Raw genomic sequence first — 60,948 nt, 5'->3', positions numbered from 1 at the left:
ATTGAGCAAATAAACAAAAAAGCGGCACCTCGTACTGTGGAGCCCACTGCATGATGTCAGTTGGATTCAGCTGCATGTGGGTCCCAACTACTGAAGAGGTTAAAAAAAAGGGCCTGATTTAGTCTGAATTGCCAGCTGCGTATAACAACATTACCCATCTTTCTGCCTTGATATGTCATCAGCTGCAAGTACACAAGGGCATATAACAGCAGAAGCCGTTTCATTTCCTTCAATCATTTAGTCACCATGTCTTTTTATCCAAAAATTCAGGCTATTATTATTTCCACTTCAAATCAGCCAACACCTTAACATAACTTTCTCCAAGAAAGCACATTCATAAGAACCAGATGGGATTTTGGCATTCAATCTTTGGAAGAAAACAAACCTATTTTTGTATCATTCATGTCAATTCATGTCGATGGCATGCACACACCTCTGGCAAACCATTAACATAACTTTCTCCAAGAAAGCACATTCATAAGAACCAAATGGGATTTTGGCATTCAATCTTTGGAAGAAAACAAACCTATTTTTGTATCATTCATGTCAATTCATGTCGATGGCAAGCACACAGTGCACGTTAAACCTGATTTAGTCTCCCAAAGTTGTAGCTAGAAATCTACTGTCCTAATTGCCCAGGATCGTGCACAATGAGAAAATTGGTTTCATGAATACAACAAAACTAAAAAGAAAGAAAAAAAAGAAGCATAGTTGTGAGGATAGAACAGTCTCAGAACTTCTAATAGAAATGGATATGAACTCTTAAGCATTTCTACTGTTTAGTAAGTAATCTGGTCATCCGAGCATAATGGATAAGAGACTCCGATTGCAACCCGATGTTAAATGTTTTTTTTATTGAATTTGTGAAAATCCAACACAGAAATCCATGATGCCACGGCCTGAAACCCACAATAGCAATCAATGCAAAAAAACTTCAGCTATATGAATAATAACCTCAATAATACAAACATGCAGAAAAGTGTGTCATCCATGAAAGAACTGGGCTTAAAACATTGATAATGCAGATTTCATGACATACCCATAGATCTATTAACAAACAGGTCTGACAAGAAAATGGCAGCAGGAAGAAACCGCTTCTCCATCCAACAGTAACCCACGCATGTCCTTCTCTAAATGCTTTCAGATAGTTAGCAATGTCAAACAGTCAAACCTGCAAAGAGGCATTAGGAACACAGCCAAAATTTCTATTAATGATTTGTAATAGCGTAACATTCATATAAGGGGCTTTTTACATATAACCCAAACTGGGGAAAAAAAAAACCCTAGACTGAGGAAAAATACATCAGAGTGATTCCACCATGAATTCAACAAAAAATAATCCAAACACAGACTCAACTTTTCATCATTCGAATATAATATATATAGGCATTTGCATTTGGCTCATGCGGAAAACACAAACCATATTAGGAGGGATTCTTTTCTCCCCTTTTCACCCCAATCTTCAACTCCCAAATGCAGTTAGCAACAGCAGTAACATTTCAATTTTTTCTTTCTTTCTTTCCTTCTAGAGGGAGATGAGGTAGGTAACAAATGCAAGGAATTAAAAAGGGAATTTTGACTAGACACCTCAGCAATGACAGGGAAATGCCGTAGCTACTCTTTCACATGTGAGATTGCAGTTTTGACAAGGTTGAAAATATTGTTGTTGTACCATTCATATTGGGAATGTATTGCTGTAAATTCATTGGACATGGGATACATACATTTATATTCCCACACAGCAACAGATTGTAAAGTATAATTTGTACAAGTTTGTAGCATGAATACAATACAAATACATAGTATTGGAATCCATTGTATTGAGAGGGGCATGCATCATGGTACAGTATATTCAAATGATATTTTGACCCTTGGGTTTTTCTTTGCAGCAGACATTCTGATGCAGCAACATTATGCGAAAGACTCCGGACAATCCGTTACGTTGGGCCCACAACTAACATGCCCTAGCAAAAAGTAAAAAAATAAAATAAAATAAAAATAAAACCAATCCACTCATTGGCCGGGCCACATATGCATCTGATATGGAGTGTGGGTCATTATTTTGTGTCTATTTGTCTCATACACACATGGCTTGCTTGTTGGGACTTGGGACAGAATGCTTGGCAGTCAAGGAACATGTTCATAGAATGTGTAGCTGAAATGAGGATATTGAGATGGATGAATGGCAAGACAAGGATAGAATTAGAAATGAATGCCTTTGTGAGAATTTAGGAGTAGCGCCAATAGATGATAAGATGAGGGAAAGTAGATTTAGATGGTTTGGTCGTGTGCAACGAAGAACAAGAACTGCGTCGGTTAGGAGTCAGTATGTACAAGTTGAAGGCTCTAAAAGAGCAAGGGGAAGGACCACAAGGACATGTTGGAGGTAGCAATAAAAGACTTGATGACCTATGGTCTGATTGAAGTTTTGGCCCTTGTATGAGTGGAATGGCGGAAAATGATTCCTACAGGCAACCCCAATTAGTTCAGATAAGGCTTAGATGATGATGTATGGCTTGCCTAATTAGTCAAGTAGCCATGTTTTTATGGCAAGGGTATGTTCACTGTGGCCCCCACCCCGATAAATGGCATAAATCTGAACACAGGAGCTATGTTGACACAAGCATGCAAATCTCCTCTTTCTCTCTCCTTGCACCAATTGCCCCAACACTTCTCCACAGACATCACACCACCATTCCAGCTTCACAAGTTCACCAACCAATACCATCTAACTCCTTATCCTTGGCAATTTCTCCACTGACACCAGAAAAGAGTTTAAGAAAGACCTTACAAAAAGAAAGAAAGAAAGAAAGAAAGAAAAATAAAAAGATAAGACAAGATAACACTTTAAGAAACAAACAAGTCTTGAAAATTACAGCCTAGAATCTCCACATGTGCCTCATGCACCACGATATGGGGCTATGGCATACACTAGCTTTCCAACATATGTTTCTCCAAAACCCAAAAAGAAAAACTCATTTACTTGAACTTTATCCTCTTCTTTATATTCTGCTAGTTCACAACTCAAGAATCCCAACTTGTGGTCTCAAAGGCAACTATAACTCAGCTGCTTTAACAGTCAAAAGTACCCCCCACCCCATTGTTTTTTGAGAGGTAAACTCACTGACAATGAAAATATCAACTTTGTTAATCCCTCACTCTTGTACAAGGCAGCCCCTTTTCACAACGCCACATGTGCCAACATGGCACACAAGTCCAAGATCAAAGCCAGCCCATCAAGTGGATTTACACAGTTTAGATGCCCTTGACCAACGTCAGGCTGACTACTCGTTAGTTGGGCCACAATGTTTGAAACAAATCGACAGCGTAGAAAGACTTGGCCTTCCACTTCTTTCATACACTGTGTGCTCCACAAGATGAGAGCCAGCCTAATTTATGGGCTGGAGCAGGCATCTATATGGTGAAATCCGCCTGGTGGGTGGCACAGATCTTGCATCCGTGTGTCATGTTGAGAAACATGGTAGTGCGCAGAGGGGTCTGAAACTTGCAAACCTGTCAAAAAAGAGTCCAAAATCTTTCATACAGTTAACTACTAGTGAAGGCCAAACAACTGTTTGCATAGCGCAATTCTAAAGATAAGCTGGGTTAGTCAAGGTAGACTAAGATGATTTTCTGGGAGGTGGCAGAATACCATGGTATTCCTGCCTGGCTGTATACTACAATGCTTAATATTCAACATATGCCTTAATATGAAAGCATTGTAGTACCCATCAAGAAGCACCATAGAACCACATAACCATTTGGTCTTTCCATATTAAATGCAGTTGTCAGGAGAATATAGGGAAACAACATAGTATTGCCCGAAAGGCAAAAGGCCCTAGGGCATGTTTGGTCCATGGAAATCAATGGAAATAGAAGAGGTTTCCATTGGCATTACAGTTTGAGACGTTTGGATAACAATAAAAGGAGAGGATTCCACAAAACAATCATAGCAGTTTTCCATAATTTGGATTCTTTGGCACAAGAAACTAGGGGACCATTAACTTACAAATATGAGATCTATACTAGCTATCCAGACAAGACCCTAAAAATAGAATCCATGTTTCAATTCTGCTCATGAAATAATCATTACTTCTTTTCTTTCCCTTGGAATTCTACATGTTGGCAAACATGGCCTAAAATTGTGTTCAAATACAGCAGGCCAAGAGAATCAACCTAAACACCATGCCTCCTTTTAAGTCCCTAACACTTGGCACTTCAAATCCTGCTAGAAGTTGAACTTGCTGATTTTATTTATTTATTCATGAAGGATGACGAAATTTTATTAGAGAAGCTCGCTTAAGCAAAAGCCAGGCAAGGAAAGAATACAGCCCCAAACTACAACCCAAAGGAAGAAGAAAGATTGCAAACATCCACTGCCTTAGGTTGGACACCCAACCCACCACTTCTATCTTAATATTCCTCACCACCTCTTCCAAAAAAGCAATCTTATTCTGGAATCAACGGCTATTCCATCCCCCCAAATCACCAAAAGCACCACCATGATGACAAGTCACCACACTGCCTTTCGTTCCTTCCCTATTCCTCCGTTGTGACAAGCCTACAAAAGGTCTTCCATAGACTTAAACATCACCTACAATACTCCAAAGAAGCACTCCCACAACTTCTGAGCGAAAGGGCAGCAGATCAAAGGGTGATCAATCGATTCTGCATCATTCATGCACATAACACAAATGTTGTAAAGATCATATATCTCTTTTGGAGATTATCAATGGTCAATACCCTTTTCCTACCAACTAGCCAAACGACGGGCCATAGAACAATCAATGGGAAGGGTATTTCAATGTGGCAATCGAAGGCGATTTCTGAATCAAACTATAGAAAGATCAAACAGAAAAGCAACGCTAGCTGTGCACATGACACACCATGGAGTCCTTGTCTGCCAAGAAGGGGAAGCATCCTTGCAGATGATCCAACAGCCTCATGAATTCGGCCACTTCCTCATCCAATAAATCTCGCAGGCATGGAGGAGACCACACAACAAAACCTCTCATACTCAGTAACAGTAAGCTACTTTAATGTTCCTCCTTCAAGAAAGGCGGCCCAATCTTGGAAAGTCCTCCTGCAGCAGGTTGTCTCCACACCACATGACCTCCTAAAAATGAACATGACTCCCATCACCATGCAAGAAGGACACCTTTTCACTGAACTTAGGGGATATCAGAGCAATTTCCTTCCACAGACTTGAAGCCAGATAATACCAAAGACTTCTTGACCCCCACCCTCCCTCTTGGGTGCCGGACTTGCTTGTTAGAATCTTTCTCCATAATCTCTCATGTTCCGAGCCAAATCTCCATAGCTACTTACCTAATAAAGCTAGGTTCATGGCTCCCAACACCCTAATACATGCTCCTCCCTCAGCTACCGGCTTGCAAACTTCTTCCCACTTGAGGAGATGAAACTCTTGCTTTTCCTCTGCCCCTTTCCACAGAAAATCTCGTCCTAGCTTGCCTAATCTATCCAAATAGATTGAGGGCAACTGAATAGGGACATAAAGAACAACATATTGGAAAAGGCAGCTTTTATTAGGGTTAAGCGCCCTCACAAAGAAAGACGGTGACGGCTCCACCTTTGAAGCTTTCTCTTGATCCTTTCAATGATCTTATCCCAACAGTGCTTGGCCAGCTTCCCAATACACAAAGGAAGGCCTAGGTATGTCAATGGAAAAGACCCAACCATACACCCAAAAATGACGGCCAACATCGACACCCCATTCTTATCCGACCTCAACATTAGCCTTCAAACCTGAAACCACCTCAAAACATCTTACCATCTTCCGTAAGTTATCCACCATGGCTTCGTCAACATAACAAAATAAAATGGCATCACCGGCATATTGGAGAAGACTAAGCTGAGTGCCCACATTCTCCTCCTTAAAACCTCTAATTAAACCAACTTCTTGACCTCCAAGTAACATTATGCTGATGACTTCAACGAAAACCACAAACAAGAAAAGAGATAGAGAATCACCTTGCCTAAGAACCTTCGGTGCCTTAAAGAAACCTTTCGGTGACCCGTTGACCAAGACAGAGAAAGCAACCGAATGAACGCATTCTTGAATCCAACCTCCATTTTTTCCAACACCCCAACCTTCACAACATGTAATCAAAGAACTCCCAGTTGACATGGTCATAGGCCTTCTCAATGTCTAGCTTGCACACTAAACCTCTTTTGGCTTCCCTATAATTACAGTCAATGCACTCATGGGCAAGCAATGAGAGCACTATCCACAATTTGCCTACCCACTACAAATGCAACTTGGCTCTCGAAGATGACGTTAACCAAAATCCCTGAATGTCGTGAGGCAAGGATCTTGTCTAATATCTTATAGGGGTCGTTGATGAGATTGCGATGAGGACATCACATCACTTACTCCCTTATGTACGTATCAGAGGAAGAGGTGGATCGCATTGATTTCCCTGTGGCTAGGCGAGTACCCATGATAGTGCTAAAGACCCCATGTGCATGTGTAAGCATCTAGAAGACCCCACATTAAGAAGATGCACATGGGCTTCTTTATGAAGTGATCCAGACCGTTGGATCGAAGGGACATGACGATCAGGCCATTGGATCGCATGGATCACATGATCAGGCCATTAATCGTTGATCGTCCACATCATTTTTAGACTTTATCATATTTTAGGATTTAGTTTTTCATTATTTTATATTTGGACACATTATGAGTGTTTTAGTTGATTTTATTTAGACTAAGGCTATTTTCTTTAAAATTCACAAGACATTGGGATTTTTGTAATTTTTAAAACTTCTTGGATCTATAAAATGAGGGGGCATGTGACCTCTCTCCCATTGGATTTTGTGATTAAAAGAGAGAGAGAGAGAGAGAGAGAGAGAGAAAGCTCTTGCTTTCTTCTCCCATCTTTACGCGATTTGAAGATACTTCCATGCGATTTGGAAGGAAGATTGGTGCGAGGCTAATCTCCATCAAAGAAGGTGCGAAGTCTTCATCTATCCCCATACCATCTTCTCTTTTCTCCCCCATGCAAGCATTTTCTTCAAGTTCTTCATTCTCTCCATCCCAGATATTTGTCCTCTCCCAAACAATACTTTCCAATACCCATCCATAATCAAAACCCTAATCGACCTAAACCCATCATCCCACGCCACACGTGTGAACATACGACCACACGTGTGAATCCCAACTGCCCCTTTTGGTTTACTACCATCATTATGTCAAAACTCCATTCTTCCATCCCCAAAACCCTAACCCTAAACCTAAAATTCCTAATTTTCCTACTTTCTCAAATTACCCAAACCTAAACCTAAAATTTCTAATTTTCCTACTTTCCCAAATTACCTAAACCTTAATTTTTACCCTAAGTTGCATTAGGTTTCCTATTTTGAAATAGACTATACCCTATATTAATTGGACAGGCCACATGCCTTGCCTTATATAGCTGATTCTATAGATAGACAATGTATAAATAGGAGATTTTGTATTTATCATTTTACCTTGTATAGTCGTTATAGAACTCTACAAATTCAACCCTTCAAGGTTGTCTCAAATACAGAAAAGCAACGAAGATTCATTCTTTCCAAAGTCTTCATTGTTTTGGTTTGTTTACATGGTATCAGAGCAATACCGATCCTAATCAGGCATCTCTTCATCACCGCCCCTCCCCACGCTCGTCCCTGCGCACGTCCGGCCCTCTCCACGCTCGTTCGGCCCTCCCCTGTCAGATCCGGCTCCTCCCTACGCACGTCCGGCTCCTCTGTTCGATCCGGCCCTCCCCACGCTGTCCGATCCCTACGCAACCTGCTACACCTGCGTCCGATCCCTGCGCACCTGCTACACCTGCGTCCGATCCCTGCGCACCTGCTACACCTCCGTCTGATCCCTGCGCACCTGCTACACCTCCGTCCGATCCCTCTACACCTGCGTCCGCACCTGTGCACGTCCTGCTCTGTTGATCTGTTGCTCGTTTGCTACATCTAATCCCTTTTGTCTTTTGCTGATTGTTGTTCTGATCTTCAGCTGCAAGATACTTTCTTCTTCAGCATCGTTTTGTTTTTATCTAGTCCTATCTATGGATAAAGACTCCCGTACAGAGGCACCACGATGTAGTTTCGATGGCACCAACTACAATCTATGGGCTATCCATTTTCAAAGTTTTCTCAAGGGTCGTGGTTTGTGGGGACTGATTGATGGATCTGTTACTGTCCCCACTTCCACCGATGCTGCAGAATGGCAGATTGGGAAATGAAAAATGAACGGATTATTACCTAGATTCTTGATTCTGTCGATCGATCAATTGCTGTTGGCCTCATGCCTCATCGCACTGCTAAGGCTATGTGGGAGCATCTCCAGACAATATATCAACAGAGTAATGGGCTAGGTTATACCGTCTGGAACAAGATCTAGTTCACCTTACTCAGGGTGACAAAAGTATTCAATCCTTCTACTCTTCAATGGTTACAATTTGGACAGAGATAGCTATGATGGATCCCGATTTTTCAAATGACTTTAAAATATTCCACACTATGCGCGAGAGTGCGCAAGTTAGACAATTTCTTATGAAACTGCGTCCGGAATTTGAGCATTGCAGGGCTGCTCTCCTGAACCGTAGCCCAACTCCTTCAATGAATTCGGTTATTAATGATTTATTAGCCGAGGAACAACGATTGCAGGTCCTCTCTCAGGGGACATCTGACCTGGCACTTACTGTATCCACCTCTGTACCAAACCATGCTTCCACTCCTTTAACTTGTCGGGGCTGTAACAAAGTGGGACATGTCGTCACTCAGTGCAAAGATTGGTGCGCGTATTGTCGAAGGACTGGTCATGGTCTTCAGGACTGTCATTCACGTGTCTACGCATCCTCATTTGGCCGTGGACGTGGTAGTCGAGGTCGTGCTCTTTCTGCTTCTTTTGTGACTACTTCTTCCGAGCCTTCTGTTAGTGATACTTCATCCACTGGTTTTGTTGAAGGTCTTTCCTCACCTTTAACCCCTGCGATGCTCCAGCAGATCGTACAGGCCCTTTCTGCGGCTGGTATGTCAGCTATAACCGCATCTTCTCCATAGTTCTTTGATTCTAGTGCTTCAAATCATATGACTAGTGATGTTTCTCATCTTCGCAATATTCATCCCTGCACTGGCAATAAGGCTATTTCTACTGCAAATGGCACTAAACTACCAATTCAGTCTGTTGGTTCATTAACTTTCTCTCCTTCTGATCATTGACAGTTTACCCTTCGTGATGTATTTCATGTCCCTAAACTCTCCTCAAATTTAATTTCTGTTGGTCAACTTACATCCAATAACTGCTTAGTCATATTTCTTCCAAATTGTTGTTTTGTGCAGGATCTGGCAACGAGGAGGGTACTTGGGAAGGGTAGGCGGCATGGATGTTTGTACGTACTAGACTTTCAACCATCCGTTACTCCAGCTCGTTGTTTCTTCTCTCCCTCTTCCTCGGATATTTGTTCGGCAAATAAAATGTGGAAACTCTGGCACTTTCGCCTGGGTCATCCACATTTTGATCGTTTGATTCAGCTCTTTTCTTCTAGCATGTTAGGGAATATTTCTCTTAATAAACGTGATTTGGATTATTCTTGTTCTTCTTGTTGCCTTTCAAAAAGTAAGTGTATTTCCTTTCCCCTAAGTACTTCAAAATCATCATCTATGTTTGAACTAGTGCATACGGATATCTGGGGCCCTTCCCCAATTATATCTCTCTCTGGACTACGATATTATGTTATATTCATTAATGATTTCACTCGTTACACCTAGATTTACTTTCTGCACTCTAAGTCACAGGTATTTGAAAAATTCAAAATATTTCATTCTATGGTGGACACACAATTTTAAGTAAAAATTCAAACTCTCCGCTCTGACTCAGGGGGAGAGTATGTCTCCACAACTTTTCGTACATATCTTCAGGGTCATGGGATTACTCATCAGACCACCTGTTCTAATACTCCACAACAGAATGGAGTGGCTGAACGAAAAAATCGCCATATTGTTGAAACTGCCAATACCTTAATGACCGCTATGAGTGTTCCTCGTTCATTTTGGGCGGAAGCTATGATGCATTCAGTCTACTTGATTAATCGGTTGTCAACCACAGTCCTGAATAGTAAATCTCCCTACTTTATTCTCACCGGTTCTCTTCCTACATATTCCACATTTCGTGTTTTTGGTTGTGTATGTTATGTTCATCTGGCATCACGAGAACGTAACAAACTTTCCCCAAAATCAATCAAATGTATATACTTGGGATTTGGAGAAACTCAGAAGGGTTTTCGTTGCTATGATCCGGTCTCTCGTCGTATACGGGTATCACGACATGTTATTTTTCTTGAACATATTGCCTTCCATTCATCTGGTCCTCCTTCGCCCACACCAGACTCTCCTGGTCTTACTATTTTTCCTAACATTCCAGTTGCATCGAGTCCACCTTCTTGTCCATTGCAGGTTTATTCACGATGACCACGTACAGATCCATCACCTACTACTCTCCTTATTGTACCTATAACCGATTCAGAGCCTATCTTAGTACATCGTTCCACTCGTGAACATCGACAGCCTGATCGCTTGATATACTCTATGTCTGCCATGAATACTACCCAGGATACTGTATCTATTCTTATTTCATACCATCAGGCAGCCAGTCATGATTGTTGGAAGAAGGCTATGTCAGAAGAACTTGCAGCATTGGATGATAACCATACATGGGACATTGTTACTCGACCTCCTGACCACCAATTAATTGGCAGTAAATGGATTTATTCTGTGAAGCTCAAGTCTGACGGATCATTGGATCGATACAAAGCTCGGCTTGTCGCTCAAGGATACAAACAGGAACACGGAATTGATTATGATGAGACATTCGCCCCTGTGGCCAAGATGAAAACTGTTCGCACTCTTCTGGCAGTTTCATCAGTTCGCTCTTGGCCTCTCACTCAGATGGACGTGAAAAATGCTTTTCTTCATGGAGACCTCCAAGAAACAGTATATTTGAAACCTCCTGGTTTTTTAATCCCTGCCGATAAAGTCTGTCGCCTGAAGAAAGCTCTATACGGTCTCAAACAGGCCCCTCGGGCATGGTTCCAACGTTTTCATGATGTTGTTATAGGAGCTGGCTTCACTCAAAGTGGTCATGATCCATCCTTATTTTTACGCACCTCTGCGCATGGAATCGTCATTGTTCTCGTTTATGTTGATGACTTACTTTTGACTGGTAGCGATAATACTGGCATCTCAGCATTAAAGGACGTTCTGAAATCATCCTTCAAGATGAAGGACCTGGGTCATCTAACATACTTTCTTGGACTTGAATTTTCGCGTTCTATACATGGAATCCTGGTCAGCCAGCATAAATATGCCAAGGATCTTCTTGCCTTGGCCTCCTTAACGGATCAGAAGACAGTTCAGACTCCCTTGGAACTTAACGTCCAATATGACCGTGACGATGGTGAACTCCTTACAAATCCCACATTATACCGCCATTTGGTGGGGAGTCTAGTTTACTTAACAATGACCCGTCCTGATATTGCCTACGCGGTCCAAGTTGTCAACCAATTTGTTTCTGCTCCTCGAACTCTTCATATGACTGCAGTATTGCGCATCTTACGGTACATACGTAGAACTCTGGATCGATCTCTGTTCTTCTCCTCCACGGCCTCTCTGGATCTTCGTGCTTATTCAGATGCTGACTGGGCCGGTTGTACTCTCACCCGCAGATCTACCACTGGCTACTGTGTTTTTCTTGGCACTTCTCTCATCTCTTGGAAGTGTAAGAAGTAAGCCACTATTTCCAAATCAAGCACGGATGCCGAGTATAGAGCAATGTCAATAGCTTGTAGTGAGATTATCTGGTTACGTGGACTTCTTTCTGACTTGGGCGTTCATCTACAAGATCCTACTCCACTCCATGTAGATAATCTGAGTGTCATTCAGATTACCTCTAATTCAGTTTTCCATGAACGGACAAAGCATATTGAAGTTGACTGTCACTTCATCCGCGAGAAGTTTCAGTCTCGGCTCATTTCGCTACCACATGTCGCTTCCCATGATCAGATTGCTGACATTCTCACGAAGTCCCTCACTTCTACACGCCACTCATTTTTAGTTAGCAAACTATTACTTGTCGATAACCCACATTAGTTTGAGGGGGGATGTTAGACAGGCCCAGTGTTCAAATTGTCGACGATAATATCGAAATATCGCCGATAATTTCGGTGTCGCCAGTGCAGCGACACCGAAACCCCAATATTTCGTGTCGTTTCCAGATATCGCCGAAATCTCGCCAATATTATCGGTATTTCCATCATCACACCGATATTTCGCTGTTCCCACCAACCACGGGTGGGAACTGTAGGCAACAACCCACTTTTATCGATAAAAGAGGGGTTGTCGGCGAGAAAATCACAAAAAACATAAAGAAATACCCGTTTTTTCACCCGAATTTGGAGAACGACGCGAATTCAGCTGCTGTTGAGTGCAGATCGCATTTCCGGTAAGATTCAACTCCATAAATTTCATTTTTTTTTTCCGTCGAAAAATCTTCATCAACTTCTCGAATCCGCAGGCCGAGATCTTATTCAAAAATAGAGGGTTTTTTCGATTTGGGATGAGGGAGAGGGATTTTCGGTCTGAAAGTACGGAGAAATCGGTGGGATGGAATGAAAATTTGAAATTTTCGGAAGGTGAAGAGGGATTTTGGGTTTTTATCCCAAATTGGGGATCGGGCGGGCCGCGGGCGTGATTGGATTGCGTACTTGGTTACTCAGTACACTCTTATCGTACTGGGGCCCACCAAGAATGTATCTGGTCTATCCTTGCGGTCCATCCGTTTTTCCATATTATTTTATGGGTTGAGACCAAAATGTAAGCGTACTAAGAGATCAAGTGGACAACACCATTTGAAACAGTTTGAATAATAACTTCCACCATTAAAACTTTTCTAGGGCCCACAGTGATGTTTATTTTTCATCCAACCTGTTCATAAGATCATACAGACATGGATGAAGGGAAAAAACGAATAAAAGTTTGATCCAAAACTTCTGTGGCCCCAAGATATTTTCAACGGTAAATGTTCGATTCATACTATTTCCTATGGTGTGGTCCACTTGAGGTTTGGATATACTTAGTTTTTACGCTCAAAAACTAAAATTATCTATTAAAATGGATGGACGGAGTGGATAAAATATATAAATCACGGTGGACCCCACAAGTGGGCTTTGATGTTGCAAGCTCACCTGGGTGTATCACTTTGAGGCCACCCCACCACGGCTTAGGCGTTGAGGGTACAGGTCGGTACTCCGTGGGCCCCACCATAATGGATCTGTTGTATTCATGCTGTCCATTAATTTTTAAATATTATTTTAGAGTTTTATCCAAAAAATGAGGTAGATCTAAAACTCAGGTGGACCACACCATGGGAAAACTTAAGTGATTGGATATCCACCATTTAAATCCTCCTGAGGCCCACTGTACTGTTTATTTGACATCCAATCTGTTAATTAGATCATAAAGACTCAGATGAAGGGAAAAAACAAAGATCAGGTTGTTTCAAAATCTTTATGGCCCCCAAAAAGTTTTTAATGGTCAAAGTTCATTCAACACTGTTTCTTGTAATGTGGTCCAGTTGAGATTGGGATATACCTCTTTTTTTTTTCTCACATTATAAAATTATCTATAAAAATAGATGAATGGCATGGATGAAACACAAACCTCGTGATGGGGCTCACAGAGCACGGCAGGGAGTAGCTAAATCCGTTTCCACAGCGCGTGGATCAGGACGTGGATTTCCTGAACTTTCCATGTGTTCCTGCGCTGCAAGCTCAGGTGGAGCCTACTATGATGTTTGTGAGAAATCCTCTCCATCCATCCGTTTTGTGATTTCATTTTAGGACTAGTTGTAAAAAATGAATGGTATCCAAAGCTCAAGTGAGCCATACTAAAGGAAAATGTGGTTTGAGAAATTCCTACCGTTGAAACCTTCCTAGGTTCAACAGGGATGTTTAGATGCCATCCATACCGTTAATAATATCATTACAATTGGAATGAACTGAAAAAAAAATATTGGCATGAATCAAAACTTCTGTTGCCCCACGAATATTTCAACTGTGGATGTTTAATTATCACATTTTAGGCTCACTTGAGCTTTAGATACAGTTCATTTTTGGCATCATGTCCTAAAATAAACTCACAAAACGGATGGATGGGGAGGATTTTTCACAAACATCACAGTGGCCCCACTTGAGCTTGCAGAGCAACGCCCAGCGAATTGGGCGCGGATTGGATACTGACAAGGGGAACGGATTGGCTACACCCCCTGACATCAGCCTGTGGCTGGTTCTCGGTGATCTGTGTACCCCACCATGACGTATTTATTTCATCCATTCCGTTCATCCATTTTTAAAGATCATTTTAGTACTTTGTGCCAAAAATCAAAGGGTTATAAATCTCAGGTGCACCACACCACAGGAAAACAATAGTGACTGGATATCCATCATTTAAATCCCACTAAGGCCCACTGTATTGTTTATTTGACATCCAATCTGTTGATTAGGTCATAAAGACCCAGATGAAGGGAAAAAACAAAGATCAGCTTGATCCAATGATTTTATGGCCCCAAAAAGTTTTTAATGGTTGACGGTCATTCAACACTGTTTCCTATAATGTGGTACAATTGAGATTGGGATATACCTCATTTTTTGTGTAATGTGATACCGATATTTCGAATACTGGCTGCACCAATGATCAATTCGAATTTCATCTAGAGCATATGGTGGGCCCTGGATGAAATAATTTACTTTTCAACGGCAAATATACTTTTAGACATTCTGGCCCAACTGAGTCATAGATCTGGCTCATTTTTTAAACCATGCCCTTGAATGACCATGTTAAACTAGTAAACGGAGTAGATCTAGCACACACATCATGTGTGGGCTAAAAAAAAATGGATTAAACCTCACGTGTACATTAAATACGGACAGCTAATGATATCAATTTCTTTTAGCCACCTTTTTTTTTTTTTACATGCATAGCCCACCTAATGAACGGCCCACCCTGAATTTTGGAACAAGGAGAGGGCCAGCCTGATGATCGGCTTGGATCTTACTCATATCTACCACATTGCCACGTGTGATGGGCGAATGTACCACTAATCAGGTGGGTCCAGCTGGGAAAATACTCTCGTATAAAATTCAGGCTATACCACTAATCAGGTGGTCCGTGAAGTTAGAAACAGGTGGATGGCTTGGAAATTTTCAGCCAATTTCTTTAAGCCATGCATTTGTCTTGATAGCTGTAGCCATTCTGATCAAGTAGCCCACCTAATTATTGGGCCATTATATCTTCATAGTGCTTCCACCCTGATTGATGAATTGGATCTCGCACCTATGTGCCAAGCTGGCACAAGTGGGGGCGATGTTCATGATCTGTCTTATGCAAGCTTGTGGGTTTAGCGAAACCTAGAAACATGGGAACAATACTGCCAATATTATATAAGCTAATTTTGATATATATAAATATCAGAGGTACATAAGAGAGTTTCTCAATTAGTACGAGCAGAGGATGACATGGGAACAGTACGGCCAATATGTTGAGCACCAATACTACTCTCAACTGCCACGGGATCCAGACAATGATTACGAGCCACCTCGTCACTCCATGTGGGGATGAAACATGGCCATAAATGTGTATTTTTTTCAATTCATTTACTTTTTCATGTCTTAATTGTTATAAGCTTGCATTTGTATATTATATAAACTAATTTTGGTTACTATTTGAGTGATTTCTTACGACAACGCATACTTTTTGGCCCACATTAAATGGAAACTTCTAATTTAATGCATTCTTTTTGCAAAAATTTCATTCCTGAATATGTAAATATGTGTATTTAGGCATGTCCTGAAGTTTCACTGAAAAATTCTACCATTTTTCCCATTTTCCCTCCTTTTTCCCTGCTTTTCCGGTTATCGGCGATATTATCGGCGATAACGATATTATATCTTTATCTCTGGCCAGCGAAACTTGTAGCGATACCGACAACTCGAACACTGGACAGGCCACATGCCTTGCCTTGTATAGCTGATTCTATAGATAGATAATGTATAAATAGGAGATTTTGTATTTATCATTTTACCTTGTATAGTCGTTGTAGAACTCTATAAATTCAACCCTTCAGAATTCTCTCAAATACAGAAAAGCAAAGGAGATTCATTCTTTCCAAAGTCTTCATTGTTTTGGTTTGTTTACAGTCCCTACATCCATTAGATCTTAGTTTCTTTTTTATTTAATGATATTGTGTTAAGAATCTTAAGATGTTGGTAGCTTAGGCTAGGATTATACATGGTTTTCTTTTGATTTTCATGATATTTGTGATGATTATAGTGATGTTTATATTTTTTTTTTAGTGTTAAATATCTTAATTCGGCTATTTGATCTCACATGTTACTCAGTTCATGCCTTGGTCCTGCATCAGATCGATAAGCCTAAAATCTTTCAAACTTTCCACCCCTTCGACCTTTAGAACGATTGTAATAAAAAAAAAAAAAAAAAAAAGCCCCAAGCTCTTTTGATAATTGGCTCCTCTCAAAGAATTCAACAATAAAATTCACCACATCACCCTTGACCACATTTCAAAATACCTGAAAGAAAGCCAAGGGATAACTATATAGACCCAGTGCCTTATCTCTGCCAAGAGAATCCATCACTACTTTGATCTCTTCCTCGAAAATCAGCTTTTCAAGGGAATCCACCCAATCATTCAACAATTGGCTAAAACCCAAGTTAGTCAACCATGGTCACTTCCAATTTTCACAAGATAACATGTTCCTATAGTAATTCATAACTGCATCACTGACTTGAGCTTTCAGCCCAATGCCTTTGTTGTCCACTGATAAACTGTCAATCTTGCTGTTTCTCACCCTAGCGCTAGCTATATTATGTAAGAACCACATATTTTTGTCACCTTCCTTTAACCAGATTGCTCTTGAGTGTTGTCTCCACTGATTTCCTCTTCTTTAAGGAAAATCAAATGCTCAAAAGAGAGCTTAGTACACTTCTCTTTCTCAGTGGCTGACGACTCATCCCCCTCCTTCACATCTAGAGCCCTCCACATCTAGAGTGAGAATATTATCTAACTCGGCTTCTTGAACCCCGAAACTTCTTGTTACCATTTTTTAGCTTTTCTTTTAACATCTTGAGCTTCTGACTCCATCTAAACCCGATGTAGCCTTCAATACAAAAGATCCCCACCATTCTTCCACCAAGCTCCCGAAGCCTTCGACTTCCAACCACATGAGCTCAGACCTAAATGGTATGGGACTCTTCTTCCGCCTCCAACACAATTGGGTGATTATTGGAGATAGGCCTAGGGAGACCTCACTGCTGAAAATAAGAATTTCTCAAGCCATTCTGAAGAAAACCAGGAACCTGTTGAGGTGCAACAAGATAGCTTTGTCCTACCCATTCGTTCATGTAAACTTGGCACCGCCTATTGGTCAATCCACAATTTCATTTGGGAGGATCCACTTAGGAAAATCCTTGATACTTCGCGCGATGCAGCTATCATTCGTCTTTTCATGAAAAAACTGAATCACATTAAAATCTCCCCCGACACACCATGGAAACCTCCATCTTTCTTTAATGGTATTCAGGTCCTCTCACAATTGCGCTCTCTGGTCGGGCTGATGTGGACCATAAATAGTAGTGAATAACCACCTAAAACCTGAAGCAACCTCCCTCAAAGCCACTAAGACTGAGAACAGACCGCACCACCATTCCTCTTTTACCCATACATCTATGCTCCAAGCCACCACAATACCCCCAACGACCCGATCGCATTTAGAAAAAAACCACTCATTTTTTTACCCCCTGAATCGAGTACATAGTGGTTTGATCAAGAGACTATAATTTAGTTTCCTGTATTGATACACCTTAGCTTTCACTCTTCGGCATGGATCCTTGATCTGAGATTTTTTTAGCTTACTCTGCAGCCCCCTAACATTCCAAATCAACACTTCCATTGGATAATTGATCTCACCCCCTTTCTTATCTTCCTGCCACTGACCTTGCCGTCTACATTGTAATTAATCAAGCACTCTAGGCTTAACAGCTCCCTCCAACCCTTGGGCGATCTCTTCAATTTCGGTTGCTAACTTTCCTGTTGTTTCTGCGTTCCTCTGCCCTTGACAAATTAAAACAAGATGAAAACATCCCCAACGCATGCTCCAATGGAGAGACCCACCTACTTAGCTACCCGTCCAATCATGCCCTTGGTCCACCCAATTTCTTCTTTTATAAGAGCATGTTCACCGTCCTTTCCAGCTTGGACCTCTTCATTGCAATTGTGGTAGCTTCCCTGATAATTAACTCTTCATCTCTCAAACACATGGCTGCAAAAGGGCCTCCCTTTCCTTTAATAGAACCGCCTCATGGTATGCCACCACTATTATTCTATCTTCTTTTACTTCTACAACCAGCATCTCCTCTATCATAGAGGTATCTTGACAATTCAGCTCAATTGCCAAAGCACTATCATTGTTGATGATCTTCATTGACATGGAGAAGCCACCATCATCTACTACCATTAGCATTTGATCGGTAGCCCGCATATCATTCAGCTCTGATGCAGGACATGAAAATTAAATATGATATGCGAGATTTCAGGCTTAAGATCACGTTAGTTCAAAAACAATTACACAAATTCCATATCCCACATGAAAGCCCAAACATTCAATTAAGGGGAATCTATGCGGGTCCAGGCCTACACATGATAGGGCTGGATCAATAAAAATTATGAACCAAACAATACTCAAAGATAAGAAATAATCATCCACGCATGCATAGTAATCAGTCTCTAATCCAAGGGATTCAAAAATTCCAATTCGGGGAACCCTAGGGTAAGAAAATTGGCAAATAACTTAGGGAAAACGTAATCTAGGGCTAGGATTCATGAAAAACGGCTATGAGAGGATAAAAGAGGATAAAAACCTGAGCCAAAAGACGATCCCGCGTGTGGACAGCAACAATGGCCAGACGGACCTGCGTGTGATCCCGGCCACACATGTGTGGGGCCCACTATTCAGAAAAAGGCCACCTTGGCCCTGGTCGGCCAGGGATGGTCTCCAAAACCCCCAAATCTCAGCTCAATCCAATGTACGGTTTGTGCGTGGTGCTCCGCCGAAGTTTCAGCTCGCCTGCGGGCCGAAATCTGGAAACCTGCTGTAATGAAGAAATCTGATGCAACAAAAGGACGAATTCGAAGTACGGATGGTTGGGGAAGATGGAAAAAAAGATGATGGAGGATGGGGGTGAATCGGGATCGATGTGGCTTCGCACCACGGTAGTTAGCCCTTCGAAAAGGGAGGGCTTCGCACCCACTTTTGAATTCTTCCACAACTCACGAAGAGAACAGAAAAATAAAGTAAGAAATTTTTTATTAACTTCAATGAATCAAAAAAACTACAAGGGGTGCCTATTTATAGGGAAAATCCTATACCCCAAAACTCGCACCATGTGCGCAACCTATTACTTGGCGATGAAGTAAGCTAAAATAAAAACCAAACAAAGAAATCTAAAGCATTCACGATGTTCTAAATAATAACAATAAGCAAAACCTAAAATATGAAATCAATCCGACGAGTGGGTCACGATCATGAGATCCTATGATGGGCTTTTCTCGATTATCGGGCCCAATCTTTTGAACCAAACTTCGCCTTCTAGGTAGGAGGCCCTCTTTGGACGTCGTCATCAAGACAAATCGATGGTGGTGCCCTCCTACTCCGTGCATACGTACGTGCGTGCACGTATGCGCGAGATGTCCCCATCAAGCTCCCTATTAGATGTTGTAGCATTCCCCAATAAAGGCTTGAATGCTCCCCTTCAAAGTGTAAGAGAAGTTGAGGCCTCCCACACGTGGATCTAAGCAGGCGTGCAGGTAAACCCCCTCCATCAGAAACTCTGGAAACAGCACGAGAGCAAGGGAACCTCCTCAGGCCCCTCCCCTCCCACGTGTTGGTGAATCCAATGGCCCATCTCCATCTGTCTTCTCAGCTTCCGGTTGTCATGCCCACATGTCGCACATAGCCTCCTCCCTGCCTTCGAAATTATTACCCCCTTCTCTACATGGCAGCGACGCCTTCGATCGAACCACCGTCTCTTCCCAAGCCTCTGAGTCTACCTAACACGTATCCAGAACCAACACCCCTTCTCCACCGAACCTAGCTTCTACGAGGGCACATGTATGCTCCCTTATGGCATAGAGTCTGACTCTCCTGCCACCTGCAGGCTCAGGGAGGCATCACCCATCTCCCCTATGCCTGCACCTACTACCTAAACATGTGTCACCCCAACCGCAACCAGCTCTCCGCCTACTCGCTGTTGACCAACTCTCTAAATTGTTGCCAATTAAAGGAATTCAACAGGAAAGTTCATCAAATATCATGCCATGGACCAATGTTGTTAAATGCGACCACATATTCACATATGCGAATTCCCATATGCATATCGCATATGCGATCGTAGTGCATATGCAATCACAGTGCATATGCAATCACATATGCCAAATGTGTGAGGATATGCGATGTAGGCGATCACATATCTGCTAACTGTTGGCACGTTATTTTATTATTTTATTTTTTATTTTAATTTTTGCAAAAAAAATGGACAGATTTTGAGCAGCCACTCCTATCTGTTCCGGACCTAAGCAACCTGACCACTTTCATGCAGAAGTAGCGCTTTCGATCTTGTTCCAACTGTTGCAAAAACCGGAATTTGAGTAGTAGGCGGCACCCCCTCTGAGTTTTGAGTAGGCGGAAGCATTCTGTTTTGGTTCTTCTCCACATTCTGACCGGCAAGAATTTGCCTATGATTTTTTCAACTGATATGTCGATATAGAAAGATCTCGCCAGATCTTTCAAAATATGATGGCACAGGAGACTCAATAGTGCATTTAAAGGCATATTGCAGTGCCCTTTATCAGCTTGGTGCTAATGAAAGTTTCAGGATAAGAGAGTAAGAAAGAAGAGGGAATTCAGCTTTACAAATGGATATTACCACAGCCCACTTCACTCTAGAGTTTCTTTATTTGACTACATCTCTCCCTGTAACTCTTTCCTTAATTAACGGGGTAAACATCTTTTTGTTCCTCTGAAATTCCTCAGCTCCAGCGATTTGGGTCCGGTCCTTTAGGAGAGGCTCTTTACTTTACAGGGTGGTTCCCTTTATGGTTCAGGAATTTGTGGTTGGCTGATTTTTTTTATTTTTTTGCAAAAAATCGAACTTTAGTAAGTAGTGTAACTTGTAACTGTAAGTTGTGTAAGTATATTGTTGAATGTAACTTAGTGTTAGTGTAACTAAGTTATAACTTATTGTAGTGTAACTTAGTGTAACTGAGTTGTGACTTGAAACTTATAAGTAGTGTTAGTGTTATAGTGTATAAATAATAAATATTAAGATGTAACTTCAAAATTGTATTTTTACAATAAATAGCTTATTGATTGTTTTGTTACTTAACTATATTGGTGAATGTTGACTTTGATGTACTTTATTCATTTTTCTAACAAGTCACAAATTAATTTTATATGTGTCAAATTAATATATTAGTTATCTATTCACTTAGGAAAGTTTCTCCTAAGTTCTTATATTTTTCTACATTTTTTACAATTTTTTCCCTTATTTTTTTTTCAATATATATATGTGTGTGTGTGTGTGTGTGTGCGCGCGCGTGTGCGTGTGTGTGTGTGTGTGTGGCCACATATGCAAATGTGCAATCACATATGCGCACAGGCATATGCAATCGCACGGAACTGTATATGCAGCTTGACAACATTGCCATGGACAACAAACTCCAGCATTAGTCTTATAGGGGTAAAGAAACCAAAAGGCACGATCTTACTAAGGTAATGAAATCAGAAGGCATTGTATCCTTATAGAAACTAGTGACAATATCTATCACAACCGTTGCATGAAAGGGTAGGGAATCTAGTCTCACAAGTCACAAAACAACCACACTGACTAGCATGCATGGATTGATGGTTGCGTCCTTCTCTTCTTTTAATTATTTTTAAAGATAGAATTCAAGAAAGGAGAACTCAATAGTGGAACTATAATTTTCTGGGCTCCTGCTCGAATCATAATATAAGCAAGTGGAATACAGGAGTGAAATATCAACAAGTAGAATAAAACATCAAGCTATAGAAAGCCTTCTTTTTTCTTTTCTTTTCTTTTCTTTTCTTTTTTTTTTTTTTTGGTTAGCTTGTTAGTACACCCACTGTCAGTTCACACTTCACTGTTAGCCACCCCCACTAGGGAATCGATACCAATGAATATATGGTATGTATAGTGTATGGTACCAATGAATAATAGTTGAAGTGGGTGTCGGATTAAATGCATGGTATGTATAGTGTTTCTCATGTAATCGGAGGGCTGAGAAAGCTCCCAACAACTCTCAGTACTTTGTATGGTCAAAATCCAGATCATTATTGAGTACTTCATACCCAACCCAAGAAGAGTGTGCACCATATAGCAGTCTCTTAGATGAATGTCTAAATATTAACCTAGTTACATTTATGAAAGCATATGAGAGGATTTATAGATAAAGGCTATATGACAGGGCTTCTATAATTTCTTAAATGGTAATGACTCATTCACCATCACAGGACAGATGTGTGCATCAATCCGGATTCCGGACAGTTCAATCTATGAGCCTATTGTGGATAGTGCATATCCCAGAATTCACACATAGCCAATGATCCTAGACATTCAGCGGCCAAAATTACATGTCTAAGATCATCAGATCAGTGTGATTACAGAATATCCTCCACCCACAACAGTGCCCACATTTTGGAGTCTGGATTGACATAATTGCTTGCCATTGGCTAGTAAAAGAAATGCCCAGTATTGTTTGTCGATAAAACAACATGTTGTCATATTAGAAAAAAGGAAAACCAACAACTAAATCAAGATGCAAATCACCGTGCCCGCTAATCGAGTAATCCCTCATACAGAACATGACTCGATATTGTACAAACATCAATTGAAGGCACTATGAAGAAATTCCATAGCTCTACTTTGGATCATATGGAAGAAACCTTCTATGATGAGATTTATGCCACTGACCTTGTCATTGCTAAATAACCAATCAACAGGAATACTACAGTAGATGTTATGAATACTTCTGTAAGTTCTCTAGCAAGGCTCTTTAGGGCCCACTCGATCAACCAAAGAGATCCACTTCAAGTCATGTGACAAAATTTTGGAACAAGGAGAATCAAAAATCACATCTGGTGGAGGTTTTTGGCATGAAATATCGAAATTCAGCTGCTGGGTCTTGGTTATTATTGCTGCAAAATGAGTTGTGAGCCTTGTGGCTCCCTATTCTTCATGAATTTCCCATCCACGTTGCAATCACAAAAGACACTTCTCAAAAGCTGATTTCAGCATCAGGTCAGCTGTTCTAAAATCAAGCCTAGCTGTGGATACACTCTTTCCCCATCTATCTCCAATAAAAACTAAGTCATATCGCAAGTTTTTTGGTTCTCATAGTTACCATGTCAAGCAAACTTACTGAAATCTAATTTGAAGAACTAAACTCCGCATGCAAGCTGATCCAAGAGAAGCATGCAAATTCCCATCAGCATTCATGTGCTCATGTTCCTAATAGATATAACATTTATTGAGTATGCATGATTTTATGAGTCATAATATATACAACAATTAGATATACAATCCTGTTCAGCGTGATATTAAATAGGAAATGTTTCTTGAAATATCCAAAGAATGGCCAAGCCCAAAAGCCACTGCAAAGAATTAAATTGCATTGAGACAGTAAAAAGCTCTCATGTCAAAAGCTTGTTTTAGAAGTATGCTGAGTTTTAACAAGAATTCCACAAGACTGGTCCTCAAAAGTTGACACTAGAGACTCAATACTCAACACATCACCTTTCCCTCGTTGCTTTGGCAGAAAATTTGGAAGCAAATCAAAACACTCATCATACCATCCATCATTTGATAACAAACCTACTACTATAGAGGCGGTGGATGCGTCTGGTGCAAGATTTCTCTCAACCATTCTACGGAGAAGTTCCATTGCCTTATGCTTCTCGTTCTTTTGGCAAAAACCCCGCAAAAGTGTGTTAAATGTTACTACATTTGGCTCACATCCTTTTTCTTCCATCTGTAAGACCAAGGCATTTGCCTCATGCAACTGCCCTTCTTTACAGAGACCATTAATCATGATGGTGTAAGTTACAACATCAGGCACCAAACCTTTACGAGGAATATCATCAAACAATTCTCTAGCAGCTTCAAGCTTCCCAGCTTTACACATCCCGCCCATGAGGGTGTTGAACATCTTCAAAGAAGGTTTGTGTTTCAAACCCTCAATGGCCCGGAACAGGTCCATTGCCTCAGAAAGGCATTGGTTCTTGCAGAGGCCATCCAACACTGTTGTGTATGTCAGGATATCAGCACATTGTCCACGGTCATGCATCTCATCGAATAGTTTGTGTGCAGCCTGAACTTGCCCATCCTGGCAAAGCCCACGTAACAATGTATTGTAGGTAGCCACCGTGGGTCGGACTCCCTTGGTAAGCATTTCCCAATAGAGCTCCATAGCCTTCTTCATCCTCCCGCTCCTGCGATAACCGTTAATCAACACATTGTAGCTAACAACATCGTCTCCACATCCCCTACTGACCAAAGATTCGAAGATCTTCCCCGCTTCATCAACCCGACCCTCCAGACAAAATCCATCCATCAACGTATTATATGTGATGGCATCGGGCTCTTCCCCTCTTCGAATCATAACTTCTAACAATCCGTACGCATCCATTGTCTTCCCTTCCTTGCATAATGCATCCATCAACACAGTGAATGTTACCACATTCGGGGAGACCCCATTATCCAGCATTTCCTTGAAAAGTCTCGTGGCGTCTTCCCACCTTCCCACATTGCAAAGGCCATGAATTATAGAACTATAAACAACAACATCTGGGGAAATTCTCCTGCCAACCATTTCTGAGAATAGCTCCAGAGCCTCATCTACCAACCCATCTTTACAGAGATTATCGATGATAATACTATATGTCACAATATTCGGCTTACACTTGCCACAACCTTTCATCATTTCATGATGCAATCGGACAGCGAGGCCCGTGTGGCCCGCCCGACATAACCCATTAATGAGAGTGCCGTAGGTGACTACACTCGGCAGGCAGCCCACTTCTACCATTCTCGTAAAAAAGCCGGTCGCCTCTTCAATCCTATCCTCTACACATAGCCCCTTAATCAATGCCGTGAAAGTAACCGAATTGGGTTCATGGCCCCGCTTGAGAATATCCCCGAAAACCCCGAAACCAGAACGGACGCAATTCGCATTGCAACAACAATTGAGCAAAATATTAAGTGTGTAAAAATCGGGTTCGAAACCAACCGAATTCATTCTTCTGTACATGGATAGGACAGACGAGTATTGTCTGGTTTTGGTGACAGCCCCCAACAGGAGATTGAATGTGCAGATGGACGGTGATGGTCGCATGAGAAGCATTTGATCGAAGAGACCCATTGCATCGGGTAGCTTGACAGGTCCCGCCCGGCACCGGTTTTTAACAAAATCTTCGAATTGTGTTGGATTCTGAAGATGGGTAGTTGAATTTTTTGCAGTTTTAGAATTGGAAGAGGAAATCTGAAGTGGGTCTTTGAAAAGAGAAGAAAGAGATGGAAAGAGATCAGTACCCTTTTGAGCATTTCTTGAAGTAGAAGAAGAAGAAGAAGCAGTCCTCAACGCCATTTACTGAAGGAGATAGTGCTTTTCTTCTCTTTTCCTTTATTGGGTTTTCTGGAAAGATGAAAATATACTGAAATCGATGTAGATTGGATGTTATATTTTGGGAGTTTGAGAGATTTCAGAAGGGTGTGCGAGCGGCATGGGGTTTTGGGTTTTAGCTGGTTTCTGCGCAAGAGCTTCAAAGAGAGAAATCGGGTCCTGCAGTGCCCGTACCCGGGTTAACTGGGTTCGGTTCTTTCCGGGTCCGGAAGGGTCCGATCACGCGGCAGATTCAAAGAAGACATGTACCAGTACCACACCACAGCTAGCATGGAGATTGAACAACTGCCGTTGAAACCTTCTTGGAGCCCATAGAAGTGTTGGATCAAGCTCATTTTTTAGGACATGACTTAAAATGTTTTTTCAAAATGCATGGCCGATGTGGATATAACACATATGGATAGAATTACATTTAAGTTTATCTAACTAACGAAATTACTTTAGATGTTGCATGTTGCAAGTGGCTATGTAAGGCTAGTATTGCATATGGCAGTTATTTTGTTCTACCTTGGACTTAGTTAATAATGAAAATCATTACTTTTATTACCACACCTTGCAGCACATTTATGTTGTAATCGTTACTCCAAATACGTCCTTAGTAACTCAATTGGAAGCTTGTAAATGGAGATAAATGGTAAAATAGATTTAGAGGTAAATGAATTGAGAGTGAGGGCTCGTTTGGATAAGTAAATTTGGTTTATGATTAACTATAAGTGACTTTTTTTACTTAAAGTTAATTACTTCAACTAATTTTTTTTTAGCTTTTCTACACTTCATAAATTGTTCAAGAAAGAATCAATAGAGAGATAAGAGGGAAGAGAGAAGAAGCTCAAACATACTTATTTGCATAATAAGTAAAAACCAAGACAAGCTACTTGGGGCATAAGTTACTTATCTAAAGTAACTTACAATCCAAACGGGCCGCAAATGACTTACTCAAATTATGTTTGGATGATAGTAAATGAAATGCATTGAAATTCAAAATATTCTATTTAGATTCTTAGTAAATGAGATGAATTTAAATGCGTTTGAATTTTTTAATATATTCACGGGAACACATGTAATTAATATTTTAAATAAGCTTTAATATCTTAAATGATCGTACATATATAATATTTGAAAGAATAATTATAATAAGCCCATTCAAATATATACTTTAGCCAAGATGAAAAAATTTCGAGCCTTATGTGCACGACAAATGTAAGGATTACCAACAGGTGACCTATCAATGTTTTTTAACCATCCATTTGAATGGCCAATGTATGAACGGTTTGGATCATTATGATGATATGAATTTAGTGATGTAGCTTATAAGTAGAGCTGGGCAGAATTCGACCCGATCTGACAAATCTGATCCGATCTGATCCGAACCGAAGGCCAGGATTGGGTCGGATCGAGTAGGCCCACTCAGATCCGACTGCATATCGGATTGAGTTTGGATTAGTGGCCAATCCGGACCAATCCAATCCGATCCGACTGCATATCGGATTGAGTTCGGATTGGAATCGATCCGGACCGATCCGATCCAATTCGATATGCGGTGGAAATCAATACTTCTACTTTTTCCTATGGTATGGTCCACTTGAGCTTTGGATATGCAGCAATTTTGGGTTCAACCCCTAAAATGATCTGGAAAAACGAATGGACATCGTGGATAAACCACATGCATTCACGGTGGGCCCAACAGAGTTTACTCAGTAGATAAGATTGTACTAACTCAGACACGCAATCTGATTTCGTGTGAAACACGACACTAACTGTACAACTGGTACAGATATGTGCCGTGCGAAGACAAGTGCTGATGTGCCTCAAGCTTCGAGTTGTACGAACGACTCAAATGAGATCAAAGTTACATGGGCCCCACAATGATGTTTTTATTATATCCATACCGTTTATCCATTTTTCATGATCATTTTAGAGCATTAGAAAAAAAAAGAATCATGTTTAAAGCTCAAATGGACCACACTGAAAATAGCAATGAGGATAATGATTTTCATCGTTAAAAAATCCGTAGGGCCCACCATAACGTTTATTTTCCATCTAATCTGTTAATAAGGTTAAAAATACATGGATGAAGAGAAAAAAATAAATTTCATATTGATCCGAAACTTTCGTGATCTCCAAAAGGGTTTCAATGGTAAACATTCAATCCCCCACTGTTTTTTGCAATGTTGTCCAACTGATCTTTAGATCTGTCTTATTTTTCGACTCAAGCCTTAAGACAAACTCTCCAAATGGATGGACGGTTGGGATATAACACATACCTCATAGTTTGACCCATAGACCCAACCCGTTCCAAATCGTATCCAACCCTATTCGGCTTGGTTTCCCTGACTGAGTCGGACTCGGTTCAGGTCAGGCTAGCCGTGCATCGGATCGGATCGAGTTCGTGTCAATTACTTGAAAATTCGAATCGAATCGAGTTGGACCTAATCCAGTCCGACTTGATTCGGTGCCCACCTCTACTTATAAGTGGCTTGTTTTGGAGTATCATTAGCATACCACATGTACGGTGGGCACATGCATTGCAGCACATTTGTTTACATGTGTGACTCTTCAAGAGAGTCCAAAAGGGCATTTGCCTATGTTTACTGTCAAGTCTCTCCACAGAGGATTTCATTTGCAACCCTATTTATCCCAAATTCATTTCATTTTCGTTCATTTATTTTCATCCAAACACACCAAAAAAGTCACTTCCATTCACTCCCAATCTCTCTCAATTGTTCTCATTCAAATGACTCCTAAAAAAAGGATAATAATAATAAATTTTCTCATTCAAATGACTCCTAAAAAAAGGATAATAATTATAAATTGCTAGCTTGTATGATAACATCAGTTGTATTTGACTGTAGTGATGGCAATGCTTACATTGTTAATTTTATTTAAATAGAATTGTAAAGTTGATGATTTTATAATATAAAAGTAAAGTGATTACAAATTTCTTAACCAATTTTCTATTTATCTACATTTAACTTTCAAATTATGTTGTTTATACATTTACATTTCATTTTCAAATTATGTTATTTTTAAAAAAAAAAAATTGTAAACTAATAGTAGTAACTTATTTACGTCACATTATTATGAAAAACGGTGAAACAAATATACAATTTTTTTTTTAAGGTAACACATACAAGGATTGAATCCTGAATCATTCACACACACATACACTATCTCTACCAACTCACCTAACAAGCAGGAGTTTCATAGGGGCAAAATCATAAAATGAAACTTTTCTAATATATTACTATGCTAATCCCCAATCCAAATAGGCCCTTTTGACATATTTTAAAATAACATATTTTTAATGTGATGTTAACTTAAAAATAGTAAAACCTTAATGGATTTAAATATGCAAGTCTTAAACTTATTCTTAATTTATAATGAAGATAAAAGTTTATGTAAATATTTCTAAATATTTTATTTTCAACATAATTTTCTAAATAATATCTTGAGAAAACCCTCAAATTTTTTACAGGCCTAGAAATTTCCAATGATAAGATTTGTCACCATAATTTTTTGTTGGTTTGGGTCACATAATAACTTTTACATGGTCCATCTGATGGATAGCTTCAGATCATACAAGCATGTGCTACTTTTGACATGGATGTAAATGAGATAATATATGTTTAAGGAAATTTTACAAATTACTATCTCATTTATACAGCATTAACATTCCGATGCTTATTTCAAAAAGCTTTATAATAAGCTATGCCATTAATTTAATTAACCATTATTCAAGTACCCTGTGCTTGATTTCTTAATAAATTTGGTTCCTTGTGAGAATGGGGTAGGTGGCTCGAGTGGCCTTCACCATGATATTATATGAAATCCACTCTGACCACCATAGGTGTCACCCCATATTTAGTCCAAGGCCCAAAAATGAGCACCATCCCTGATTCAGGCAGCCTACATCACTAGAAACAACATACAAGACAATGCTCACCCTCCACGATGTTTCCCTTGGTGTAACTCACATGAATCATGGATGGGTTTGATTTTTGGGCCATAGGCTTAAACTTTGGTTTGGAATCTAATGGTTGGAGTGGATTTCATATAATCATTAAGGTAGGCTCAGTAAAAATCAAGGGTGGACATCTACCACAATCGTTTCCTTAGGTATGGCCCACCTAAATCACATCTCAACAAAGTTTTTGTCCCTAAGAGTAACCTTTTATTACATATTTAATTGTTAGAGTGGATCTCCTGTATACATCCAGGTGGGCCCATAAAAAAATCAAGGGTAACATCTGATTACACATTTAAAGTGTTTTTTTTTTTTTAAAGAGAATGTGTCAAGGCCAACCGGTTGAACCACTGAGTTCCGAAATTGCGGTAGCAGAAGTATGGAAGTATGTCCAAGTATCCTAGAGGGGGGGGGGGGGGGGGTGAATAGGACTTTTCAAAAATTATTTTCTTATAACAACAAATAATGCTTAACTTTAATCAAAATGAGTAAGGCAAAGTAACTCTATGGCTTCCAAGCCAATAGAGGGTCCAAAAACATAGGCTTACGCAAGATTTTTCATGTAAAGAAACAAGCCTATGAGGATAGTGTATGTGACAGTGTGTGAGATATGATTCCTATTAATACTTATACATTCATTAAATCATGCATCATAATAATCATTTCATAGACAATAAGTATAATTAGATTAATGCACAAAAAGCAATCTCAAACACAGTCATGTATAGTGATTTGGCTACTTGCCTACTCCACTCCCGGCAGATGCACCCTCTCTTAGAGTGTACCTATAACGCCTTGAATTTCGAGGGTCGAGCAAAGCTTAACTCCCGAGATCCAACGCATCACTTATGTAACATAGATAATGATGTTTAAACGTTGTCCATATTAGTGCATTAAACATGAGTGAGATTATACTAAATCAGCATATCATACTCCATATATAATTAAATTAAGCAAGCGGAAGACTGAGATAGGTATTTAAAGTATATATGTGATTAACAACCTCCAGAGTATGAGTGTGTTACCGAGCTAAATATATATATGTTTTTGTTCCAAAATGTCAAAATGTGAATATCTGACTAATTCATATAATCCCTATAATCCCGTCTATCAATACATGGTCTACATCGACCCGCCTGATAATTGTACATAGAAGAACTCCTCCTCCTCGTCATAGAAGTCTGGCTCCGCCTCATAAGCCGTATTATCATCTGTAGCTAAAATAGAGTCTAGTTGGTGTTTTAAAACACCGTCCCAGAGTGGGAGTGAGTGATCAACTCAGCGGTACTATAAGACAAAAGTTAACATGTTATCAATTCAGTCAAGCAGTAATGATAAAGCAATATAACAATCATGTCTTAAGTACTCTTGTTAATGCAAGAATGGTATGCTTTAATGATGCATGCCCTCGCCTGCACTCCCTCAGCGACATCATCTCACGATCGCGCATGGCAAACTCCCTAAACGTGCACTTCTTCGCCAAAGCACATGCAATGCGGTGCATGGTCGTGTTAACCAAGTTCTTAATTAGACTCATTCATACAACAGATTCAGGAAGCTAAGGTACCTCTGTTTATATCATTTACCCAAATAAGGATCCATCTAGGGTCATCAATCCTAGTTAATCACATACGATAGGCAAGTTGTAGGGCATCACCCCTGATGAAAACAGTGGATAGGCAAGTTCAAGAGTTTACACTCGAGGTCGCTATGGGGAGGCTCGTCACCATCAGCGTATGCCTATTTTATACTCAAGGTCACTACGAGAGGCTCGTCAGTTGATCGTAGGCCAACAGCTCGAATACAGTGTCTCATACCACCGTATTGGGCTCACGAGTTTGGGTTACTCACTGGTCACTACGGAGAGGCTCGTCACCCCAGTGTAGGTCGACAGCTCAACCACAGTATCCCATACCACCATGCCTGGCTCATGAGTCTTAGCGGATCGTGGTATCAAGGTTGAAATAGGCTTTATATTGGTAAGTGGTACCTTAGATTCAAGCAGTAGCATCCATACATGGTAAACATATAGTAAGTCAATCGGGTTATTTGACAAGTTCGATTGGTATGAGCGCATGCTAAATTAATCGATATGGAGCGCATACGCACTCCTCGTGGCCTAATCACTGTCGATAATCACCGTACGACTCGGATTCATTGAACGTATCCGTTGTGGCGAGACTAGTTCAGCCACTCGATCAAAAACCGTTACCAATTGCCTGGACTACGTAATATTCCCAATCACACTCGAATGCAACAGGTAATCACATGTGATAGTCATAATAGTATTGAATAAATGATTCAAATATTACAATCATTTGAGCATTTTATAAAACACATAATGAACATATCATCATACATATGTATTTCATACGTAAACCACATAGTTGAATTTAAGTTACATGAAGGAATTTATACATATAGCTAAGGTAGTTGAGAATCCTATCTCAACACCCTTAGTAAGTACAATTCATCAAACACTTAGACTACACATTTCTATATACATGACTTTAATTAGTTATAGCATATATTATGGCAAATCCTTTGGCAACGGAGTTGTCTTACATACAACATATATGTATTCTAGGTTAAAAGTCATGGCAAGTACAAATCATAATCGCAAGTTCATACAGACATTTCTACAAACACATGGTATGCGTCATATATTCACATAGTTCACACACATGTATAACTTATCGAATACATCACAACTAAGATCGTATGGCAGCAATCAAGTCAGACATAAATCATTGCTGATATTGAAAGCCTTGAAAACCATAACCTAAATGTTTATAGTTCGCACCTTTCGTCGGTACACCTGTTACGAACTCGGTTCGTACACAACGTCCCCATCTACAGCATAACGGCTACCTAAATCTAGAAACAGGTTAGCTACTTCGTCGTTTACCTTATTTGGATTCCTACGACAAGATTAGGGTTAGGATATCTTACCCAAATCGAAGTTGGAATCGACAGTGTAGTGAAACGGGAGAGATGATTCGGTACGTGGAGTGGTGGGAGTGAATCCCAGCAACTATCTACTGATCTCTCTCTCTTCTCCTCACTCTTTTCTCCTCTTTTCTCTCTTCTCTCACCTAGGGTTAGAGAAATTCGTATGGAATGAGAGAGGGGTGGGTTAAGGTCGTTAAATAGGCCCAGAAGTAATGTCAATGGCCCCAGGGCCATGGTATACTTGAGTTATAGCTAAAAGGCATCTGTTTCGGGCCAACGGAGCTCATCCAGAGGTCCATTACTCACATACGATCTGGAGAAAGTTCCCTGACGATGGATCTAAGCCAGGTTAGGATTTCGGTCTGATCGGATTAGTAGATCGATCATGAAGGACCTGTTTCCGTTTGACGGTCATCATCACTCGATCAAGGCCACAAGTATACTAACATGTGCAGGAAAATTTCTCTGATCCATGGGTGTAGTTTGGTCAGAAATTGATGGTCTGAAGTCCTTAATTTGGCCTGCAAGCGAACGACCCAATTCACTTAAGTTTGAGTTCATTTTCTAAAGATATTCGCGTTTCTCACACACTTCGCTCCAGGCTCAAGTTGTGCGTTTCTGGATACTATTTGGGCTCGATTCCCATGATGGTTGTCAAGCCCAATAAGGTAGTCATAACCTTATAGTTTTGCGGTCATCGGACTTTCGACATGCAGTCCAGGCCCGATACGGAGTTTCAATGTGCTCTTGAGAGCAACTGGGTTTTGAGATTGCTCCTGGGTTTCTAGGTAATGTCGGGTTAGCGATTCTAATAGTTTTGAGTCTTGCAGTTCGTATAAAAAGTAGTTCAAGCTAATTCACTGATTAATTTAGTTTAGTACTTAATTAATTTTCGTCTAATTTCTACAGAATTCGGTCCTTAGTAATTTCTACCTGAGGTGGTACTCGGGTCTTTATACGGATTTTTCAAGACGTTACAGTACCAGATTTCACTATCCAATTATTTTAAATCAAGTTAATCATGAACCTTCACAACGTACATAAGGTTAACTAAGGGACCTACACAAGGTTACCTTAAGTACTTAAACAAGGCGATGAGTCCTACACAAGGACACAACTAGGAGCCTACACAAGGCAACATATGCCTATACAAGGCGATGCCTATACAAGATAATACATCCTTCACAAGGACAACATGCCCTATATAAGGACAACGTATTCTCCCGTCGGAGGCCTACAAAGAGGACATGGCTAGTTTGTCACTCAAAATTTGAATCACAATCCTACGCAAGGAGAGGTGTAATGACTCGAAAAATTTCGTGCAAAGACCCGAGTACTACTTCAAATTCTTTAGAAGTTATATGTGGGTTAATTAGCACTAAACTCGATTGCTTGTGAAATTAGCACCAATCACTTTAAATTTGATCTGCAGGATCCAAAACCTGTAGAATCATTAGCGCTATGTTACCCTGAAATCTAGGATTCAACGCTAAATCCAGTTGCTCTCAGGAGTACTTGAAAACTTTGTATCGGACCTGAACCGCGTGTCGAAAATCCGATAGCGATGATCTTAGACAATTATGATCACCTTGTTGGGCCTGATAATCACCTCAAAAATTAAGTTCAGATGATGTCCTAAGACGATTTGCTTGAGTCCGGAGTAAAGAGTGTGAGAAAGGTGAGAAATTAAATATGAATTTATGAAATCTGAGTCGTGTCACTTGCGCGCCGATTTTAAGCATTCTGACCGTTGCATTCTGACTCAAATTCACCCTCATATCAGGAAGGATGGCCCACACATGTCAAAGTGCCGGTGGACCTGATCGAGTTTCGGTGACCATTGAATTGAAACTGGTCTGCCACGGCTGATCTGTAAATCCGATCGGTACAAAAACTCAACCTGACCTAGATCCATGGTCAGTGAGCTTAAGTCCGACCGCACGTAGAAAACGGACCACCAGAAGTGCTCCGTTGGACCGAAATAGACTCAAATTGATTATAACCTAAGTATACCTTGGCCCTGGGGCTATTTTCATCAATATTAGGCCTATATAAAGACCTTAAAACCCTCACTCTCACCTCCATACGAATTTTCTAAACCCTAGCTAAGAAAGAGAAAGTGAGAGAGAAGTTGGTGAATCATCTTGAGATTCTTCCCTGTTACTCTGCGTACCTAAACCATCACATCTGAATCGTTATTCCGGCGATTCTAAGTTCATTCTTGGGTAAGTCAATCAAACCCTAGCATGTTTTGGAGCTTAGAATAGTCTAAGTGTTAATGTAGCTCATTTTATTCATGCCTTAGGTTATCTAGTTGCCGTTGACGAAGACTTATCGTCTGAATCAGATCTGTTGCGCACTTTCTGGTTTAAGGTGCGGACTATCTTCATATAGGTTATGGTTTTCAAGGCTTTCAATGTCAGTTAATAGTTTATTATTGTTGTGGGTGCAATTTCACATGCCAAATGCGATGTTTATATTGCGTTCCTGATATATATGAGCTATATTGAGATTTGTGTATTCCTTGTATATGTAAAAAGTATCGTATACGTATGAAATACGAACATGTGTTTGCCATGATTAATTGTCGTATATTTGTGCTAGTTGTATGTGTATCAACTCCTTGGCGAAAGGAATTGTCCAAATGTGTGTTATCACCAACATACGTCATGTATGTTGGAATATGTAGTCTAAGTGTTTGTAGAAATGTTTGAATGATCAAGTGTGTAATATATTATCTTGTTTACGGGCGTTGAGAAGAGATTCTCAACTATCTTATTGGTGTGTATGATTTCCTACATGCAATTTACATTCTTTATTTTTTAAATTCAAGCACTACTTATGTGTAAATCCATGTTAAGTTGTGTAACGCCCTGAAATTCGGGGGTCGAGCATAACTCAGCTCCCGAGTTCCAAAACATCACTTATGCAACATAATTAATGAATGATGTATGTTGACTGTATTAGCACATAAACATGGGATAGATTAAGCCAAAACGCAGATATGATTCAGGGATAAGTGAATAAAGCAAGCGGAAGACTTATAGTAAAATATGTGTACAAGTGTAAGTCCCTGAATTACATATACAACCAGATCGTGTAAAAGTGTTATTTATCAAAATTATAAGTACAAGTTACATCATTTCAGTTCCCAAAATAGTAATCCCATAGATCCCGCGCAACAGACCGAGGCTCGCTAGAACCCGTCTGAAAACTGCATATAGGAGAAGGCAGCTCGTCGTCATCCGGCTCCCGCTCTGCCTCGACGTCGCATCCACATCTGCAACATCGGGGCCTAAGACGAGTCCGGTGGGTGTGTAACACCGCCCGTAAACGTGGGAGTGAGTGATCAACTCGGTGGGACAATAAGGCACTGGTTAACATGCTATCAGCTCAATCAAACAAGAATGATAAAGCAGACAATTAAATAAATCCTAAGTACTCTTATTAATGCAAGTATGAATGCGGTATGATGCGTGCCCTCACGCGTACACCCTCGCGTCTTCATCTTACGTTACGCATGACATCGCCTCAAAGTGCGCCACATCTACAAAGCACATGCAAATGCGGTGCATGGATATGATTACCAAGTTGTTATTAGTCCAATTCATACAGCAGTATTGGGAAGCTAAGATACCTTCCTCATGTCACCATCCAACAGTGATCCATACTAGGGTCGTCAATCCTAGACATCTCATACGATCATATAGTTGAGGTCGTAGCAAAGGGCTCGTCACCAATCAATGCACGCCTTTCATGCCCTTACTACCACAGATCGGCTCGTCACCTCCTTGCGGTATCCAGGTATGCTCGAGGCCACTACAAAGGGCTCGTCACCAATCAATGTAGGCCAACAGCACGAATATAGTGTCCCATACCACCATAATCGGCTCACGAGTTCAGTTACTCACCGGTCACTACGGGGAGGCTCGTCACCCAGCGTAGGCCGACAGCACGACCACGGTGTCCCATACCACCATGTCCGGCTCATGAGTCTTAGCGGATCAGGTACCATGGTTATTAGGATTTCACTGGTAAGTTCGGTACCCTAGATTCAAGCAGTAGCGTCCATACATGGTTAACATACACTGGACAATCGGGTTAGTTGACGAACTCGACTAGCACGAGCGCACGTTGAATTGAACGACATAGAGTGCGCAAACACTCCGCGTGGCCAAACCACTGCCGCCAACTCTAATACGACTCGGGTTCGTCTAATGCGTCTCACGTGGCGAAAGCAATCTCAACCACGACCAAAGGGTCAATTACCGATTTCTTGGACTAAGGCATAGCCCCACACAACCTACACCACGACAGATATTCATATGGAATGTAAACCACTAAAGGAACAATCACTCAAATCAACGTACAAACACACCTGAAGAATACCCACTTACCATAAAAGTAAGCATAGGAGATGCTTGAATTTAAATAACTTGGAATGTAAATGCATAAGGAAATCATGCGCATCCATAGAAGTATTGAGAATCACTTCTCAACGCCTGCATTTAGTGTAATCAGTTACACGTAGATCATTCATGCATTTCTACAACCACTTAGCATTCATGGAACAACATACATGACGCATGTTGAAATACATGCACTTAGACAATTCCCTTTACCAAGGAGTTATCATACATGCATCTAGCATACATACATGACCAATAATCATGGCAAGCACAAGTGCGTATTTTATACGTATACGGTACTTTATAAATACACTTAGAATACACAAAACTCAATATAGCACATCAATATCACGAAAGCAATGTAAACATAACATTTGACATGTGAAATCTCATCCATAACAAGAATAAATCACTAACTGGGATTGAAAGCCTTGAAAACCATAACCTATACACTTAAAGTCCGCACCTTAAGCAAAGAAAGAACCGCCGAACTGATTTAGACGAGTTGTCTTCGTCAACGGCGCAAGAATACCCTAAAATAAGGATAGAAATGAGATACAACAACACCAAGTCTAATCTAAGCTCTAACACAAATTAGGGTTAGGTTAACTTACCCCAAAAGAACTCAGAATCGTCAGAGGAACGATTCAAAGTGAAGATTCAAAGGTGAAGAAGAACAAGGAAGAATCAAGGTGATTCACCAATCAATCTCTCTCACTACCTCTCTCTTTTCCACTCTCTTTCCAAGCTAGGGTTAGAGAAAATTCGTATGGAAATGAGAGCTAGGGTTTAAGGACTATATATAGGCCTTAAAATGATGGAAATAACCCCAGGGTCAAGGTATACTTAGGTTATAACCAAAGTACGCCTTTCTCGATCCAACGAAGCACTTCTCGGTGGACCTATAACCACGAAAGGTCGGACTTAAGCTCACCGACCATGGATCTAGGTCAGCCGAGTTTTCGCACCGACCGGCTCTTCAGATCACCGTGGCGGACCACACTCAATTCAACGGTCACGGAATCTCGATCGAGTCCACAAGCACTAGGATATGCCCGGGCCAACCATCCTATTCGAGGGTGAAATTGGGTCGAAATCCAACGGTCCGAATGCTTAAAATCGTCGCAAAAGCGACAGACTCAAATTTCATAAAAAGCTTATTAAATTCCAACTGCTTCTCACACTCTTCACTCCGAACTCAACCAAATCGACCTAGAACATCCGATCGACTTGATTTTCGAGGTGAAGACCAAGCCCAACTCGGTGACCGCAATGCTAAGATCATCGCCATCGGACTTTCGACGCGGTCCAGTCCGATCCGGATCTTCCAAAAATTCCCCGAACAACTGGATTTAGCGATGGATCCCAGATTTCAGAGTAACGTAGCGCTCACTAATCTACACGTTTAGAGCCATGCAGATACAATTTAAAGTGATTGATGCGAATTTCACAAGCAATCAAGTAGAGCGCTAATTACCCCAAAAACAACTACTTAAGGAAAGATTAGCACAAAAATTCCAAGGTCGTTACAATCTACCCCCCTTAAAGAAAATTTCGTCCTCGAAATTCATACCTTCATATAATCCTCGAGGATCAGAGGGTAGGTCTTCCTGACCTCAGCTTCAGATTCCCAAGTAGCCTCTTCTACGCCATGATGCGACCATAACACCTTCACGAGAGGGATAACCTTGCTACGCAGTACCTGCTCCTTTCTATCCAGAATACGTGTCGGTTGCAGTACATAAGTGGCATCCTCACTTAACTGATAATATGCGAAGGATCAGGAACGTACTTCTTCAGCATAGAAACGTGAAATACGTTATGCACGCCCGCAAGAGGTGTGGGCAAAGCAAGGCGGTAAGCTACCGCTCCCACTCGATCCAGAACTTGAAATGGACCAATAAATCTCGGCGTCAGCTTCCCCTTCTTACCGAACCGCAAAACTCCCTTCATAGGAGAGACCTTCAGAAAAACATGATCTCCCACTACGAACTCAAGCGGTCGACGCCTCGAATCAGCATAACTCTTCTGCCTGCTCTGCGCTGCTAGAAGTCGACGTCGAATGATGTCAACCTTCTCTGAAGTCACCTGCACCAACTCTGGGCTAAGCAAACTACGCTCACCAATAAGACTTCTTCATATCCTGATACATCTTCGTGCTACCTGGATGCATCGCAAGCTTAGAACTATGGGCTAACTCGAGAACCTCACGTCTCAAGTCAGGGATGTCAGGAAGACATAACCGGCCACGAAAACGTAGGCCCCCATCAGAACTAACACTCCAGTCGGAGTTCCCATCTGTACCAACCCGCTGCCTCATCTTCACCAAAAGCTCATCATCTGCCTGAGCTGCAACGATCCTCTCGTCGATAACGGGCTGTACACGAATGTGTGCGATAACCTCATACGGCTCAACCACCGTAAGCTTCTGCTCAAAATCGCGCATGAACTCCAACATCTCCCACTCTATCAGCGGAGCCGCAAACTCCAAAGCCTTCTTGCGACTCAACGCATCTGCCACAAGGTTCGCCTTACCAGGATGGTAAGAAACATCGAACTTGAAGTCCTTCAATGTTTCCATCCACCTGCGCTGCCTCATATTCAAATCACGCTGCGTGAAAATATACTTAAGGCTCTTGTGGTCGCAAAAGAGCTCGAACTCCTCACCATAGAGGTAATGTCTCCAAAGCTTTAATGCGAAGATGACAGCTGCCAATTCCAGGTCGTGCGTAGGGTAATTCTCTTCGTGTTTCCTTAACTGACGCGAAGCATAAGCAATCACCCTGTCCTTCTGCATAAGGACACAACCCAGGCCAACGCGAGAGGCGTCAGTATATATAATATACTTAACCCCTTGCACTGGTAATACTAGCACAGGGGCGGACGTCAACTTGTCCTTCAGCTACTGAAAAGCTAACTCCGCCTGCTCACTCCAAGCAAACTTCAAATCCTTCCGTGTCAGCTGTGACAACGGTCTGGCAATCTTCGAGAAGTCCTGAATAAAGCGTCGATAATATCCTGCAAGGCCAAGAAAACTCCTCACCTCAGTAACTGAACCAGGCTGCTTCCAGTCCTGCACTGCAGCTACCTTGGCAAGGTCGACGGCTATACCTTCCTTAGACACCACATGTCCCAGGAACTTGACTTCCTCTTTCCAGAAATCACACTTCTTGAACTGCGCGAAAAGCTGATGCTCCCTTAGAGTACCCAAAACCGCTCTTAAGTGCTCCTCGTGCTCTGCCCGGCTCGCCGAATAAATCAAGATGTCATCAATAAATACAATGACGAATCGAAACAGGAAAGGCCGAAATACCCTGTTCATTCGATCCATGAACACGGCCGGTGCGTCCAGACCCAACGACATCACAAGGAACTCATAATGACCGGCCGTCCTGAAGCGGTCTTCGCACGCCCCCATCCTCGACGCCAAGAATCGATGATACCGATCGCAGATCAACCTTCGAAAAGTACGCGCCCCCTTCAACCGATCAAACAGATCATCAATCCCGGGCAAGGGGTACTTATTCTTCACAGAGTTACCAAATTCAACCCGCGATAATCAATACACAATCGCAAGGAACCATCCTTCTTCTTCACAAACAAAACAGTGCTCCCCAAGGAGACACACTGGGCCGAATAAAACCCAATTCTAGCAAACCATCTATCTCGCTTCCTCAACTCCTCCATTTCACTCGAGGCATCCGATAGGTGGGTAAAGAAATGGGCGCCGCACTGCATAAGATCGATAGCAAAATCAATCTCACGCTGAGGAGGTAATCCAGGAATCGACTCAAACACATCTTCAAACTCCTGAACTACCGGCGTACTAACCAACGCCGACTCGGCCGAACTCTCCAACAGAGAAGAATAAAAATCAATACGAATAGGGTAACTGACCTGAACTGGGAAAGTAACAATCTCGCCCTCAGGTCCATGGATCGTCACTGATCTCGCTTCACAATCAATCTCAGCTCGCATCTTCGTGAGCCAATCCATACCCATAATAACATCGTAGTGATAAAGCGGGCGACTAGCAAATCAACACGGATCGATCCACTTCCCAGATCGACCAAACAATCCATACAACGCTTGCCCAAGGCAGAGGACATCCCCGTAGCGGTAGTAAGCGTCACTCCATGCATAGGAACAGATCTCAAACCCAAACGCCTAACTGCCGCATAAGAAATAAGAGAAGTAGTGGACCCGTATCCACTAACACGAAACCGGAATACCTTCTATATGCGCTGTCACCTCAAAGGACCTCGCCACCAAGCAGACATAGGCGCTTCAGCTCAAAGCGCATGAACACGAGCCTCCTGCTGACATTCGACGGAGGAACCATGGGCCGCCGAGGTGGCCTGAAACCAGGAACCGCAGGTCTCAAGGATGGATGAGCTGGCGCCGATCAAGAGGAGGAGGAGAAATAACCGAGGCATCGGACGGCTAACCTTCTGCGGTGGAGTAAAACCACCGCTCGCATACGGGAAAAGCATAAACGGTCCAAGTGCCCAACCTTCCCACAATAAGAACATCTCAGAGATCAGCTCTCATTTGCCGAGCGGGCGGCGCTGCCTAGGAGGAGAATCAATACGCGGCCTCTTGCCGAGGAAAGGTGCACCCTGGAAATCCGGTCGCGGCCTAGGAGGCATCGGTGCTCGCATGCGGGACGCTCTATCTTCGTCCTGCTTTACTCGCAAGGACATGCTCACTAGCTCCGCATATGAAGAAATGCTGGCACAGCAAATCTTCGATCGGATCTCAGGTCGCAGCCCCTCAGAAAAACGCCGCATCCTCATCGGCTGATCACCCAGGATCAAAGGAACATACCGCCCCAACTCAGTAAACCGGTTCTCATACTCCGTAACCGACAACCCTCCCTGGCGGAGGCGAAGGAACTCACTCTCCTTCTCATGTCGGTACGTCACCGGGAAATACTTCTCGTGGAAGTGCGCCTCAAACGCCTGCCACGACCACACGAAGTCCTCTTCGACAGTGCGAAGCACACTGTCCCACCACAAACTGGCCTCCTTCTCAAACATGAAGGTGGCAAGCTCAACCTGCTCGACCTCAGAGCAGTGCAACGGCCTCAGCATCTTAGAGATGCGGTCAATCCAATACTCGGCCTCCTCGGGTCTATGAGAACCCGCAAAAGTAGGAGGTCGTAAGCGCTGAAATCGCTCGAATGTGCCGCTGACACTAACACTGGCACTGGCACTCCCAGATGGAGGCATAGGTGAAACAGGTGGAGTCGCCCCTACTGACTGAGCAAAGATGCCAGCCATGGAGGAGAGGAACTCCTGCTGCTGCTGCTGCTGAAACTGCTGCTGCTGCATCAACAACATCATCTGCTCAAACCTATCAACAGGTGAAGCAGAAGAAGGTGCATGGCTCGGCTCAGGAACCGAGGGTGTGACTGGAGGAGCCATAGGTGTCGACCCAACACCAGCACGAGATGGACCCGCCTGTGGATCTGACTGGCTATCGCTCAAGGGAGGAACCCCAGCAAGCGACTCAATCAGAGAAAGACGGGCCGAAGTCTTCGAACCCTTAGGAGGCATCCCTACATTAAATCAAAGGATGCAACCTGTCAGATTCTAAGTCACATAATCCATCCACACAACAAAAACACATCAGCACAACACCAAAAACAAACCACATGCATTCCATTAACCAAACTCGTCGCAATACAAGTAGTGCAACAGCAATACATGAATCACGACTAGGAAAGCATGAAAAAAACAAAATCTAACACTACAAACAACCACAACTACTACAACCACTAACACTACCACATTACAACAACACCAACTACAAGCCAACAACGGCCACACACATAAAGAAACACCAAACAAAGCAAAGACGGCCACGACGATGCTACTCGTCTGAATCAGGAACGGAGGCGGAGCACCCTTATCCCGCAAGCAACACAGGATAGACTTCAAAGTCCGAGACATCTTCTTGAACTTGTGCTTAACCAAGCCTCGAAGAACCACCATCTCCTGGCGTAAAGCAGCTTGCCCTTCTTCAAGCCGTGTAAGACGGGCATCTCTGGCAACCTGCTCTGCGCCTGCTCTGGCACCACAAGAGGAGAGCGATCACTCGAATCTCGTGCCTCAATCTCTTCCTCGTCTTGCTCTGCTTCTTCCTCAGACTCCGCACCACCTTCAGTATAACTCTCATCATCACCACTCTCAGACCCAGCCTCACCCTCTGAGGCAAGCCGACCAGAACCAACCTCCATCAACTTAAGGGTCCTCAAGTTGATATGGCGAACAGGGACCGGCTTCTCAGCTTCAAGCCTATAGCCAAACTCATGTGCGATCTTGCAAATGAGGCGGCCAAAGGGAAGAGACTCGGTCCGTCTACTCGAACGAGCGATGAGAATAATCTGACGCAAGACGTACGTCGGCACACACAACTTCGCATCCTGCCCCACCTGATATAGAAAATCTACCATCAGGCGCGTACACTCGCTGCGGTTGCTCCACCTGGGATACACATTGAACGTAAAGATGTGGTGAAGCAAACGGAAGTCGTCCATCATGAAAGAAGCCAGAAGACTCCTATTCGGCTGCCATTCGACCAGACGACCACACAAGGATCGGGTGCGACGATCCCTCTCGCACACACTGTCCACATTCTTCTCGCTGGCATGCACTTCCCCAAGTGGCACCTTCAAGAGTCGGGATATCAAAGCAACATTGACAATTCCAACTCGACCGCTACCACAGGGAATCTTGAACTGCAGAGGATCCAGCGAAGGCTCCAGAATGTTGGCATAGAAGGCCCGAACAGTGCTAGCATTCGCGCGATACTCGCCTTCGAACAAGGGACCCCAACCAGCCCCTTCTAGGCGCTCCAACAAAAAGAACTCTCCAAAGAGCCGCGGATCAACATGAGCCTCAAAAAGGACTCTACGCCTCTTATAGACTCCATGCGACAATTCCGCCAACAAGGTCCTACTAACAGGAGCTCGAGGATCGAGGTCCCGCTTCGTCTGGAACTCGCGCGTGGCGGACGTGCTAGCAGCGGCACCTCTCGGCCTCCGTGCACGGGTTGGGCGGCTCGGCCCGGCTTCATCCACGGGCGCTCTCTTCTTCCCCATCAAGGAAAGAAGGGAAGAAATGGAAAAGATGGCCGTCACAATCTCAAAGAGGACCATGAGAAATGAGAGAAAGAGAGAAATAGGAAGATGGTGAAGCTTCCACACAACTATGAGCCAAAAAGGGAATGAAATGGCTCAAATGAGAGGGAAAGATGGAGAAATCAGCGATGGAATGGAAGATTTGAGAATGGGGTGATGGGTTTGCACGAAAATGGAAGGAAGATGAAGATTTGGGAGAGATTTGAGAGAGTTTGGAGAGGTTTTGGAAGAAAAGGAAAGCTTGGAGGTGGGTGTTGTGAAGGAAATAGATGAAAGGAAGGGTTTTAAAATGAAAACCGTGGAGGGGTGGGCCACACAAGCCTCATGGACGATCGGCCCGCGTCGGCCCGGCCCGCCGACCGGCGATCCCTCGCCGGTCTCTGGATGGCATCGCGGCTCTGGACATATCGGCGATGCCTCGCCGATTTGGCGAGGTCCTCCTGGTCCTCCTTGGTCCAAATGATGTGGTTCCCCCCTGGGTCCCACAGAAAATGCCCCGATTGGCCCCTTGTGTAATTTGAAGCTTATCGGGTCATTCTGACAGAAATCTGATACAAACAGCGATTTCTGGAAGGTTTAAAAATGAATAATGGGAAGATAGACCATCTACACTCATTATTAGAGGGTCTAGGAAAGGTTTCGGGTCGCTGTGTGTGATCAGGTAAGGGTACAGACTCGATCTCGGCAAAGGTTTTCAGGAAACTTTCGCCGATAGAAACTACGGAGCACAAACACAAAGCGATGATAGACCCGCACCCAATTACACTATAGTGGCGACAACGTGCGGTGTGTGACCATAACCCAAGTCCGGTTTAATCCAGATCATGCTCTGATACCAACTTGTAACGCCCTGAAATTCGGGGGTCGAGCATAACTCAGCTCCCGAGTTCCAAAACATCACTTATGCAACATAATTAATGAATGATGTATGTTGATTGTATTAGCACATAAACATGGGATAGATTAAGCCAAAACGCAGATATGATTCAGGGATAAGTGAATAAAGCAAGCGGAAGACTTATAGTAAAATATGTGTACAAGTGTAAGTCCCTGAATTACATATACAACCAGATCGTGTAAAAGTGTTATTTATCAAAATTATAAGTACAAGTTACATCATTTCAGTTCCCAAAATAGTAATCCCATAGATCCCGCGCAATACACCGAGGCTCGCTAGAACCCGTCTCAAAACCGCATATAGGAGAAGGCACCTCGTCGTCATCCAGCCTCCCGCTCTACCTCGACGCTCGCATCCACATCTCGCAACATCGTGGCCTAAGATGCAGTCCGGTGGGTGTGTAACACCGCCAAACGTGGGAGTGAGTGATCAACTCGGTGGGACAATAAGGCACTGGTTAACATGCTATCAGATCAATCAAACAAGAATGATAAAGCAGACAATTAAATAAATCCTAAGTACTCTTATTAATGCAAGTATGAATGCGGTATGATGCGTGCCCTCACGCGTACACCCTCGGCGTCTTCATCTTACGTTACGCATGACATCGCCTCAAAGTGCGCCACATCTACAAAGCACATGCAAATGCGGTGCATGGATATGATTACCAAGTTGTTATTAGTCCAATTCATACAGCAGAATTGGGAAGCTAAGATACCTTCCTCATATCACCATCCAACGGTGATCCATACTAGGGTCGTCAATCCTAGACATCTCATACGATCATATAGTTGAGGTCGTAGCAAAGGGCTCGTCACCAATCAATGCACGCCTTTCATGCCCTTACTACCACAGATCGGCTCGTCACCTCCTTGCGGTATCCGGGTATGCTCGAGGTCACTACAAAGGGCTCGTCACCAATCAATGTAGGCCGACAACAGCACGAATAAAGTGTCCCATACCACCATAATCGGCTCACGACTTACGTTGCTCACCGTTAACTACGGGGAGGCACGTCACCCCAGAGTAGGCCGAAAGCTCGACAACGGTGTCCCAGACCACCATGTCCGGCTCAAGAGTCTTAGCGGATCGGTACCATGGTTATTAGGATTTCACTGGTAAGTTCGGTACCCTAGATTCAAGCAGTAGCGTCCATACATGGTTAACATACACTGGACAATCGGGTTAGTTGACGAACTCGACTAGCACGAGCGCACGTTGAATTGAACGACATAGAGTGCGCAAACACTCCGCGTGGCCAAACCACTGCCGCCAACTCTAATACGACTCGGGTTCGTCTAATGCGTCTCACGTGGCGAAAGCAATCTCAACCACGACCAAAGGGTCAATTACCGATTTCCTGGACTAAGGCATAGTCCCAAACATCCTACACTACGACAGATATTCATATGGAATGTAAAACAGTAATGGAACAACCACTCAAATCATGGTACATACACATCTGAAGAATATCAACTTAACATAAATGTAAGCATAGGAATGCTTGAATTTAAATAACTTGGAATGTAAATGCATAAGGGAAATCATGCGCATCCATAGAAGTATTGAGAATCACTTCTCAACGCCTGCATTTAGTGTAATCAGTTACACGTAGATCATTCATGCATTTCTACAACCACTTAGCATTCATGGAACAACATACATGACGCATGTTGAAATACATGCACTTAGACAATTCCCTTTACCAAGGAGTTATCATACATGCATCTAGCATACATACATGACCAATAATCATGGCAAGCACAAGTGCGTATTTTATACGTATACGGTACTTTATAAATACACTTAGAATACACAAATCTCAATATAGCACATGCATATCAGGAAAGCAATGTAAACATAACATTTGACATGTGAAATCTCATCCATAACAAGAATAAATCACTAACTGGGATTGAAAGCCTTGAAAACCATAACCTATACACTTAAAGTCCGCACCTTAAGCAAAGAAAGAACCGCCGAACTGATTTAGACGAGTTGTCTTCGTCAACGGCGCAAGAATACCCTAAAATAAGGATAGAAATGAGATACAACAACACCAAGTCTAATCTAAGCTCTAACACAGGTTAGGGTTAGGTTAACTTACCCCAAAGGAACTCAGAATCGTCAGAGGAACGATTCAAAGTGAAGATTCAAAGGTGAAGAAGAACAAGGAAGAATCAAGGTGATTCACCAATCAATCTCTCTCACTACCTCTCTCTTTTCCACTCTCTTTCCAAGCTAGGGTTAGAGAAAATTCGTATGGAAATGAGAGCTAGGGTTTAAGGACTATATATAGGCCTTAAAATGATGGAAATAACCCCGGGGTCAAGGTGTACTTAGGTTATAACCAAAGTACGCCTTTCTCGATCCCACGAAGCACTTCTGGTGGACCTATAACCACGAAAGGTCGGACTTAAGCTCACCGACCATGGATCTAGGTCAGGCTGAGTTTTTCATACCGACCGGCTCTTCAGATCGCCGTGGCGGACCACACTCAATTCAACGGTCACGGAATCTCGATCGTGTCCACAAGCACTAGGATATGCCCGGGCCAACCATCCTGATCGGAGGGTGAAATTGGGTCCAGAATCCAACGGTCCGAATGCTTAAAATCGTCGCAAGCGACACGACTCGAATTTCATAAAAGCTTATTAAATTCCAACCGTTCTCACACTCTTCACTCCGAACTCAACCAAATCGACCCAGAACATCAGATCGACTTGATTTTCGAGGTGAAGACCAAGCCCAACTCAGTGACCGCAACAGCCTAAGATCATCGCCATCGGACTTTCGACGCGCGGTCTAGGTCCGATCCAGATCTTCCAAAAATTCCCCAGAACAACTGGATTTAGCGATGGATCCCAGATTTCAGAGTAACGTAGCGCTCACTAATCTACACGTTTAGAGCCATGCAGATACAATTTAAAGTGATTGATGCGAATTTCACAAGCAATCAAGTAGAGCGCTAATTACCCCAAAAACAACTACTTAAGGAAAGATTAGCACAAAAATTCCAAGGTCGTTACAAGTTGATATTCATCAAATGCTCACATACTGTATGATTAGAATTGTTAATCCATTACTGTTTTGAATTGCTAGTATGAATATCTGTTATACTTAAATGTGTTTGGGACTATGAAATAGTCTAGGGAATCGGTAACAAACCATGAGTTCATGGCTGAGGTTGTTTTCGCCACGTAGGACGTGTTTGACGAACTCGATTCGTATTAGGGTTGTCGGCAGTGGTTTGGCCACACGGAGTGTTTGCGCACTCTATGTCGTTCAACTCAACGTGCGCTTGTGCTAGTCGAGCTCATCAAGTAACCCGATTGTCCCGGTAGATGTGCACCATATATGGACGCTATTGTTTGAATCTAGGGTACCAAACTTACCAATGCAATCCCGTTAACCATTGTACCTTGATCCGCTAAGATTCATGAGCCGGGCATGGTGGTATGGGACACCGTGGTCGAGCTGTCGGCCTACGCTGGGGCGACGAGCCTCCCTGTAGTGACCAGTGAGCACACCAGACTCGTGAGCCGATTATGGTGGTATTGGACACTATATTCGCGTTGTCGGCCTACATTGATTGGTGACGAGCCCTTTGTAGTGACCTCGAGCATACCTTAATACTGCATTGAGGCGACAAGCCTCAGGGTAGTAACTAAGGTATGATAGGCACGCATTGATTGGTGATGAGCCCTTTGCAGCGACCTAGAACCATATAATCGTATGAGATTGTCTAGGACTGACGACCCTAGAATGGATCACCATTTGAGAATTGATATGAGGAAGGTACCTTAGCTTCCCAATCCTGTTGTATGAAAAAGACTAATAACAACTTGGTAATCATGTTCATGCACCACATTGCATGTGCTTTGGCGTTGTGGGCACTGCGGGAGGTTATCATGCGTACCGTAAGATGAAAACGCTGAGGGAGTGCAGGCGAGAGCATGCATCATTTCTACATACATCCTTGCATTAACAAGAGTAATTAGGACGTATTTGATTGTATTGTCTTATCATTACTGCTTGATTGAATTGATAATATGTTAACTTTTACCGTATAGTTCCACTGAGTTGATCACTCACTCCCACATTCTGGGACGGTGTTTTAACACCAACCAGACTCTATCTTAGATGCAGATGATGATGCGACCCCCGAGTCAGAGCAGGAGTATGAGGATGACGAGGACGCGTTTTCTTTTATGCAGTTCTCAGGCGGGTTCATGTGAGCCGTGTCCTGATCTACGGAGATTCTGGGTTTTCTTTTGTAATGGATGATTTTATTTTGATACTTATATTTTGAAAACAAACACTTGTAATTATGACCTGGTAGAGCATATATATCACAGGGACTTACACATATACACATATATTTCTTTAAGTCTTCCGCTTGTAAATTTCACCTATCCCTGGATTATGTTTGCAGTTTGGCTTAATCTACTCCATGTTTTATGCACTCATACAGACAACATATATCCATCATTGCATATATTGCATAAGTGATGTTTTGAAACTCGGGAGCTGAGTTATGCTCGACCCCCGAATTTCAGGGCGTTACAAGAGGGCTTCAGATTTAATGGACTCCTTATACTTACAAATAAGTGAGTGAGTCCCTTTCTCGCACAATCTAAAGTTCTTCAATGTTAACGAAGAGTCTTCAGCTCTCTTGAACTGTAACCGCTTCTGATGCTTCGATCAATGCTCCAAGGTTATGAGGTTTAGGGTTTGATTGTTCTTCTCTATTTAGATGATATGATTTAAACACATAGAGAAGGTTCCCATGAGCTATACATTCAAAAGTTCCAATACAAAGATTTGCTTATGATGAGTGCTGTTGGGAACTCATTGAATGCTAGAGTTCATAATTCAATCCAAGCAATGAAGATGTTGAATAAATGCTTATGCCAAAGATTGAATGATTAATTATAATGGGAAAGAGAGAATGAGGAAGTGGGTATTAACTCTTAAAACAGCTCTCTCAAACTCTCTTAGATTTTAGCTCATTTTATAAGAAGCAAGGCATGTGTATTTATAAAGTTGACATCCCAATGGTAAAAAAATGGGCAGAAATCTAACATTGTCGATGTCATTAAAGGGTATTCGATGTCATCGAAATTTGAATTTCGATGTCATCAAATCTTCTTCGATTGCATCGACTTCCGACATAAGATATTCAATTGGGTGTAGGATAGATTATATCAGATCTCATCAAGCATCCTTCGATGTCATCGATGTGCACTTCGATGTCATCGAGGGATGTCTCGATGCCATCGGGATTCCTTTTTGAAAAATACACAAAGGTTGTTGGACAGTTTTGTCCCTTATTCGATGTCATCGATCAAACCTTCGATTCATCGAGATTTGAATTTCGATGACATCGAAAGGTCTTCAATGTGCTTAAAGAAAATTAAATTTTTCTTGAAAGCTTGCTAGACAAATTGGAGTTAGTTTTGTTTCAATCGAACAGTCTTCGATACCATTGATAACTTACTCTCAATGTCATCTAAAAGGGTTCGATTATATCAAGGATTTTGGAAGAAGCCCAAGGTCGATGCAATCAAAATGCGTTCGATGTCATCGAACATCATTCGATGCAATCGACAATTCCCATCATGTTTTCATTTTGTTGCTGGACAATATGGAGATGTATTCGATGCAATTGGACGATGTTCGATGACATCGAATGTCCTTGATTGTAGCTCGATGCAATCGACAGGGCATATGATTTACCTATTTCTTTTATACTTTCTTCAATACTCAAAGTGTTAGTAACTCAAACTTACCAGAAGATTTTTTAAAGTAGTTTAGGGTAAGTTAGGTTCTTATGGGGGTATGTATCCGTCAGCATTTGTTTTGGGGAGGCTTAGTTTACTTGTTAAGTACGATTGTATGCCTTCATCTTTGATGAGTCTTGGGCTTGATGTCTTTAATTTAAGGCGCACTTGACTAACAGACTCAACACTCACGTGTATTGACAAACAATTGCACTTTCAAGTTCTAGTCCACCTAAGAGATAACTCCCAACCTATTAATCGAATACAACATCCCACCCTTTAAATAGGTTGGCCCCACAATAAGAATCACCTATTGAAAAATCAGCTCAATTCAATCAGCTAGTGGGCCAAATCATAAGAAATGAAATTTACCATTGATAAATAGAAAATACAAGTGAGGTCCAATAAATTATTAGATGTAACTGATTTTTGTAGGAAACAAATTATCATGGTGATTCCAGCCCATTGAATGGGTTGGACGTTGCATGCATGTAAAAGGTTGGAAGATATTTTTCGGATGGAACCTAATTTGTGGTCCCAACCGGTTGGATGCGATACCTTCTCTTCCTAAACATATAAGCCCATATTTACTTCCAGTGGAGTGATTGGTGGCCCACCATTGATTTCTTAATAGGCCTGCCATGATGTCTATATGAAATCCACTCTGACGATTAAATGTGTAATCCCATGTTAGGTATAAGATTTTAAAAAAATCAAGTTTACTTGTGATTTCAGCTGGGCCACACCGAAATAGTTGGGATAGGGCGTCCATCTTGATTTTTAGAGGGCTCACCATGATGATTAAATAAAAACCATTTGAACCATTAGATTCCAAAACAAAATTTAGGCCTATGGTCCAAAAATCAGACCCATCGGTGATTTGGGTAGGCCACAAAAGGGAAATAGTTTGGAGGGTCAGTGTTGCCCAGTATGTTGTTTCCAATCATGTGGTAAACCTTAATCATGGATGGTAGTGATTTTTGGGTCATGAGCCTAATATGAGATGATGCACCTGGCAATGGGAGTAGATTGGTGTAAATGTGTATGTAAATAAAATCCTCTCTAGAGAGAGGATTTGGAAGTAAATGAGGTGAAATGTATTTTTGAGCTCACTGGAGAGTTGCACATGTAAACAAATGTGCCACTACACACATGTCCACCACACATATGTCATACTAATGATACTTTAAAATAATCTAATGATCCGATACATCACTAAAATTACACCAAAAGAATGATCCAAACCGTCAAAAGGATGGCCATATAAATGGGCAATTAAAATTTTTGGCAAGTTACTTGTTTGTGATCCTGACATCTGTAGCTTACCCGAGGCTCAAAATTTCCTCACTTTTTTTTTTTACTAAAGTACATATTTCAATGGGTTTATTACAATCATTATATTAAATATTGCATATGTACACTAAATTGGGATATTGAACCTGGTTTGGGATATCACATATATTCCTGTGAATATATTAAAAAATTCAGATGCATTTCAATTCATCCCATTTGTTCCATCCAAAAAGAATATTTGATTTCAAATGCATTTCACTTACTCCATCCAAACACAACTATATAAACCATTTACTCCCAGTTCATGTACCTACAATCCCATTTATCATCTCCAATTACGTGCTCCAAATGAGCCCTAAAAAGAAATATAGCTTAAGGTACTTGGATGATAATTAAATGAGGTAACTTATTCAAAACCCTTTTGAAAAGGTATAAGATGTAAATAATGATTTAATAAGGCAGTAATTTATAAAATTCCCTACTTTGTAATTGTAAGGCTTACACACGCTTGCAAAACAAATGTTGGGCTCTGACAAATCTGGCCGAAGTTTTCTAACAGATGCACCTGTTCCCAACACACCCATATGCTAATTGGACCATATGTTATTTTTGGAAAAAAAAATGTACAAGGTTGAGCCAGTCTCGTGGATAGGTTAGATCTGGCATGTATGTGCCAGTTGACACGTGTACACAAGCTTTACTGCACGTGTGCAGCTTCCCATGAGGTTGAACTTTATGGACCCCACCATGCATGTTGTGTCCAGGACATCCACACCATGCATTTGGTGATCCCCTATTGAAAGTCCGAAAAATTAGTTGTATCCAAAACTCAAGTGGGCCGCACAATCTGAAACCATGTAAAAATCATGCCAAAAATATGTAAAAGCACTTAGTAGGGCGTACCTGAGCTTTTAAATGGCCAGAAATTTGGTGTGACCCCTCATCCAAGTGGACCATACATAGTTGATGGGTTAGATGTTTGAACCACATCTTAATGGCCCCTGTAAACAAGCAGGAAGGTTTTAATGGTTGGGCATCCACTCTCACCGTTCTCTAAGGTGTGGCCCACCTAAGTTGTGGATCGGTCTGATTTTAAAGCCCATGGCCCACCACATAAGGATGCATCTAATTAATAATGGATCCCCCCCTACACAATTATTTTTATTTATTTATAACTTTTTGCAATTAATTGGAGCCAACCCAGATGTGACCTTTATTTGACCTAACTAGATTTTTTAATTAACCTACATGGAACCCATATTTAACTATGTCCCGTAAGCTCAAATCCAAAGTAAAACAAAACCTTTATAGGATGGCTATATATATAACCAATTATTTTTAATGGGGCAGAATGTTGCCCGATAAAGGAACACAATGTTCATAGTATGAGTGCAGCTAAATGAGGTTTTTGGGCAGATGAGTTGCAAGACAATGAAGGATAGGATTATTAATGAAATTTATTGGAGGGAATTTTGGGGTAGCACCAACAAATAATAAGGGGTTGTCATGGATTTAAGTGTATTTGAGTACATTTGGAATCTAAAAGTTATTTGAGAGCGTGCATTCAATAGTATTTGAAATACACACTTTTGGTGTAATTCAAAATCAAAGCGTTTTTTTTTTTTTTGCTTTATTTTAAAGCCAAGAGGGTTGCACACGTGAGGAAGATGTTAGTGGGTTATTAATCTATTATACACATTGCATGCTTATAATACCACAAAATAATCAAATTATCAGTTGCATCACTAAAATTACATTAATAGAATAATCCGAACAATAAAACAAAATAATTGGCCATATAAATCAATGGTTAAAAAACATTGACAAATTACTCATTTGTAATCCTATGCTTGTGGCTCACTTGAGGAGTGAAATTTCATTATTTTTTGCCAAAGCATTTATTTCAATGGGAATTTTAATGCATTTGCTTTTTTGTTTTTTAGATTCTAGTGCATTCCAAGGACAAGTTGCTAAATACAAACACAACTAAATATTCGAAATCACCTTGATTTGTGATTTGGAATCCAATGTGTTTACACCTATTTTGGAAACTCGATGTGAACTAATGAAAAACTGCCATGTGTTGACACCACGAGGCTAATAATAGCAGAAATCCTACTCTCGCTTGAGAGTATCTTCGTTTGATATTCCTTTGACGTTACACATTTTGGTATTAATGCGAAGGCACAAACCCTTATGCCCATTGTTAGGAAAGTAAATTAGTAGATGTCACATGGCCACCTTTATCATACCAATTAATAAGGTAGTGTGCCTAGCACGAACATAAGAGACCCTATGAGAGAACGGATCTCATCACGTATCCAACTATGACACCCTCATCGAAGCCTTCTCTAACATTTCTTCTAAAATGGGAGATCTTCTCAGAGATTTTCGGAGACCTTATAGCATTTAAGAATGTTCCAAATATCGGGAGATCGAAGTGATATCTAAGCCAATCCGACTTCGGTTCGAGCCCAAGTTAAGAGAGATAAACACCTTAGCTAGATCAGGTCCCAAGCTATAAATCGATCAGAATCAAAAGAATGAGAGACCTTGAGGACTTAATCATGTGGTCGTGGTCCGATTGGGATCAAGAGAATGAGAGAACTAGATTTGATCTAGTCTGATAAGAAATCAATATCAGGTTTCAAATCCCACTAGTATCCCAAACCATTGGGATGATCCAACACCTCAAAGCGGAAGAGTAGGAGGTGGGCCACTAGATGAGTGGCCATGATTGATTTTAGATCCAAGATTAGCCCTTGAGGTTCCAAGATCTTGGCTTGCTCGTCTTCATTAGAGGATCTTGTCATTCATAGGCCTGATCTTTAGTGGGCCACAAAGATCTCCGTAGCAGGTTCAACTACAAGAAGAAGACTTGACAAGCCAACAGTTTTGGATTCGACTGGAGCCATTGCTTTCTAATTCAAGCCAACAACTCTGGATTCGTTCAGGAGATTCCCATATCTAGAAAGCATGGAAGATTTAGGATCAGCAAGGAAGCCCAGAGAAGGTTTTGCCGCCTCGATGAGCTATAAAAGGAGCAACGAAGAAGAGCTCTAAGCCCCACTCCGAACACATTTATCTACTTTACATTTACCTTAGCATAGCATAGCCTAGTTTTAACATAGATCACCACTGCCTAGTGGCTTCCATTACAATACCTAAGGAGTAGATTAAATATCCGCAACCATAAGTTGTAGGATCATTATCAACTAAGTTTTGATTTAGTTGATCCTACCCATCCGATCAAATTCTGCTGACTACCTGCCTCGATCATCTATTCTGATAGACAAGTCAGGTATTTTTTTATTTTTTTTTGCTTTTTTGTTTATTTATTTGGTTGATTCAAACTTTGTCAATTATAATGGGCCATATATTTAAATATTAATGAAATTAACATTATTTAGCCTTTATTTATTTATTTGTACATTCTTATTCCTTTGAGAAATATTGACCTGAAAGTATTGGTGAAAGAAAAGTCCTTAAGCCTATAGACTCACGTTTATTGTTATAAGACGAAAAGAATCCATTCGAAAAGGCTAACCCCTATCTTTTCACAAATTGCTTGAACGTTGAGCACAGCAGGTGGTTGAGAGGGTAACTGGATCCTATGTCCAATCTTCAATTTGCCTGTCTCAACATGGGGGAACACCAACAATTCAATCAAACCTTAAGTCAAGTAGACTCTGACATGCTCGCACATCATACCCACATATGAAAACTGAATATAAGTGCTTGTTCGCACATGTGGTCTTGTTTGATTGAATTGACAATAACATTGCGAGGACCAAGAACCATGCTTACTAGTTAGGAGAATGTATATAAGTTGAAGGCTCTAAAAAGATAAGAGAAATGCCCAAAAGGGCATGGGTAAAGATAGTAAGAAAGAACTTGATGACCTATGATCTAAATAAAGTTATGACCTTAGATAAAATAGAACAGGTGGGAAAATATTCATGTAGCCTAATAAGGCTTTGATGATGATGATGATTTCTAATAAGCGTACATCAATATAATAGGTAAGTAGGCAACTAAGCTTAATGTTTGGTTTTTATTACATGCAATCTTGTGTCGAAATTTTAGGTGATTTAACTTAAATTTTGTATATATCACCTTTGCGATTTCTAAGTAATATCTAAGTGTCTGTATATCATCTGATCACACTTTGCTAGTGCATCAAAATCTCTCTTGCGTGGGTGCTGTAATTTTATAGACTCGAATTTCATACAACAGTTGTTGTAGGGAAATGATGCAACAAAAAACTCTGTCAAACCCACTATAATGAGCGTGTTAAATCTACTCTATCCATTTTAGCCACAGTAAAAATTGAGAATGGTAACCAGTGTTTTAAATAGCAAATAATGTAGCATTCAACCCTCTAAAGCATGAGGCATAAGTTGCATGGCATGTAACATAAGATATATGCAACTTTTCAATTTTTAATCATAGTTACGTAGTTGCACCAATTCATAATATTCTTCAATAAATTAAATTGATTAATAATAAAATTTAACAAATTTTTATGATAGTTCGGTGCAATCAATCAGACCCTAAAGTAATAAAAAAGAGTAATGATTAAGTATTGTTGTCTTGACAATAGCGCCAAAAGAAGCCAATACAACCTAATTATACGAGGAGGTGGATGGTGGTGATCATGTCTTGACCGCATTCAAATCTAGTTACCTCAGTAACGATTGAATTTTGGATTGAGGGGCCTTCTACCACATGACTTCTCACAGATATTGGTTCACTAGTTATAGTGAGTACGAAGGTAGATAGGTTTTTATGGGTAATGACATTGCATGTAAGGTGATTGGTATCGGTTCAGTACGCATTAAGATATTTGATGGTATAGAATATATCTTGATGGATGTGAGACATGTCGTAACACCTCGTACCTTCAGTACACGGGTGTTACCTTATAAACCCACACTAAACTAAAAATTATCTGGGTTAACCAAAACTTGAACTTGACATACATAGGATGGAGATTTCGGTCGATGTTAAAGTCATCCATCAAGGTCTCCAAAAGCCAAAACATGCCTTGTGAAGTCAAGAAGGTATAGCTAACCAAACACTCTAAACTAAAGCCCTTATGTCAATAGATATTACTGCAACACACTTGTCACCACCATGTAAGAACTAGTTAGTGCAAAACCACATTTTCATCATAACTAATACCCTATATTAACCATTGAAAAAGTTTATCAGGCCCACCTAATTGACGGATCATGACATATGAGCCAATGATGGCCCAAGGATGTACGTAACGGGCCACCTAGGACTCACCATCGACTCAGAGTGGACCAGGGTCCCTGGGTAATGTCCCCCAATACAAATGAACGGAGTAGATTATGGTAATCACATTTTAGTAGACCCCTATAAAATGCATATGCACAAAGAGTGCTTGTGCAGGAGGTGTACTAAAACCAATGGCTCGGTCAAACTAGCTTTGACCGAGCATTTCTCAAATATCTTCCCGCCCTTTCTCTCTTTGTTTTAAACCGACTTACTTAAAACCTATAAGTGGGCCACCACGCCCACTTTCCGAGCCATCCAAGCCGTCCAATCTCTTCATGGGACCCACACGAACAAAACGGTATAGCAGTTTGGTCACTTGTAAGCGGAGGAAGGAGATTGAATGCCACCGTCCATCCTGACCAAAAAACCGCCCGACCGAGAGCCTGTGCTGAGAAGGGAAAAAGGACCGCCCTTCCTCTTTGGGAAGGATGAATCTCAACCGTCCATTGGGAAACAATCTCAGCCATTCCCTCTCCCTCACTCCCTCTATAAGATGGGTCACTGTAGCCCTTGAATTCGTGCCAAGTGAGAAGGAAAGAGTGCGGAGAGGAAACCCACCCCCTGTTTTAAACATAGGTAAGACGGGCAGCAACTGCCCCTGGAAGAACCGTCGTCTCTTTTGTTCTTTTGTTTCTTCTTCTTCTTCCTTATAGCTTCATGTCATACCTGTCTGAACCGGAACCATGCCAAGCAAATGGTTGGGTTCAGTCCAGCCACAGTAACATCGGGACGTGCCAAACAATGGCCATTTCAGACCACATTTCAGGCCCCATTTAATGTTGTTTTTAGTTCTCTGTAGAGCTTCGAACCAACTCAGAAAAACAAGCCGATGAATGCTTGTGAGGCGAACCGAGAAAGGAGAAACTAGGTCCCTGTTTTTAGACTGGAACAGAGCCAACCTATGGCCCTGTTTCTGGTCTAAAACTGAGACGATCAGTAGCTCTGTTCCAAGATGGAAACCGACCCATTTGCAGCACCTGTTTTGGGCTAAGACCCAGCCAAACAATGGCCGAGCGTCGGTCCAAAAACCAAGAGGAACGAAGCTCTGTTTTAAGCTAGGATAAATGGCCAAACAATGGCTGGGATTTGGGCTGAAAACCGGCCCAACTGAAGCGTTGTTTTAAGCAGGATCTAGACCAAATGATGGCCTTGAATCTAAGCTTAAGCCCAGGCCAAATAAGACCAATACAGTAACGCTTTAAGCTGGATATTGCAACCCTGTTTCAGTCCGAGTCCAAGCCAGACAATGGCTGTGATTTGGACTGAGATGTCAGCTTGACAAGGGACCCTGTTTGGGACCAAAGCTGAGCAAATCCACGGCTCCATTTAAGTCTGAAATCAGACTTAGAACCAAGCGAGAAATAAGCCAGTTTGGAGCTCTGTTTGGAGCTGAAATCAGACGATCCGACAGGCCATCAAATGGCCCTGTTTCGAGTGCTATTTAGGCTGGGAATGGGTGCTGATTTGAGCTCCCAAAGCGGACCTTAAACCGCTACGACGAGTTCTAGAAAAACAGCTCCAAACGCATGCAGAAGCAGGGACTGTTCACGTGAAGTGGTGGGCTGTCTTCACGTCAAAACGCAAGTGGGCCACTCATGGGCCCTGAGCAAATTGCAGGTGGGCCAGACCCTGCAACAGCAGGTGGGCCGCACCTTGCATCAACTCAGGGCTGTTCGCTGGGTTTTCTTATCAGGCCAAGTGGGCCACCCCCATGTAAGACGAAGTGGGCCACACCCTACCCACATGGATCCTGAAAAATGCAGGTGGGCTGCAGTGTTGGGCCTCACCAAGACTTCAGACAGGCCGCTCCATGCGTGTAACGGTGGGCAGCTCCCTGCTCCACGTAAAATGGGTAGACTGCACCTGAGCAGTTGGCCCAGTAGTCCACACCACACGTGGGCCACCTTGCTGCATATCCACACCGTCCACTGTTCTGCCAGTTGGGTGAAACCCACCTGCACCGACCAGAAGATCTGGACGATGGTTGCTGGACTCTTCAACGGTGCATATATATATATATATATATATATATGTGTGTGTGTGTGTGTGTGTGTGTGTGTGATACAGGGATAGATGTATACGTGGTGGCCCCATGTGGGACCCACGTTGATGTGTGTACAGATATATATATGCATATCCTATATATATATATATATATATATATATATATATATATATATATATATATATATATATATATATATATGTAATAGCACTAAAGTAGGGCCCACATGCTTGTGAAACCTACTTTGTGCATATAGTGGACCTAGACCGTCCAATGTTTGGACGTGGTCCACCTTGATAAAGATCCACTCCGTCCACCTGTTTCGTCAGTTGGGTGGAACCCACCCTGTGCATAGTACACGTATGAGATGTGGGGCCTACCATGATAAAAGTATTATATGCCCACCATCCAGGGAACTGACGGTGGAAGGCAATGTGGCTGGAACACCTCCCGCCAATTGATAGTTGCTGGACTCACCAACAATGTTCCGTGAGAGTCCACCAGATGTCCAAAAATGTCAGAAATTCTGTGGACCCTACCTTGATGCCTATGTTTTATCCAAACCACCCACCTAGTAGGCAAGCTCGTCCTAAAGGCCTTGACTAATTAGGCCAAGTCTGGCCCTAAGCCACGTATAGGAAGGTTTGTCATCAAAACTGTCAACTTACAGATGAAACTCGTATCTTGGAAATTATTTTAGGAAGCCCCTCGCTTGGCACTGGACCACTAATTAACAACGGGAAACTGACCCAAGGAGCCGCAACCCCTTCGGGTGATAATTTCTTTCCCCTTAAGCTTTCCATCCCTAGTTAAATCAGAAATAGCAGCTTATTTAAATTAGTGACTAGTTAAACCGGCGATAAGCTGTGTGTGGAAATAGACTGCACTCATTTGACCTATCTATTTAACATGCTTACTATTGTTTAGGATTTTGATTACTCTGAACTGCCTGGGCGAATAATCTAACTATTCATATCATATATCTCATGTTACTCAGTAGTATGTATTGATAAATGCATTATCATTATCTCTTTCTTTTATATCTATATTTCCATTATGATGATATGATACGTATACTGTTGGAATCTCTCCATGGAAAAACCTAGTAAGGAGAGTCCGTGCTTGGGGTGTAACTAGATTGGTTGTGACATAAGTAGGCCCCTGACATGGAGGTTTTGGTTGTTGTACTTGACCATGGGGTTCACCATCCATATGTGGTTTCACCTAACTGACTTGAGATGGACTTCATAACCCTTCAAAATAATGTGGTTTACTCGTTTTTGAACCATTCATGCCGACATGTTTAAAACGCCATTTTTGGTAATTTCAACATTTCACCCCTAGTCGGCGTTGGTGGTAGCCCCTTTATGTTGA

At 41.7% G+C, this 60,948-nt stretch overlaps 1 protein-coding gene across 2 annotated transcripts; it reads right to left on the bottom strand.

Moving 5' to 3' along the window:
- Positions 1-23,784: 23,784 nt before the first annotated feature.
- LOC131248985 (putative pentatricopeptide repeat-containing protein At1g12700, mitochondrial) lies at positions 23,785-26,060 on the bottom strand. 2 transcript variants are annotated; one of them, XM_058249521.1, is made up of 2 exons: positions 25,732-26,060; positions 23,785-25,630 (listed from the first exon to the last, which is right to left on the bottom strand). In XM_058249521.1, exons 1-2 carry the CDS (start codon positions 25,741-25,743, stop codon positions 23,840-23,842), a joined length of 1,803 nt encoding a protein of 600 aa, XP_058105504.1. In that variant the 5' UTR covers positions 25,744-26,060; the 3' UTR covers positions 23,785-23,839. The 2 variants fall into 2 exon arrangements, with proteins under 2 accessions (XP_058105504.1, XP_058105503.1); XM_058249520.1 differs by having other exon boundaries at positions 23,785-26,060.
- Positions 26,061-60,948: the final 34,888 nt, after the last annotated feature.

This window comes from Magnolia sinica, chromosome 6 (genome assembly GCF_029962835.1).
Source record: "Magnolia sinica isolate HGM2019 chromosome 6, MsV1, whole genome shotgun sequence".
NCBI classification, from domain to species: Eukaryota; Viridiplantae; Streptophyta; class Magnoliopsida; order Magnoliales; family Magnoliaceae; genus Magnolia; species Magnolia sinica.
The sequence above is the reverse complement of the archived record's forward strand: the minus strand, read 5'-3'. Positions and strand labels throughout refer to the sequence as shown.

Bases quoted from the DNA above. Each gene is read 5' to 3' on its own strand.
- LOC131248985 (XM_058249520.1), bottom strand. From the start codon at position 25,786: ATGGCGTTGAGGACTGCTTCTTCTTCTTCTTCTACTTCAAGAAATGCT.